Here is a 72,089-nt window from a genome sequence, read left to right on the forward strand (position 1 = left end):
CAATGGACATGAATTCAAGCAACCTCTAGGAGATAGTGAAGAACAGAGGAGCCTGGCATGCTGCAGTCCGTGGGGTCACAAAGGGTCGGACATGACTTAGGGACAGAACAACAATATCTTGGCCTTGGAAAGCAGACCCTCAGATTAAGAGCAAAGAGCTTCAATGCTCAGAGTTCTGATAAAGACCACATTGCTGATAGTGATCATAACTCCTGGGACTCAGTAGTACAAAAAGCATTCATAATGCTTTGAATGAGTTACAAGTGGAATCTAGGCCATCAGGATATGTGGTGTTTGTGATGTTAAGGTTGCACAGGGCTATGGCAATTATATAATTATATATTAGGACACTCTCTCCTGTACCTGGGGATCAAATATTACCTCATGGCATACTGTGGTAGCTTCTATAAGATTTTTCAGAAGCTACAGTCTTGGGAGAGAGCCTAATTGTAAGGGTTTAGAGGCAATGGCAACCCACTCCAGTACTCTTGCCTGGAAAATCCCATGGACAGAGGAGCCTGGTGGGCTGCAGTCCATGGGGTCACTAGGAGTCAGACACGACAAAGCGACTTCACTTTCACTTTTCACTTTCGTGCATTGGAGAAGGAAATGGCAACCCAGTCCAGTGTTCTTGCCTGGAGAATCCCAGGGATGGGTGAGCCTGGTGGGCTGCTATCCCTGGGGTCGCACAGAGTCGGACATGACTGAAGCAACTTAGCAGCAGCAGCAGCAGACTATATAGAGCATAATTAAGTGTGAAACATCAATAAGTCTCATCTGTCAATTAGGATTTTGATAGGGGAAGAGTAGAACTCTGAAGTTTGTGATGAGGAATATGGATAGTCAAGTCTGATAAATCTGAATTCCTGAATTCCACTGAACTCATTATTTCAGCAGAAGCTGCTCCCGCTCTCTTATTAGAGGAAAACAACCTCCCTTTGAAATGACCTAACTTGAATCAGATGCTTATAGAGATGAAGCTCATTTCCATAAAATAATTTTCCCTACCTCCTTTCACTGATGCTAAGACAATTACAAGCATCAGATTAAGCACAGTCCAACAGGGAAATAAAATCTCTCTTTCATAAGGAAGAAATAAGGAAATAGTGTACACATTAAAGGAAGTAAAGAACCTAGTTAATTTTTGCTGGCAGGAATTATTGGACAATATTTAGGCATAGATCTTGAGTGTATTCATCCAAGAGTAAGAAAATATGGCTTAGTAAGGAACAACTTAATTATTTTTGAGAGTTTATTTCCATTGTAAAATATCTTAATAACCTATTAATCTGGCTACTTAAATCCTGTACTCAACTACAATAAATTAGGAATAAATGTTGTTGCTTCTCTGACATAGTAGTGAGAATAAAGTCAAAGGACTCAGAGGATATAGGAAGGTAAACTAAATTTAATACTTGAGAACTGAGAACCCAGAACAGCCTAGATACTACTCTTTGCAATAAAGCAATAAGAAGTAAATTTAGACAGGATCCTATGGTTCCTAGTTAGGACTATTCTTTGCCAGGGTAACTCTGATGCCCATGTTAACTGTCTCTTCATACAAATGAATTTCTTTCAACACATGCTGTAAGTTGATGGGAATTCCTTATGACCAACTGATGGAGTTGGATACATCTCCACTCATTCACAGATGAATTATTGCAATATGTATTCTGTGAAAAGAAACTATTGCCTCACTACAGCTCTCTACTATAAAGTCGTGGTTCTAATGCACAGTTATAAGGGGCATTATTCCACTGGGCAAAGTTATGTGAGGTCACCTTCTTGTCACTTTCTATGGATTAGAAGTAGTTGGAAGTATAGATATACATGAAATCTAGGGCAGAGGTAAAAAGACTGATTGGTTGATCTGGATTTGGACATTCAACAAAAGAGAAAACTAGAAGGTAAAGATTTAGAGTTCTGAGGGAGAGACATGTGGGTAGACAAGTGGGAGTGGGCATTGAGCATGTGGATCTTTGTTTTCTGAGTTAGTGCATTCCAGAATGACTAATACTATGGTTTTCTGTAAGCCTTTTCTCTCATGCCACCCAAGTTTGGGCAGTAGCCCATGAACAACAAAATTATGTAAACAATGAAATCAATGGATCATGATATCTGTATTAACAATCATAAGCTGATCTAGCTAATTGTTATTGCTGCATAGCCACCTTGCCCTTAGCAGAAACCAATGATGGTTTCTCAGGATGACTTCACCCCCAAAGACTATTTGTGTGCTCAGTGCCATGTCACCTATCTTAAATTCCTTCCTGCTCTGAAAAGGCAGCAATACATACTCACTGGAGCCCCTAATTATTCTGGAAACAAATTCATCTTCTTCCCTCATAGTCTCTCTGTCAGCACCAGCACACAACCTGATTATTAAAGAATGATAACTCTGTATGCGAGACAGCAAAAGAGACACAGATGTATAGAACAGTCTTTTGGACTCTGTGGGAGAGGGAGAGGGTGGGATGATTTGGGAGAATGGCACTGAAGCATGTATAATACCATATAAGAAACAAATCACCAGTGTAGGTTCGATGCAGGATACAGGATGCTTGGGGCTGGTGCACTGGGATGACCCAGAGAGATGGTATGGGGAGGGAGGTGGGAGGGGGGTTCAGGATTGGGAACACATGTACACCCGTGGCGGATTCATGTTGATGTATGGCAAAACCAATACAGTATTGTAAAGTAAAATAAAGTTAAAAATAATAATAATAATAAAGTCCTCTCTTCCTTTCTCTCCTTTTTTCTTTTATTAAACTTTCAATCTTGAACCCTAAGACTGAGCTAACTGGTAGAGTATTTGCACACAGTTGTTACCCAGGCTCTGCACCTTGGGGAAGCTAGAGGAAGGCAATGGGTACCTAACAATTTTAATTGTTCTTTATCTGACATCTATATCAAAATATTTTATTTAAAGCCACTATTTTCCCTTTTAATTTACTTTAGCAAAGCTTCTCTGTGGTCTTTATTTTGCATTCAAATTTATCTTCCTCTAACTCAAATGTGATAATCATCCCACTCAAAAGCTTAAAATCATTGTATGATTGCTCATCACTAAAGTTAAAATCCAAAGCTCACACCAGGGCATGCACAGTTGGCCATCCTTCAGAAGGAGCTCTGATGAACCTCACACATTCTCTTGCCCTTTCAGTGACTCTGAGTCTTGGTCAGAGTTTTAAGCCTTGTCAGTGATACTACTCCCTTTGTCTAATAAAGCCTTTATACTTACAATTCCTGGTTTTCTACACTGTGATCTTCTCAACTCATCTTAGACATAAGAAAAAAGAAGGAAGTGCTGAAAAGACCAAGTAACAAAACGTGACTTAGATGAAGAGATTATAAATGAGGGAAATCATAGGAAACTGAGAAGTGATACTTACTGCCTCACAGATATTTCAAAACAGGCCTAGGAACTGGAAGTACTTTAGTATATCCATGCTTTCACTAGGGTAGAAGTAGTAATTACATGTATATGTTCCAGAGTATTTAGCTTTTTGAATGCCAAGATTTTAGTCAAGTTAGTTTACAAAATAAAACGTAATAATAGTTATGTAAACTATGTATTGGTTTTCATAAAAGTTATATAATTTAATTGTCTATTACACGTCCTCTATTACATTACAGAAGAGAGAGAGAGAATAGGCTTTTGTAAAGAGAAAGCTATATAAGAAAAAATATGCATTGCTTTTCTTAACGGCTAGCTCTAGGAGACCAGACAATCTCTCCATCTTCTGTCATGATTCATTTACGGAAAGAAGCCTTAGACTTTTCTTTTTCATATGTATCTTCTGAATCAGTCTAACAAGTAGAGTCTCATAGATAATGTGTACCAAAATCTGGCCACTCTCAAAGAGAAATAATTTTACAATACACATTATAAGAAACATTTGTGTCTTTCCTTTTAAAACAAACAAAACCAAAATAAAACCAAAGACAAAACAAATAAACTGATGACTAAAATTTTAGAAATGAGGATCTAACTGGAATAAAGAGATGTTAATTTTGAATTTGTTAAGAGTATATCCTGAGAAAGAGATTCAAGGAGCACTTGAATTGTGTTCTGCCAGACTACAAAATAAAGGAAACTTACAAAGACAAAAACATCAAGGTCACAGTCAGTTACAAAAGTTGTTTGTCAAGAATGATAATTGGAGCTGGCAAGAAGCCAGGCTGTTTGCTAAGCAAGGATTGGTTGGGGTCTGAAATATTCACATAGTTACAAGGGAGGGACCTTGGGATCATAAAGTTGCAGCTGACAGATGTTCCAAAACACCTGGTGATATACTTGGATTTGACAAATTTCAGAGAAAATTCAAGTTCTCATTGGTGCAGGAACAGAAAGAGACTAGATACTCAATGGCTGTCATTTTTTGTATTCCTAACCATGATTATTTCATTATAATTTTAATTTGTCATCAAAACAAATGTCTGTTTGAGCAATTCCAATACTTCAGTCAGGAAATAATATAACAACAATGGTAATAATAGTGGTAGCAATATCGGTTCAGAACTGACAAGAGCAATAGTGTTCATTATAAGAATATAATATTGGCAGTAAATTACTTACATGTGAAAGAAATTGTAGGGCTCTTACAATATAGGAGATAAATTTTCCTGACCTACAGCAGTCACCTGTTTAGTGAGTGAGTGGGAGGAAATGAATGATTATTTATACTGGAGACATTTATTACAGAAGTTAATTGTCACAAATTATTTCACAAAATGTACTAATGGATAAGTCCCAAAAATAAAAAGTCTCACAAATTGGTAAGTCAGATGTTTCAAGTATCTTTCATCTCCACAGAATTAGTGTTAGTGCAACAGTTAAACAAGAGAGGTAGGCAATTAATTTGATTATTACATGTGGAATTTGTCTCTGTCCAATCTAATCCTAACAAAATACTCTGCATTAAATACCTTAAACTTTGTTGCAAGACCTATTCCTGATTCTTCAGGCATCCTATACAACCATCAGTCAAAAAGTTATCAAGACAACTGAAATTAAACTGCTACTGCTGTTGCTGCTAAGTCACTTCAGTCGTGTCCAATTCTGTATGACCCCATATACGGCAGCCCACCAGGCTCCCCCGTCCCTGGGATTCTCCAAGCAAGAACATTGGAGTGGGTTGCCATTTCCTTCTCCAATGCATGAAAGTGGAAAGTGAAAAGTGAAAGTGAAGTCGCTCAGTTGTATCCGACTCTTATTGACCCCATGGTCTGTAGCCCACCAGGCTCCTCCATCCATGGGATTTTCCAGGCAAGAGTACTGGAGTGGAATGCCGTTGCCTTCTCCAGAAATTAAACTAGCAAATGTATTCAGTAGTTTCTTCCATGTAATATTCAAATTAAATTCATTAAGAAGCAATACACTGAGGTTTTCACTTTTTAAGACTTAAAGGAACCTGGCTAACCTTCTTTCGTTATTCACGATCCATTCACACACTGTCATATTGCATTGAGGGAGTATTTATGTTTGTTTATTTACTAATTTACTGACTAATTCAGGGTTTTTTTTCAACAGGCTTCTATCCCCAATACATAGTGTCCCAACTGGGACACTACGGATATGAAAGAAAATAAATATTAAATGAATGGCTATGTCTGTAAAATGCCTAAAACTATCTGCATGATACTATGGCAGGAACATTTAGGACATGCACCGTGAGTATCCCCAAAGTCAGAGACTGGATTTCATTTACTGGAAGATAGATTATCTTTTTCTCCACTCCAAGCACTATTTCCCCATAATCACCTTCAGCTCTTTCAAGATCCTACTTAATCTTGTTGATGTCCTAGAGAAGCAATTTTCTTAGTGCCTACCCTTCAACCATAAGATTTTCCTTTTGAATGGTCTTACTGCTTCCTAGGGGCTTCCCAGGTGGCTCAGCGGTAACGAATCCACCTGCCAGTGCAGGAGACTTGGGTTCAATCCCTGGGTCAGGAAGAGTCCCTGGAGGAGGAAATGGCAACCCACTCCAGCGTTCTTGCCTCTGAAATCCCATGGACAGAGGAACTTAGTGGGCTATGGTCCATAAGGTCGCAAAGTGTGGGATACGACTGAGCAACTAACTGGGCACATGAACACACATTGCTTCCAATATTCAGGGTATGAAGTGAAATTATTCTATGAGCAGCTGCACCCTGCAGTAACATCTAAGTTGTTTGAATTTTGAAAGATTCAGAACAACTTTAGTGGTCTCATGCCAGCTCATTGACTCTTAATTGTGTTGGTTTTGGGGAGAGGGTAGAGAGGGGAAAGGGTAAAAATTCACTTCTCAGATTTTCTCAGGGACTAAAATAGAGCTCTCATTGTCCCATTTGGACAATCGCCAAAATAAATATCTGGAAGCATTTCTGGGGAGAAATGAGTACTTTACTTCCTAATCCCAAAGCACCAGAGAAAGCAAGTTCCATTTGGTCTTCAAGGTATTTAAGAAAGGTACATTTAAAACTAGCTTTGAGGCACCCAGGTGTGCTCCCATGAGATGTGGTTGTGAGCATATCACAACTTCGATTCACAGGATGGGGTTAATGCATGACTAATGCCTAAAAACTCTTAAACAGCCCTCAGGGTGTTTCAGGTCATTCATCTGGAAGCATTTAAACATGAGACACAATTTATTTGAAATTTTCTGTCAGTTCAGTTCAGTTGCTCAATCCTGTCTGACTCTCTGTGACCCCATGAACTGTAGCACGCCAGGCCTCCCTGTCCATCACCAACTCCCGGAGTCCACCCAAACTCAGGTTCATTGAGTCGGTGATGCCATCCAAACATCTCATCCTCTGTCGTCCCCTTCTCCTGCCCTCAATCTTTCCCAGCATCAGGGTCTTTTCAAATGAGTCAGCTCTTCACATCAGGTGGCCAAAGTATTGGAGTTTCAGCCTTAGCATCAGTCCTTCCAATAAACACTCAGGGCTGATCTCCTTTAGGATGGACTGGTTGGATCTCTTTGCAGTCCAAGGGATTCTCAAGAGTCTTCTCCAACACCACAGTTCAAAAGTATCAATTCTTCAGTGCTCAGCTTTCTTTATAGTCCAACTCTCACATCCATACACAACTACTGGAGAAACCATAGCCTTGACTAGATGGACTTTTGTTGGCAAAGTAATGTCTCTGCTTTTTAATATGCTATCTAGGTTAGTCATAACTTTCCTTCCAAGGAGTAAGCATATTTTAATTTTATGGCTTCAATCACCATCTGCAGTGTTTTTGGAGCCCCCAAAAATAAAGTCTGCCACTGTTTCCACTGTTTCCCCATCTATTTGCCATGAAGTGATGGGACCGGATGCCATGATCTTTCTTTTCTGAATGTTGAGCTTTAAGACAACTTTTTCACTCTCCTCTTTCACTTTCATCAAGAAGCTCTTTATTTCTTCTTCACTTTCTGCCATAAGGCTGTTGTCATCTGTATATCTGAGGTTATTGACAATTCTCCTGGCAATCTTGATTCCAGCTTGTGCTTCCTCCAGACCAGCGTTTCTCATGATGTACTCTGCATATAAGTTAAGTAAGCAGAGTGACAATATACAGCCTTGATGTACTCCTTTTCCTATTTGGAACCAGTCTATTGTTCCATGTCCAGTTCTAACTGTTGCTTCCTGACCTGCATACAGGTTTCTCAAGAGGCAGGTCAAGTGGTCTAGTATTTCCATCTCTTTCAGAATTTTCCACAGTTTATTGTGCTCCATAGTCAAAAACTTTGCTGTTGCTGCTGCTAAGTCGCTTCAGTCATGTCCAACTCTGTGCGACCCCATAGACGGCAGCCCACCAGGCTCCCCTGTCCCTGGGATTCCCCAGGCAAGAACACTGGAGTGGGTTACCATTTCCATCCCCAATGCATGAAAGTGAAAAGTGGAAGTGAAGTCGTTATTCATGTCCGACTCTCTGCATCCCCATGGACTGCAGCCTACCAGGCTCCTCTGTCCAAGGGTTTCTCCAGGCAAGAGTACTGGAGTGGGTTGCCATTGCCTTCTCCATAAAGGCTTTGACATAGTCAATAAAGCCAGAAATAGATGTTTTCTGGAACTCTCTTCCTTTTTCAATGATCCAGCAGACATTCGCAATTTGGAATGTTAGGTGACAAGTTAATGTATCATTTGTTTAGGGACCTAAGTTATAGAGATGCTAATTATTAGGAGAAATAGCAGGAGGGTCGGTAAAGTGTTGGGCTTTCCAGGTGGTTCTAGTCATAAAGAACCCACCTACCAATGCAGATAGATGTAAGAGTTGTGAGTTTGATCCTTGCATCAGAAAGATCCGCTGGAGGAGGACAAGGCAATTCACTCCAGTATTTTTGCCTGGAGAATCCCAGGGACAGAAGAGCCTAGCAGGCTACAGTCCATAGCGTTGCAAAGAGTCAGACACGACTGAAGAGACAGCACACATGCACACGTGGGTAAGGGTGTTAGTAAGGGTAGAACGGACATAGGCAGTACGCATAGGCGGCCATGTGCTTCAAATAGCTTTCAAGGCCCTTGCTCCATGTTAATGTTCTTACCATACTAATAATAAAACTCATAAAAAAATGTTTTATCCCTTTCTGAAAACTGTAATTGAACTTCATATAACTAATGTCCATGTTCTTTCTGTTGTGAACAGATTATTGGATATCTGTAGCAAAAATAGCTCAGATCAGAATTTGAAGAGGTCTCTTCATCATTGGGCTATAAAGTGAACATGATGAAGGAACCTAGTGATATTCATTTGGAGAAGTGATGGGGATGTGTTCATTCCCTCTCTCCATGAAGTTTCAAATTTCGTTTCCTCAAAGATAGTTTAAAGTAGCACTTCAGTGAAATGATTTAGCAAACATTGCTGTAATATTTTATGGTTGACTAAAAATTTGAATTTGAAATGGAAATCAAGTTCATTCAGGAAATCCTCTTACAGTAATAATATATCATTTTAATAGCAACGTGTCTAGACACCTAGTGTCAGATGAAACGATGATAATTTCAGTGCTTTATATCTATCATATTCATCAGTATAATTATATTTTTTCTGGCCATAATTGAGTATGTTCAACAAGAAATCTGATGATTTAGAAGGAACTATTGGAAAGGAGCTCAGGTGAAATGATCAGTTTACAAGCTCTATTTTAAGGAAATATTTTAAAAATCTGGAGTGATACAAAAAATATATTAACACACACTGATCTACCAAATTTAATAGAGGTTTATCAAGTGTTAGTTCATTTGCCATACTTTCTTCAGAGTGTATTTCTGAGTAAATATAACAAAAGCAACACAGTTGTGAATGGCCTTTGCATCCCATGATGATCCTGTTCCCTGTCATTCTTCCTCCAATTAGCCTTGTTTGGATGATGTTATTTATCTTTTCGGACCACTTATTTAAATTTCACTGTGTATGTATGGGCTTCCCTTGTGGCTCAGCTGATAAAGAATCTGCCTGCAATGCAGGAGAACTGGGTTCAATCCCTGGGTTGGAAAGATTCCCTAGAGAAAAGAAAAGCTTCCCACTTCAGTATTCTGACCTGGAGAATCCCATGGACTGTATAGTCCATGGAGTCTCAAAGAGTCAGACAGGACTGAGCAACCTGCACTTTCACTCCTTGCTTCCCTGGTGGCTCAGATGGTAAAGAGTCTGCCTGCAGTGCAGGAGACCCAGGTTCAATTCCTGGATTGGAAAAATCCTCTGGAGAAGGAAATGGCAAACCAATCCAGTATTCTTGCCTGGAAAACCCCATGGATGGAGTAGCCTGGAGGGCTACACTCCATGGGATGGCAAACAGTCAGACATGACTGAGTGACTTCAATTTATGTATGTATGTGTATCAGTTAGAATATCAGAATCACCAGCTGGTGGTATGTGAGTTGGGTTTCATACAGGAAACAGTATAGCCAGCCAGGTGGAAAGAGCCAAAGCCAGAGAATTGGTGAAATAATCATTCTCTGTACCTTCCCTTTGATTTTGCGGTGAACCTAAAAGTGCTCTACTCTAAAAATAAAGTTTTTTAATATAAATTATGAACAAAGTTAGCCTGAAGCACTGGAATGAGAATGGTGGTGGAGAGCTTGCAAATCTTGGGAAAGATCTAGAAGAAGGACAGCCTGAGAGGCTGCTGGTCCTGTGGTGGTCACTGGGAATTGATGTCTCGACAATCAGAAACTACCAGTTACTACTTCACTTCCAGTTTCTAAATCAGTGAGCTCCTTTCATTCCTCAAGTTTAACAGGACCTATTAAGAAGGTGGTTCTGGGAAATATAGTTTCCAGGTTTCAAAAAAGTGGCGTGGTACCAGGTTGACCATGGAAAGTACAGCTCAAAATGCATCCACAAAATGGAACATGATTTGGTTTTGAATTTTACATAATTGGTCTCACAATGTTCATCTTATTTTAAATATTTTCTATGGAGTCTCTCAGTATATCTGTATACATCTCAGCTATCTGTATACATTTCAACAATTGCCAACAAGAATGATTTTGCTTCATTTCTTTCAATTGTTTGGCTTTTTATTGCTTTCCTTTTGCACTTCTAAAGGCTATGTTATACTTTTGAATAAAGTGCTTTAGAGTAACCATTTTTCCATACATACTTATAGAGAAAATGTTTGTAATGTTTTCCTACCAATTTTTTTTGTAGAATTTATTGCTTACCTATTATTAAATGTTTAAAAATCCTTTAAAGTGACCTGAAATTATATTATTATGGAGTAAAATAATATCAAGTGTAATTTTGTATCTATTGAGGCTGTAATTATTTCCTCCTGTAACTTATGCAGTGAATTATGTTAAAAGATATTTTGATAATGAAAGGCCATTTTGGGGGAATAATCCTAATAAGATATATGGCACATACACACACATATAGACACATACATGCACACATGTTGAATTTATATTATATACACATATATAGACATATAATTTAGTCATGTGGATTTTATTTAGGAAGTATTACTATCTAAGACATTTACATTTTAATATGATAGGCTTAAATTTTCTAAGTTCTTATATGTTACTAATATAACATATATTATATGTTTGTCCAAAAGATTGCCCTGCTTTTCCTTTTGGTAAGGTAGACAATATAAAATATATAATATATCCTTATAGATGCTAATACTCAATGCTTAAATTTTCTTGGGGTAGTGCCCTTACTGTGCCTCTAGTGTGGGAAAATCATGAACTTAAGTTTTATTTTCCTTAATTTTTTTAAGTATGTAGACAATTTTAAATAGTCAATTTCGGCAAATTATATTTTCCAAGATTGAGAATGTAGTGCTATTTTAGAATATTAGGATACATTTAATATATTACTTGAATCTCTTTTTAATTGGCAACTTGTTTCCTTTTAGTATTTCTTATGTTATTTAAGTGTGTTTTCAATTTGTAATTGATTACTTTTGCATGACATTTTCTCTTGGTATATAATTTTTTCAAAAAATAACTTCCAAATATTTCTTTATTATCACTATTATTTTTTGTTCTCTTTTTGCATCCATTAATTGTATGATGCTTAGTTTTCCCATTTTTCTACCTTTGAAAACTATAATTCTGAATGGGAAACTGTAGTTGACTGGTTTTGTGAGGGAAAACATGACCTAATAGAACTAACAACAAAAGATGATAACCTTTTAATCACAGGGGATTGGAATGTGAATATAGGAAGTCAAGAGACACTTAGAATAACAGGCAAGTTTGGCCTGGGAGTACAAAATGAAGCAGGGAGAAGGTTAACAGAGTTTTGTCAAGAAAACACACAGGTCATAGCAAACACCCTCTTCCAACAGTCTAAGAGTTGACTCTACACATGGACATTATCAGATGGTCAATATGGGAATCAGGCTGATTATGTTCTTGGCAGCTAAAGATGGAGAAGTTGTATGCAATCAGCAAAAACAAGACCTGGAGCTAAGTATGGCTTAGATCATCTGCCCCTTATTTCAAAATTCAAGGTTTTTTTGAAGAAAGTAGGGGGAACCACTAAGCCATTCAGATATGACCTAATCAAGTCTCTTCTGATTATATAGTAGAGGTGATGAACAGACACAAGGGACTAAATCTAATAGACAGAGTGCTTGAAGAACTATGGGAAGAAGTTTGTAACATTGTATAGGAAGCAGTGACCAAAACTATCCCAAAGAAAAAGAAATACAAGAAGGCAAAGTGGTTGTCTGAGGAAGCTTTACAAATAGCTAAGAGAGAAGACAAGTAAAAGGCAAGAGAGAAAGAGAAAGATATACCCAATGATTGCAGAGTTCCAGAGAATAGTGAGGAGAGATAAGAAGGCCTTCTTAAATTAAAAATGGAAAGATATAGAGGAAAATAATGGAATAGAAAAGACTAGAGATCTCTTCAAGAAAATTGGAGATACCAAGGGAATATTTCATGAAAGACTGGTTACAATAAAGTACAGAAATAGTAAGGACCTAACACCAGCAGAAGATATTAACAAGAGGTGGCAGGAATACAGAGAAGAAATGACCCAAGCAACCACAATGATGTTGTCGCTCACCTAGAGCCAGATATGCTGGAATGTGAAGTCAAGTGGTCCTCAAGGAAAATCACTACAAAGACAGCTAGGGGAGGTGACAGAATTTCAGCTGAGCTGTTTCAAAACCTAAAAGATGATGCTGTTGAAGTGCTGCACTCAATATCCCAGCATGCCAGCAAATCTGGAAAACTCAGCAGTGGCCACAGAACTGGAAAAGACCAGTTTTCATTTCAATCTCAAAGAAAGGCAATGCCAAAGAATGTTCAAGCTACCATACAATTGTGCTCATTTCACATGCTAGCCAGTTTATGCTCTAAATCCTTCAAGCTAAGTTTCAGCAATATGTGAACTGAGAACTTCCAGATGTACAACCTGGATTTAGAAAAGGCAGAGGAACCAAGATCAAACTGCCAACTCTGTTGGATCATAGAGAAACCAAAGGAATTCCAGAAAAACATCTACTCCTGCTTCATTGACTATGCTAAAACCTTTGACTATGAGGATCACAACAAACGGTGGAAAATTCTTCAAGAGATGGGAATACCAGACCACCTGACCTGTGTTCTGAGAAATGTGTATGTGGGTCAAGAAGCAACAGTTAGAATGGGACATGGAACAATGAACTGGTTTCAAATTGGGAAAGGAATATGTCAAGGCTGTATGTGGTCATCTTGCTTAATTAATTTCTATGAATAATAAATCATGCAAAATGCTGAGCTGGATGGATCACAAACTTGAATCATGATTGCCAGAAGAAATATCAATAACCACAGATATGCAGATGATACCACTCTAATGGCAGAAAGTGAAGAGGAACTAAAAAGCTTCCTGATGAGGATGAAGAAGAGAGTGAAAAAGCTGGCTTAAAATGCAACACTGAAAAAACTAAGATCATGGCATCCAGTTCCATCACTTCATGGCAAATAGAAGGGAAAAAGTGGAAGAAGTAGCAGATTTTATTTTCTTGAATTCTAAAATCACTGTGGCCGGTGACTGCATCCATGAAATTAAAAGACGCTTGCTCCTTGGAAGGAAAGCGATGACAAACCTAGACAGCTTATTAAAAACAAGAGCCATCATTTTGCTGACAATTGTCTGTATAGTCAAAGCTATTGTTTTTCCAGTAGTCATGTGTGGATGTGAGAGTTGAACCATGAAGGCTGAGTGTTGAAGAATTGATGCTTTTGAATTTTGGTGCTAGAGAAGACTCATGAGAATTCCTTGGACTGCAAGGAGATCAAACCAATTAATCTGAAAAGAAATCAACCCTGAACATTTACTGGAAAGACTGATGCTGAACATAAAGCTCCAAGATTTTGGCCATCTGAGGCAAAGAGCCGATTCATTGGAAAAGACTCTAATACTGGGAAAGACTAAAGGTAAAAGAAAGGGGTGGCAGAGAATGAAATGGTTAGATAACATGAAGAATTCAATGGATGTGAATCTGAGCAAACTCTGGGAGATGGCGAAAGACAGGGAGGCCTGCTGTACTGCAGTCCATGGGGTCACAGAGTCAGGTAGGACTTAGCAACTGAACAATAGTAACAACAAATTAATTGTATTTGTTTAATTATCAAATTAAGCCGAATCTACTTTTTCTTTCTGATAGAAATGATATATATTTTATCTAGTGTTAACTTTTATGTTCATCTTAAATTTTAGTGTCAACATTGAAGACAACATATAAATGACATATTTATAAAATACTTTATTATTTGAATTTCTTTTGTTAACTTTTTACTTATGAAAGAAATATAAATCCAGCCTATATTACTTACATTCAAATACTAATTAAATCCTTATTCACTACTTTTTGATGCTTTAAAAACTGGAGGTCATATTATAATCGTATATCCTCTCTAACTCTTGGCTCTACTCTTCTTCAAGATGATTTATTCTCAAATCCACATAGTAGCCCAATAGCTGTCAGCAAACTCAGTCCCATATCTTTTAACATTCAAGTCTAGTTTTGTTAGTTTTCTTTTTTAAGAAGTGTTATCCACCAAAAGCCATCTTTTTGCTTATTACATACTGTTAATATATTTCTCATTTCACTCTATGCATAGATTTCTAAAAATAATCCAAGTGACTTACTAAAGCACATTTTGATAATAGAAACAGAAATTACCAAGGATATGAGGAACAAGTTTCCCTGACTGTCAAGAGGCTGGAGCAGAGGAAAGAGTAAGAAGTTGAAGGAAAGGACAGTTACATAATGAAGGTCTAGAATATGTATGGTTTGGGAACCATTCAAATGGCATTGGTTTTTAATCAGAGAGAAATATGAAGCTGCTGGAGTGAAATGTGAAGCTGCATACTAATAATATGATAACAATATTCTAAGAGCTTTTGATTCTGGCTACTCTCTTTAATATAGATCATTGGAAAGGATAGAATAAGGGAGACCATTTTAGACCACTTTGGCTCCACCATTTACTAGCTGAGTACATTTGAACACGTTACTTAAATCAACTGTACCAAATTTTCTTTCTCCACACAATGAGGATATTAGTAGTACCTAACTTATGGAGTTGCAGTACTAAATATATTATTTAATGCATGTCATGTGTTTAGAACAGTACACAGCCTTACAAATATTAAATGCCCAATAACCATAAGCTATGAGACTGATCATTCTACAGGATCTTATCTGGCTTCTACCTCAGGATAATTCATTAAAAAAAAAAAAAAGACTCTGGAAGCAAGTTCAGTCTGGCTCTTGCCTCGTGTGTTCAGTTGCTCACTCATGTCTGGCTCTTTGCATTTCCATAGACTGTAACCTGTCAGGCTCCTCTGTAGATAGGATTTTCCTAGCAATAATGGGGCGGATTGCCATTTCCTTCTCCAGGCCCTTGCCTCATAGCTACCTCTTAAAAACAGGGAAATGTGTTCCTTTTACAATATAGAAACTCTGTTTAAAAGAGAAGCTTCAAAGTACAAAAAAAGAGGAAAAACTTCTTCTAGGTTTCATTCTATCTCCCAGTTTTACTTCCCTACTACAGATCAAACTAAGCTCCATCTAGAAAATTATTCTCCCATCCATTTCAGATCACAGGCAGTAGGTAGAAAGGAATTCCCACAAGATCCATCTGCTTCTAAATAAAGTAGCTTAAGTCTGATATCATATCTTTCTAATATAATGTTATTGACTGAAAGTGAAAAAAACATTACATCCCAAATCTTTTCTGTAACAAGTACTTTAATGTTTCCAATATTATTGAGCCAGACCTTCATTCCCTTTACCACTCTAGAGGATTGTACACTACCTGTAAATGGCTCACTTGTGCTTTTGGTGAATAATTATACTCTTCTGTCTACTCAGTCTGTGACTTGCTTTAGCCCATGAGACTTGAGTCATTAAGCTTTATGCGATAGTTATGTTTTATGTCAAATTAGAGCAGAAGATATCCCTGGAATTACATAGTTCAACTCACCCTCTTCTTTCCCTTCACCACAAAAAACACGTGCTCTTCAGTTTGAATCTTGGAATGGAGACAATCTGACACAATTTAGAGCTAAACTGAATTAAAGCTCATTTTTTGATCATCTGTCTATAATGTTAATAAGAATTGTGTAATTTCAATGCACTTCAATTTTGGAGTTGTTTGCTAGGTGAAAGGTAAATAATGGGTGCATGCTATATCACTTCAGTTGTGTCAGACTTTTTGTGACCCTATGGTGTGATCACTCATCTAGAGCCAGACATTCTGGAATGTGAAGTCAAGTGGGCCTTAGAAAGCATCACTACGAACAAAGCCAGTGGAGGTGATGGAATTCCGGTAGAACTATTTCAAATCCTGAAAGATGATGCTGTGAAAGTGCTGCACTCAATATGCCAGCAAATTTGGAAAACTCAGCAATGGCCACAGGACTAGAAAAGGTCAGTTTTCATTCCAATCTCAAAGAGAGGCAATGCCAAAGAATGCTCAAACTACCGTACAATTGCACTCATCTCACACGCTAGTAAAGTAATGCTTAAAATTCTCCAAGCCAGGCTTCAGCAATACGTGAACTGTGAACTTCCTGATGTTCAAGCTGGTTTTAGAAAAGGCAGAGGAACCAGAGATCAAATTGCCAACATCTGCTGGATCATGGAAAAAGCAAGAGAGTTCCAGAAAAACATCTATTTCTGCTTTATTGACTATGCCAAAGCCTTTGACAGTGTGGATCACAATAAACTGTGGAAAATTCTGAAAGAGATGGGAATACCAGATCACCTAACCTGCCTCTTGAGAAATCTGTATGCAGGCCAGGAAGCAACAGTTAGAACTGGACATGGAATGACAGACTGGTTCCAAATAAGAAAAGGAGTATGTCAAGGCTGTGTATTGTCACCCTGCTTATTTAACTTATATGCAGAGTACATCATGAGAAATGCTGGACTGGAAGAAACACAAGGTGGAATCAAGATTGCCGGGAGAAATATCAATAACCTCAGATATGCAGATGACACCACCCTTATGGCAGAAAGTGAAGAGGAGCTAAAAAGCCTCTTGATGAAAGTGAAAGAGGAGAGCAAAAAAGTTGGCTTAAAGCTCAACATTCAGAAAACGAAGATCATGGCATCTGGTCCCATTACTCCATGGGAAATAGATGGAGAAACAGTGGAAACTGTGTCAGAGTTTATTTTTTTGGGCTCCAAAATCACTGCAGATGGTGACTGCAGCCATGAAATTAAAAGACACTTACTCCTTGGAAGAAAGGTCATGACCAACCTAGATAGCATATTCAAAAGCAGAGACATTACTTTGCCAACTAAGGTCCATCTAGTCAAGGCTATGGTTTTTCCAGTAATTATGTATGGATGTGAGAGTTGGACTTTTAAGACGGCTCAGCGCCGAAGAATTGATGCTTTTGAACTGTGGTGTTGGAGAAGACTCTTGAAAGTCCCTTGGACTGCAAGGAGATCCAACCAGTCCATTCTGAAGGAGATCAGCCCTGGGATTTCTTTGGAAGGAATGATGCTAAAGGTGAAACTCCAGTACTTTGGCCACCTCATGTGAAGAGTTGACTCATTGGAAAAGACTCTAATGCTGGGAGGGATTGGGGGCAGGAGAAGAAGGGGACGACAGAGGATGAGATGGCTGGATGGCATCACTGACTCGATGGATGTGAGTCTGAGTGAACTCCGGGAATTGGTGATGGACAGGGAGGCCTGGCGTGCTGAGATTCATGGGGTCGCAAAGAGTCGGACACGACTGAGTGACTGGACTGAACTGAACTGATGGACTGTAGCCTGCCAGGCCCCTCTGTTCATGAGATCCAGATGAGAATTCTGGAACTGGGTTGCCGTGCCCTCCTCCAGTGGATCTTCCTGATACAGGGTTTGAACCACATCTCCTATGTCTCCTGCATCAGCAGGCAGGTTCTTTACCACCAGTGCCATCTGGGAATGCCCTGAAAGACAGGTGATATAACTGCTAAAATGCAAATCAAAGAAGTTACAGCTGTTTCACTATTCCAGACCAGGATACAAGGGTTCTTATATTTATTCACCCTGTTCTTACTCAGTTTATTCTGAATTGTTAGAATGGCTGTTTTTATTTTGTGCCTAAATACTGAACTTTTAAAAATTCAAGTGACAGAAAATCTAAGCAAAAAAAAAAAAAAAGTAGATGGAATTTATTGGTATATGTAACTCAGAATCCATGAGCTTCAAGCAGAAATGAAATCTGAGATTCAAATAATTTCCCCAGGACATATTCTTCTCTAATTCTTTTCTGTTCTGGATTCATGTCAATGTATGGCAAAACCAATACAATATTGTAAAGTAATTAGCCTCCAATTAAAATAAATAAATTTATATTAGAAAAAAACTAAGGAAAAAAAAAAAAAGACCTATGTGGTACCATGGTGGCTGCCAACAACTCTTGGTTTACATTCTCAGAAGTACACTTATAATTGTAATATTCATTCATTGAGTACTTTCAGTGTGCCAGGCAATATTGTATGAATTTTACATGAATTAACTCATTTCATCTTTGCAACTATTCCATGAAGTAGAAACTGAGTTTCCTTATTTTATAAAGAAATAAATGCATAAAACATTAAGATGCCTCGCAATATCCATGATGAATAAAGACCTAATACAGAAGAGTATATACTTGCAAAAATATTTAAATAGAAGTCTTAAACCTGATTTTTAAAAGTTCAAATTGAGTCACAATTCTATCATTAATTTAATCTCTATGTTAAATAATATTCTAAATACCCAGATGAGATGTATGTTTTCTGTTTAGCTGGGTAGAATTTTTTCACCTGAGAATATATAGACAGATTGATGAGTAGAGCCTTTCCTCAGGGAAAAATAATGGTATTTGTATTAGATGAAGTATGATGTATGCAATGTCAAGAAGTTTTAAGCATCTGAGTGTTATACTCAAAGTTAGCCTACCAAAGATTCATGGATATGGAGAAAAGATATGAGATTCCTGGTTCAAGTACAATGAACTTTGTTATGACATAGAAATAGCATGAACTTTCTGTTTTGAAAGTTCCATGTGTCCCAAGGTGATGAGACAGAGCAGTGCAAGTGGATGATGGGAATTTAGGTTTAAAGTAAGTGGACCATTCATTGACTTATAAAAGTTAATCATTCTATTTTATGAAATTTACCAATAAATCAAAATATAAGACATATTTAACAAATTGCTTGCTTAATATTAATAATTGACTAGATAGCAATGTGGGAGACCTGGGTTTAATCCCTGGGTTGGGAAGAGCCCCTGGAAAAGGGAACGGCTACCCACTCCAGTATTCTAGCCTGGAGAATTCCATGGGCTATACAGTCCATGGGGTCACAAAGAGTTCGACACAACTAAGCAACATTCACTTTCAGATAACTATCTAGGAGCTGTTATTATCATTGTCATCTTCATCATCATTTTAATGAGAGATTTTGTAAATAGAAGTTGTACAAAATAGAAAATTTTGTATCTGGTTTAGGCATGATGACATGTTATATGTCTTAAGTATTAAAAAATAGTTGTTTTATAAAATTAAGACATAGGATAGTCCCATTACTAATATTCAAAGTCAAACCTAGAAAAAGTTAAAGAATTAGGCTGTTGTATTTATTGACACTTAAATCCAGTTTCCTAGTATAAATTCGTTTTCTTAAGTAGAAAAAAAAAAAAAAAGAACGTTCTTTTGCTGTGGTCTGAATCCATGGATCTTCTTCAGCATTATTTTTCTGCTTACTCTACGACTCCTTCAATACTGTAGTGCCTCTTTCAAAGCTGCTGTTCCTGCTTATTTATAAACTTTCTAAACTCAATTAACCATGCTTCCATGAGCAGATTGAGCTATAGTCAAAATGGCATAATACTTAGGCTTATACAACTTAAATAAATGATACAAATAACATAGTTGAATTCAAGTTCACTTAGAAGAAGCAGGTTAATTTACTTGTATAATAGGAAAAAAAGTTAGTCCTAAGGCTTAGAGAGTAAGAAGCACAGTTTTCTTTGTCTTAAAAAAATTTTATTACTCTTTCAAGTCCTTATTTTACTGGAGTATTGAAATCTTAATTTGCCTAAAATCACTATTCCCATTTTTCTTAGGGCTCTTTTTAGGGCCAGTGTAGCTTTGGTCTCCATTGCATTGGTTTTTTTGTTGTTTTTTGTTTTAATCTGTTAACTTTTCAATAGCTCCTATCCCTCTGGAGGACATGGGATTTACTGTGATCACTCAAAGCAGGATGTCGCTCAGGAAACTACCATCTTTCTAAACCACATGTCCATTTGTCATATCTTTCCCCCTTCTTCAATCCACTACTTCACTAAATCAATCCTTTTCCCCTATGGTATGGAGAGGCTGGTAAGAGGGAAGAGAGCATACAGGGAGGCTTTGGTCTTATTGATCATTTACCTTCCACATCTTTTGTAAAAAAAAAATTTTTTTTTCTTCTTCTGAAAGATTCTAAACCTCTGAAGAGTAAAATCCAAGCTATACCTGAGAAGCTCAGAATGGCCTAATGAAGATTAGAAAAGAAAACTAAATACTGGAGAAGGATAAATTGTTAATGTTTCAAAATATCCTTTCATGCCACACACATTTGTTACAGCTTTAAAATCAAAGCAGCAGATTAAAGAACAAACAAAACCATTCTGAAATGGCCTGGCTGAGAAAAACATGAAAGTGCTGTTTTAGAGAAAGAAATACTTAGGAAATAAGTCTTGGAGTCACTGAATACAACTTCTTCATTACATTGGATGTGGTGTAGGGAATAGACTGTTTGAAATCACTATAAATTGTTCCCTTAGAAGATTAGGTTTGGGATAAAAATCAGAAAGGCCTTCCCAGGGGGCTCAGTGGTAAAGAATCTGCCTGCCAATGCAGGAAACTCAGGAGATATTGGTTCGATCTCTGGGTCAGGAAAATCCTCTGAAATGGCAACCCGCTCTAGTATTCTTGCCTGCAAAATTCTATGAATAGAGGGGCCTGGTGCACTACAGTTCATGGGGTTGCAAAAGAATAGGACACGATTGAGCACATATATACACACAAAGATCAGAAAACTAGAAGTTATTTGTAAAATCTGTACCAACACAAGAACGTTTCCATAACACATTCAATAAAAAGCAAAAGTCGAAAAACAATGTAACTTTATCTCACTTTTAAGTTAGTGAAATATTTTTATTGTATAACTTGTATAACCAGTGTAAAACTTGTCATTTTAATTTTCAAAGAAAAAGTATTAGCAATGTGAGTTTTAAAACTTTATGTAAAAACTTGTTAGTGAGACAAGAGTTAACACATCAAGTCTAGTATAGATGTCAGCCCTGCTCAATGTTTGAGGCTATTAGATTTCCTTACATAATATATTTGCAAGGATTTAATAAATATAAAATATTTTAGTATTAATACCTATAAAACTCCCTTAATCATTCCTGGCTAGACAAGCAGGTACCTTAGAGAACAGAGAAGAGTAGGAATAGTCATGTCAGTTTTATAGTCTTTTGCTTTAAGTACCTCTTGTGTCTTTAATTTTTTATTAACCTTTTGCAATGAATCATGCAATGAAGCTCTTGTGGAATCTTGAAGCTTGTTGGCAGCTTCTGTATAGCAGTTAAATAGATTTCCCATTCTGTTTGTTTGATTTGGAAGCCCTTGCTTTTAAATGCACTTCTTAAATGAACAGTGTTGTCTAACTGGAATATTCCCATAGTGACTATTATGATTCTAGGCTATTTTAGTAAGACTTTACCATTTTTGTAGGTATCTGTAGCTTCCACACCATAGTTCTTAGGCATAAGCAGGTATTCCAGAAAGTAGTACACTAGTCCTTTGAAACTTGTGCTAAGCCTTTAGCTTAGCTAAGCTTTGGGTCTTTTGGAGTCATTGAATACTAAAGAGTGATGTACTGCTAGACTGGGACTTTTGTGGCATTTTGCAGTGTACCTCCTTGCACAGACGTTTTCTCGAGGTTGGCAGGTGACCTAGTGTGAAATTAACCTGTTCTGTGACCAGCTTATCCTATCAAGAAAGTCTTAGCACTAGGTGATGAGTGCTCTAACAGCACTTAAGTGCTTGTTCCCTGCCCATCAATTTTGTGTCTCTGGTTTCTTTGAATCCTGTTAATGATAGATTGAAATATAAACTACCAAGGCATTAATAATCACTGTTTCATGGCTTGAAATTTGGTGTATTTCCCATTGTTTACATGACAATCTACATTAAAAGCTCTTAGTAATTAAGTTGATTCATCTGCTGCATGTATACCAAGGTGCTCCTATCATCTGGTGGTTTTAATTGAAACTACAGACAACAGTGAATTAGCATCCCTGTTAGACTAATGGTGGGGCTTCCAGACTAAAAATCATTTCCAAGAGGGACTTGCAAAGTCCGTTCAGGCATAAAAAATCTAACAGTTACATATTTATATTCTATGAGAAATACATACGCTTGTAAATTTGTATCCAATAGCCTCCTGAGAAAAGGTATTTATCTATACTGTGCATGAAAGACTCTGTACCTCACAGAAGTAAAGCAATTCTCAAAGTTTCATAACTTAGAAACATCAGATAGTATCATTTATCCTATACTCCACTGATAAACTGGGGATACATTAACAGGAATGCAAATTTAATAAATTATGAGAAGAGAATTTTCTTCCTGTTTATGATGAAGTTTGTTACTACTAAAATATGAGTTTAAACTGAATGGAAGTTTTCTTATTTCCCCAGTACTGACCTCTTTCATATATTTCTTCTTGTAGTAATTGATAGTCTCTGGAGAACCATCCATCTGGTACACAGATCATTTTCTCAGAAATATTCTAAGAAAAAAAGAATAGAAGTCTCAGGTGAGAAATATGTTCCTTTCTCACTGGAAGTGCTTAGCTCTTTTTATCATATTAGATAAGTAATAGTTCCTTGCCGTTTTTAAGAAATTGCTTAGTGCAGTTCCACCAAGACCTGTACTGATGAAGAGTTTGGATCAATGACAGCTTTTTTCAGACTCTCTTGCTCTTCCCTTAACAGTCTGGCTGGCACTGTATACCTCTGTGGCAAACAAGAGTCCTCAAGACTCCTGTCTGCCCAATCACCCTTCTGAACAATTGGCAGTAGCCACAGAAAAGAATTAACAAGAGATACAAACAGCCTTTTACTATAAAACTTCCAGGGGATTTTAAACTTCTATGTCTCCCCACACTTATTCAAATTCATTAAAATTCCAGCTGAAAAGAAAAGGTAATATAGGAATACACAGAACCTTAACACTATTAGATAAAGCCATATGTTGATTTAATTTATAAAATAAAATAGCATAGAATTACCATGGGGTTTGCCTTAAATTATTGTCTTTTACATGCCTTCACATTATCTGTGGTATAAACTTGTTATTGAAGATATATTTGATCATATCTTCTAAGGCAAAACATGGCTTTGAAATGTTTTAATCCCTAAGAAACCAAACATGAGTTAACACTTTTGTAGCTAACAAGTTTGTTTTATGTATTTCAGTTTATATTGTACTGTTAGTTGACTCCGTTCTCTTAATCAAACTTGATAAATTCTGTGAGTCTTAAGTAAAATTATTTTGTCAATGTTTAAAAAGATATTACTACAGTTGCTCTTGTATAAATAGGTGATATGTGTTACGAAACTGTTGTATAATAAAACAGTGATCCTTATCCATTGTTATAAAATGCAGAACTCTGTTTAGGATTTCTATTGACATATATTTAAATGCTTAATTTATCATTTCCAAATATTGCTCATCAATTTTTAGATGTATAAAAATGCTACTAGGTCACTTCAGTCGTGTCCAACTCTGTGCGACCCCATAGACTGCAGCCCACCAAGCTTCCGCATCCCTGGGATTCTCCAAGCAAGAACACTGGAGTGGGTTGCCATTTCCTTCTCCAATGCATGAAAGTGAAAAGTGAAAGTGAAATCGCTCAGTCGTGTCTGACTCTTAGCGACCCCATGGACTGCAGCCCACCAGGCTCCTCCGTCCATGGGATTTTCCAGGCAAGAGTACTGGAGTGGGGTGCCATTGCCTTCCTCCTGTGTAAAAATAGTCAGTTCAAATATTAAGTATTGGTGGATTTCTATTAAATAAGTAGGAACCTTGAGGATATAAGCATGTTATCCTAAATGTACATCTTTATGCCTCTCTTTTACCTTTAGTCTTCTATGAATTATTAATGGTAATACTAGTATTATGTAAGGAAGATGTTAGCTGCTATTAGTCATACTTTTATCTTTATATGCTTATATTATTCTCCTAAAGAGTAATGCTGTTACTCTCAGCTTGCAGCAGCAAGAGTGACATCTCAGTTACTTCAGAGTTGTGTCTGAACATGGATAACAGAGTATGACGTAAATAAGTTGCTATTCTTTGATGTGTTTAAAGCATTAGTTATTAAACACATTTTAATGCAATTCAGGATCCTGTTATGAATAGTCCCCTGAGGTAATAATAACAAAAACTTCCATGCATGGCAACTGACAATTAATTGAAATACTATTGAATACAGTTAAAAATTCTGCCACATTCGTGATTTTAAATATTGCACTTTGGATAATAAGTTCAGTTAATTAAGAATTATATTACAAAAGTAAAGTTTTTCTGTGGTTGGAATTAATGCTAACTTGATATCTCCTTGAAAATATGAAATCAGAAATTATGTATATAAGAAAGAACAGAATAAATATGAGATTAGTTTTTCTCTACCTTTGCCTTGTTGGTCTACAAATGTCATGTTTTCCTATCACTGTACTTGTTCTGTGTTTGTTTTTCATTGTATTTTCTCTAACTGTTTTTATGGTGATTATTTTAATCTTTATTGGTGGACTACTTAGACTCTCAGTTCAGTTCAGTTGCTCAATCATGTCCAACTCTGTGTGACCCCATGGGCTGCAGCATGCCAGGATTCCTGTCCATCAACAACTCCCAGAGTTTACTCAAACTCATGTCCATTGAGTCGGTGATGCCATCCAACCATCTCATCCTCTGTCAACCCCTTCTCCTCCCACCTTCAATCTTTATCAGCATCGGAGTCTTTTCAAATGAGTCAGCTCTTTGCATCAAGTGGCCAAAGTATTGGAGTTTCAGATTTAGCATCAGTCCTTCCAATGAACATTCAGGACTGATTTCTTTTAGGATGGACTGGTTGGATCTCCTTGCACACCAAGGAACTCCCAAGAGTCTTCTCCAACACCACAGTTAAAAAGCATCAATTCTTCAGGGCTCAGCTTTTCTTTAGAGTCCAACTCTCACATCCACACATGACTACTGGAAAAACCATAGCTTTAACTAGATAGGCCTTTGTTGACAAAGTAATGTCTCTGCTTTTTAATATGCTATCTAGGTTGGTCATAATTCTTCCAATGAGCAAAAGTCTTTTAATTTCATGGCTGGAGTCACTATCTGCAGTGATTTTGGAGCCTCCAAAAATAAAGTCTGTCACTGTTTCCACTGTTTCCCCATTTATTTCCCATGAAGTGATGGGAACAGATGCCATAATCTTAGCTTTCTGAAAGTTGAGCTTTAAGCCAACTTTTTCACTCTCTACTTTCACTTTCATCAAGAGGTTCTTTAGTTCTTCTTCACTTTCTGCCATAAGAGTGGTGTCATTTGCATATCTGAGGTTACTGATATTTCTCCTGGCAATCTTGATTCCAATTTGTGTTTCTTCCAGTCCAGCGTTTCTCATGATGTACTCTGCATAGAAGTTAAATAAGCAGGGTGACAATATACAGCCTTGACGTACTCCTTTTCCTATTTGGAACCAGTCTGTTGTTTCATGTCCAGTTCTAACTGTTTCTTCCTGACCTGCATATAGGTTTTTCAAGAGGCAGGTCAGGTGGTCTGGTATTCCCATCTCTTTTGGAATTTTCCACAGTTTATTGTGATCTACAGAGTCAAAGGCTTTGGCTTAGTCAATAAAGTAGAAGTAGATGTTTTTCTGGAACTCTCTTGCTTTTTTGATGATCCAGCAGATGTTGACAATTTGATCTCTGGTTTCTCTGCCTTTTCTAAATCCAGCCTGAACATCTGGAATTTCATGGTCCACATACTGTTGAAGTCTGACTTGGAGAATTTTGAGCATTAGTTTACTAGCACCTGGGGTGAGTGCAATTGTGTGATAGTTTGTAAATTCTTTGGCATTGCTTTTCTTTGGGATTGGAATGAAAACTGACCTATTCCAGTCCTGTGGAAACTGCTGAGTTTTCCAAATTTGCTGGCATGTTGAAACTCCAGTACTTTGGCCACCTCATGCGAAGAGTTGACTCATTGGAAAAGATTCTGATGCTGGGAGGGATTGGGGGCAGGAGGAGAAGGGGACGACAGAGGATGAGATGGTTGGACGACATCATTGACTCGATGGCCATGAGTCTTAGTGAACTCCAGGAGTTGGTGATGGACAGGGAGGCCTGGCGTGCTGCAATTCATGGGGTCGCAAAGAGTCGGACACGACTGAGCGACTGAACTGAACTGAGTCCAGCACTTTCACAACATCATCTTTTAGGATTTGAAAGAGCTCAATTGGAATTCGATCACCTCCCTAGCTGTGTTCGTAGTGATGACTCCTAAGGCTCACTTGACTTCACATTCCAGGATGTCTGGCTCAAGGTGAGTGATCACACCATCATGATTATCTGGATCAATAGGATCTTTTTTGTATAGTTCTTCTGTGTGTTCTTGCCACCTCTTCTTAATATCTTCTGCTTTTTAGGGTTAGGGTTAGCCTTAAGTTCCATACCATTTCTGTCCTTTATTTTGCCATCTTTGCATGAAAAGTTCCCTTGCTATCTCTGATTTTATTGAAGAGATCTCTAGTCTTTTCCATTCTATTGTTTTCCTTTATTTCTTTGAATTGATCTTGAGGAAGGCTTTCTTATCTCTCCAGGAACAGAGCTAGATACTGTTGATAGTTGAATGCTTATCAAAATGTGTCCAAAATACTTCACCAAGGAATCCTGGACCCCATGCCAGATGTTCTGAATATGCAGTTACAGTGATAGATTTTTAACAAGAAGCAAGAAAAGTCTAGATATATGTGTCTAATACTAGGTGTATAGTGTACAAGGATTGAGAGCAATCTGTGTATATTTCAAGATGATAACTAGACATGAATAAATTAGCAATTCATCCAATATCTTTTTGCAAATAGAGATTTTGTTTGAAGAAATAGTAGAGTATGATATATAAGAAACTGCATGGTGATCGCCTATCATAACTGGAGGAGAAAACAAATCACAAAGTAAGTATGTATACAGAGAATGGGTTAGATTTTTAACAAATTGAGCAGATACAGTATCTACAGAATTTAAGAGAGCTTTCTTGAGTATGCAGTGATTCAGCTTGGTTTAAAAGATAATTTAGGAAAAGTATTGGGCTATTTCATGCAATAATTGTGAAGAAATATTATAAGCATTATCATTATTTTTCATTAGGATCATAATGCAGTAACAACATAATATATGAGAAAAGTAATGGAATAAGAAATGCAGATAAAATATTTAAAAATGAGCTATTTTTTAATAAGCCAAACTGTATCTTTGGAGAAGGCAATGGCACCCCACTCCAGTACTCTTGCCTGGAAAATCCCATGGATGGAGGAGCCTGGTAGGCTGCAGTCCATGGGGTCGCTAAGAGTCGCACATGACTGAGAAACTTCCCTTTCACTTTTCACTTTCATTCATTGGAGAAGGAAATGGCAACCCATTCCAGTGTTCTTGCCTGGAGAATCCCAGGGACGGGAAAGCCTGGTAGGGTGCCATCTATGGGGTCACACAGAGTCGAACACGACTGAAGCGACTCAGCAGCAAACTGTATCTTTAGAAAAATACATACAAAGGGCAAACTTTTTGAGAGAAACTACTGAATTGAAATTGGAATTAGAGAGTGGGAGCACTGATAAAGAGGAAGATGACACAAAAAGTTAATTTCAGAAGAAATTGGAAAAGACATCCAGATTTTGATGAGAGAGAGTTAGACATTAATGGGGTACAATAGAGAAAAAATGAAAAGTAAACAGCATAGTTTTAGTCTGGTTTTGATGTTTTTAAATACCCTAGGAGCAAAGAAACACATTACCATAGGATAAATCTGACCAAGTGAAGTGAGATTCTGTAAAAAAAAAGAAAAAAATAAATTATACTCTGTCAGTATACTCTATAATGATGACATTTTAATCTGAAGAACTACAGGCAACTGGTGTGACTTTTATCACAGGTGGAGTCACATGCAGTCTATTTGGTTCTATTTTAAGGAAAAATCTAAGAAACTGAGGAGTAGAGAATGAGTCAGAAAAAAATGTAAGAAAATAAGAAAAAAATTATTTGAGTTGTGTGTAAATATTCCAGAACTTTACTTCCCTGAATAAATGGTATTTTTATGATACTTTTAATAGCAAACTTTCTTTTATTTTAATAATTAATAGACTAATTTTAGAGTGGTTTTAGATTTGCAAAAGAATTGGTCAGCTAATACAAAAACTCCATATACTCCCCTCCCAAATATAGTTTCCCATATTATATTAACAATTTACATTAGTGCAGTACATGCATTAAGGTTAACAAAGCAATATCAGTACATTATTATTGACTAAAATCCACAGTTTACAATAAGGTTATACATTTTATGGATTTTTATAAATTCCATATATCCACCATCTCAGTATATTAGTGAATAATTTCACTGCCTTAAAATTCCCTTGTGTGTCAGCCTTCCTCCCCTCCCCCAACCTCTGTAACCACTGATCTTTTTACTGCATGGAAACCTTTCCTGATTTGGAACATACTCTGTGTTTCAGTTAATTTTTTCACAGGTATCCTAGGCCAAAAAATAAAAATAAAAATAAATAAATAAAAATTATAGCTGAAAGACATTAGGTAATTTAAATACTATAGTGTACATTGTTTCTGACAAATGTCCCTGTTGTTCAGTCACTATATTGTGTTCAACTCTTTATGACTCTGTAGTTGCGAGCCAGACTTCCCTGACCCTCACTATCTCCTAGAGCTTGCTCAAACTCATGTCCTTTGAGTTGGTGATGCCACTCAATCATCTCATCCTCTGTCACTGTCTTCTCCTCCTGCCCTCAATATTTCCCAGCATGAGGGTCTTTTCCAGTGAATCTCACATCAGATGGCCAGAGTATTGGAGCTTCAGTTTCAGTATCAATTGAGGGTTGATTTCACTTACAATTGACTGGTTTGATCTCCTTGCTGTTCAAGGAACTCAAGAGCCTTCTTTCACATGACAGTTGGGAGAGCATCAGTTCTTTGGTGCTCAGCCTTCTTTATGGTCCAACTCTCACATCTGTACATTCTTCCCAAAATTTTAAATATTCTGTGACTCTCTGTGATATACTAGCATTCCTTGGCACATAGTTTGAGTGTCCAGTTACTTAATCTGGTAGTCATGTATACATGTTGGTTTACCTATTTTACACATTAGTATTGATGTCTCAAACAAACCATTGATTGTAGCCTGTGATCTGATTTGGATTTGGAACAATCCAGCAATTTTTCTGTTTTGAACTCGTGCTCTCCCATCTCTATAGCACTTTAGCTTTAACTCAGTATTGGACTCAAGATTATGACCAAGTCTTTGGGATATCTAGAGTTGATGGAATTAAATAATTTTTGAGGACATTTGTTTTATGAGATATATGCTTGAATTTATGATGTGACATGGAAATAATACCTCAAAACCTACATGATGATGCATTTTATGATGCATTCATTTCAGTTCAGTTCAGTTGCTCAGTCATGTCTGACTCTTTGCAACCCCATGAACCACAGCACGCCAGGCTTCCCTGTCCATCCCCAACTCCCGGACTCTACTCAAACCCATGTCCATTGAGTCGTTAATGCCATCCAACCATCTCATCCTCTATCGTCCCATTCTCTTGTGCCCTGAATCTTTCCCAGCATCAGGGTCTTTTCAAATGAGTCAGCTCTTTGCATCAGGTGGCCAAAGTATTGGAGTTTCAGCTTCAACATCAGTCTTTCCAATGAACACCCAGGACTGATCTCCTTTATGATGGACTGGTTGGATTTCCTTACAGTCCAAGGGACTCTCAAGAGTCTTCTCCAACACCACAGTTCAGAAGCATCAATTCTTCAGCACTCAGTTTTCTTTATAGTCCAACTCTCACATTCATACATGACTACTGGAAAAATCATAGCTTTGACTAGACAGACATTTGTTGACAAAGTGATGTCTCTGCTTTTTAATATGCTGTCTAGGTTGGTCATAACTTTCCTTCCCAGGTGTAAGCGTCTTTTCATTTCATGGCTGCAATCACCATCTGAAATAATTTTGGAGCCCAGAAAAATAAAGTCACCCACTGTTTCCACTGTTTCCCCATCTATTTCCCATGAAGTAATGGGACTGGATGCCATGATCTTCGTTTTCTGAATGTTGAGCTTTAAGCCAACTTTTTCTCTCTCCTCTTTTATTTTCATCAGGAAGCCCTTTAGTTTGTTACTTAATTTGTAATTATTCAAATTAGGTCAGATCATTATCCCAATTTTTCTGATAAGGAAACTGTAGCTTACAGAGCCTAGGGAAACTTTCCAAACTAAGACAGATGATATGAGATGTGCATCGAAGTTTTCTGATTTCAAGTTTCATTTTTTTTTTAAAAGTATGCATTTGTATGTAGTGTATGCATTAGTTTTATGGACAATAAAGGTTACTGTAGTTACAAATTCTTTACAGAAATTTACAAACTTCAGAAAGAAGAGATAAAATTTTAAGTTAAAGGAAAATAATTATACAATTATATGTATATGTGGGTAGATGTGGATAGAGGTAGTTAGGTGGCAGATAGATAATAGATAAATGATTGATAGATTATGGACACATGAAGAATGAGAGGGAGAGAGATTTTTCCCTTGTTCCTGGAATGTTTTTTTTCTTACTGTTATAAAATTAATATTATCTTAATGTGCATTTCTGTAGTATAATAATTTGTTTTGAAGATTTATAATAGAAAAATTGAAAGGTTTTAAACATCTTCATGAGTCCTTCAGTGAGTGGCAGAAAAATAAAGAGGATATAAGAAAGTCTGAAGAAGTTAACCCTTTATATCCTTTATTGTTCAGTTGCCAAGTTGCATGTGAATCCTTGTGACCCCATGAACTGCAAAAAACCAGGCTTCCTTGTCCTTCACCATCTCCTGGAGCTTGCTCAAACTTATGTCTACTGAATCAGAAATGCCATGCAATTAGCATGCCCTCTGTTTTACCCTTCTCCTCCTGCCTTCAATTTTTCCCAGCATCATGGAAGATGAGTCGGCTCTTCCCAGCAGTTGGCCAAAGTATTGGAGCTTCAGCTTCAGCATCAGTCCTTCCAGTGAACATTCAGGAATGATTTCCTTTAGGATTGACTGGTTTGATCACTTTGCAGTCCAAGGGACTCTCAAGAGTTCTCCAACACCACAGTTCAAACGCATCAGTTGTTCAGTGTTCAGCCTTCTTTATGATCTGATTCTCACATCCATACATCACTACTGCAAAAACCATAGCTTTGACTAGACAGAGGTTTGTCAGTAAAGTAATGTCTCTACTTTTTAATGTATTGTCTAGTTGCTCATAGCTCTTTTCCCAAAGAGGAAGCATCTTTTAATTTTGTGGCTGCAGTCACCATCTGAGGTGATTTTGGAGCCCAAGAAAAATAATTCCTGTCACCGTTTCCATTTTTTCTCCATTCTATTCACCATGAAGTGATGGGATTTGTACACTTTTGATTGGTGCTTACTTTTTAGGGCTTCCCTGATAGCTCAGTTGGTAAAGAATCCTCCTGTAATGCAAGAGACCCTGGTTTGATTCCTGGGACAGGAAGATCCACTGGAGAAAGGATAGGGTACCCACTCCAGTATTCTTGGGCTTCCCTTTTGGCTCAACTTGTAAAGAATCTGACTGCAATGTGGGAGACCTGGGTTTGATCCCTGGGTTGGGAAGATCCCCTGGAGAAGAGAAAAACTGCCCACTCCAATATTCTGTCCTGGAGAACTCCATGGCCTGTATAATCCAAGAGCTCGCAAAGAGTCAGACACAACTGTGTCTGACTACACTTGCACTTACTTTTTAGTTCAGTTCAGTTGCTTAGTCATGTTTGACTCTTTGCAACCCCATGGACTGCAGCACTCCAAGCTTCCCTGTCCATTACCAGCTCCCAGACCTTGCTCAAATCATGTCCATTGAGTCGGTGATGCCATCCAACCATCTCATCCTCTGTCATCCCTTTTCCTCCTGCCTTCAGTCATTCCCAGGATCAGGTATTTTCCAGTTAGTCAGATCTTCACATCAGGTTGTCTTACTTTTAACATACGCCATTTCTAACGAATCAGTTTAAAGGTCACAGTGTTTAACTTTACATCTTTATGGCTTCTTTTGATTCTCAGATTCTTAGTTTTCTTAGGCATTAATTAACCATCCCACAGCCTTTTCTCATGACCCCCAGGCATTTTACAATGGACTAAATGTAAGGGTTAAAGATTAATGATAAACAGTTATTTTTCCCTCAGGCATATGGAACAGAAGTTAATTACTACCCTTTCATGTATATGTTGGGAGAGAGTTCATAATTTCCTTATTTTTGTCTCTCTGCAGCAAAAATTTGAAGAGACAGATGGACCAGTGTTACAGCTCAGTTTTATTTAGAAAGCAAAGGAAAATACATCCTTGAGGCTTGAGGGCCAGTTGACCCAAAAGACATAGAAAAGAGAAACCCCCAGCCCAATTTTGGCTCCTCTTTTTATATGTTTCTTCTCCTACCCCTGAGCCTGCCCTATGTAAACTGGGCTAGCCAGGAGGGCTGCTTGTTTTACCTAAGGTCCTCACTCCGGTCCTCAGACCTTCCTTTGTTCTATTTTAGTGGGCTTTTCCCTTCTTTGTTTTTTAGCCACCACTATTTTGGATTCCTTTTTCCTATTCTAACTACCTAATACATCAGAGTGCTGATAATTTATCAGACCAGGGACACATTCCTCTGAGAACCAGGAATTTGGGACAATGTGTATAGCTTTAGGTTAATGGAGCAGGATGTTTATTAAAACAGGCCAAGGTCTCAGAGTCCCTACACTAACTGCCTAACAATTTCTACCTGAACAGTACTTTGCACCCAACAGGTTGAGAGAGAACCAAAATGTATGGAGCACTGTAAAGTCATCTCATGGAATCCTCACAAGAATTGGTAACATTGATGTTATTAGACTCACTTTGTTAATGAGGAAGCTAGAACTGTGAGATTAAGGAATTTCACTATAGTAACTTTCTAATACATAATAAAAAAGAAGCTTTTCCCCAATATAAATATATTATTAGTATTCAAAGAATACAGTGTTATATGACTTCCTATCATATCTTTTCAGTAGATGTGTTAAATGAAAATATCTCTTGTCATATCAATAAACAACCATCAGTGATTTTAGGCCTCTAAATGTGAATGAGGGCTCCCAAAACTGTGGTCCAACAGATGCTTCCACCCTCATGGTGATTGCAGAGGAGTTGGCTAATGCAAGAAGAAGCCATCTGCCACTCCTTAAGGTGAACAAAAACAACAAAAACAAGATTGGACCCTAGATAGCTAAGGTGCATATGAAAGGAATGAATTCAGTGAGTCCAGAGGCTTGTATCTTTCCCTACATATAATGCTAAATTCCTTAATTTGATAACTGATATTTGATATTCAGACTGCCTGATCCCTTCGTTACAAACTTGTATATAACCTGACTCGCCCTCCTTCCTCCTTGCAGCAGTTTTCTCAGAGCTACTGAGATATGCTGTCTCCTGGCTTGGAGTTCTAAACATTCCTACCAAATAAAATAACTCTACTTTTAGGTTGTGATTATATATTTTAGCCAGCAGATGTGAGTTTTAAAAATATTAATAAAAAACAATGTTGAAATCTGTATGGAGTTTTAAATTTTCTATGGACCACATTTATCAATATTTATGTTGAATTTTGCCTCTCATGAATTGTCTAATTAATTACAGAAATTAACAATATTATTTAATTTTTTACTATTTTCCTTTAAACAGTTTTAAAGATTTGTGTTTCAGATACATGATTATAATGCAGTTTGAATTAATGACTATTAGACATTAGGACTTTCTTGGAGGTTCAGAGAGTAAAGAATTTGCCTTCAATGCAGGGGACCTGGGTTCAATTCCTGGGTCTAGAAGATTCCCTGGAGAAGGAAGTGGCAACCCACTTCAGTATTCTTGACTTGGAAATCTCATGGTCAGAGGAACCTGGTAGGCTATAGTCTATGGGGTTTCATAAACCACCATCACCAAATAATAGGATCCTAATAGTGTGATTTAATGTAGAGTCTGTTTTGCTCCATCTAATATGTAAGAGTTACTATATCATGGATTAAATTTCCATTTGTGTCTGAATTTTCTTATAGGTATTTTATAATTCAATATAAAAATAAAGGCTGAATAGCTATATGTAAAATTACTGATAGTAATTGTTTCTGGTAAGAAAAGAGTGTAAAAGTTTGAGAGATTAAAACAAAACAAACATAAATATTATCTGTTAAGATTGATCCTTCTGTTAATATTGAAGAGAGATAATGGATCTAGATTTTTTTTTTTGATATATGATTCTTTGTAGTAGAATCTTAATATTTATTTTCCCTTTCTGTTATAATGGGGAAATTATTTCACTCTTTATTAATAGCAGGTTTTAGACAATAATAATTGCATTACTAGATTGATCTGAGGAGAGATTTCTATTTAAATACATCCCTGAAAATGAATTCCAACTGCCAACTGCTTTTGCTAACTTATGATCCATGCTTCATCTTATTATTAGGAATGACCTTAATAAGTAGGCAGGACTCTGAAACCATCTATATGATGCTATTTTATGGGCACCAGGAAGGCCAACTACCAAAAAGTTTATACTCTGCAGCCTCTTATGGTTTCTGAAATCAATTATTTGAGATTTACTCCTCTGTGTCTCAGAATCTTTTCAGTCTTCTGAAACATTTTCAGAATGCAAATAGCGCTCAGATCGTAACTCTGAAAATCATAGCATTTACATAAAAAAATTAAGAAAAAAAAGTAATTTAATTCAGAATTCTTACTTTTCTAATCATGGTAACTGAATGCAAGTGATGTAACTAATTAGTGATTGCATGCAAATTCAAACTCAAACTCCTGATTCTCAGTCTAGACCTCTTGGGTTACAATAAATCAATTCTACAAGATAGCCAAAGATTTTATATATAATTTTTTTTTCTGCAGGAACATCTGTTTTATATGATTCTCTTTCTAAAATCTACAAATCAACTCTCTGAGTAGAAATAAAATAATGGAAGTAAAACACAGATTTGCTGTAAATGCATTTTGCATTCTTCTGCCTGCTCTTATGATGTCAAGCAGAAGGTCCACATGAGCATCCCTTTGACTTCTTAACAATCTTCTATTTCCATTCAGCAAAATCTACACAAAAAAAAAGAAAAACAAAGCAAGAAAAGTATGTATTAGAAAGTATTAAAATGGTATAAAACTGATCAAGCAATTGTTTTCCATATATCATTCATTTGGTAAGGACAAATAAATGTATATCTTAAAATGTGGTACATATTTCGATTCCTCTTTTCTTCACTCCAAATTGCCTATTTGCCAAGTAATCTTGTATAATAAAAAATAAGATATAGATTACCTTAAAAAATCTTTATATATATTTAGCCATCACTGATGAATTCACAGTAAATTAAAGCGTTATACAATTTCAAGGGGCCATTTTCCTTTTCTATTTATCACACTGGCCTTGATATTCTTGAGTATGGTTGTCTACCATGATTCTTGATAAAACCACATCCCACTGCCTCATTCAAAAAAGATTATTTCATGTCTTATTGCTTATAAGACATTAACCACTGATATTTATTTCCTCTATTTGAATTGTTCAATAATAATGCTGTATTTTACAGTAAAATTTCCAAGCAGTTTTCACAAGTCTTCCCCATTACTCACTGAAATTTCTCATAATGGCTGGTACAATCAACCTGCAGTTATTAAGGCATCTTAGTGCTTTCAATCCACATTCCTCATGCCTCTCTCTATAAAAGGTAGTAAAGACATCATACCTTGCATGTCAGATTCATTTGTGAGGAGAACATGTTGGGAACTGGTCTGAGACTGCATGTCTGAGGCAGCAAGGTGGACACTGGAATAGGAATGGCACAAAGTCGTGATTTTGCTGTCTCAGATTGAAACTTGCTTTAGCCTTCTCTATTCTTCTTCTACAGCAGACTCAGTTCTTTCCTTCACTATGTATCCATTACACTTTGTGTTTATCTATGATTCAAAATTTAGGATATTGTATCACAATTCATGGTTTGAGTATCCATTCTATTAAATATTTAAATATTCCATCCATAAAGTAAAAAGCTGTTTTTTTAATTTTTATTTTTAATTTTCAGCACCAAGGAATTTGTTTAGCATAGAGCAAGGCACAATAAATAGGTTGAAAGAAAGAATGGGGAAAAAAAACATGGAATTATATTAATTTAATATGAAAACTGATTTATTGGGGGAAAAAAAAAAAAACCCTGAAATTGGGAAAGCGTGATTGCAGAACTAACTAGAAGAGGGCAACAGAGTATGAGATGGTTGAATGGTATCACCCATCCAATGGACAAGAACTTGGGCAAACTCCAAATGATAATGAGGGAAGCCTGGCATGTTGCAGTACACGAGGTTGTGAAGAGTCAGAGATGACGTGGCAACTGAGCAGCAACAATTTTGATGTACTAAGAAATCGGCGGCAAAAGATGTGATGATTGGATTCAGTTTAATTCAGTCCAGTTCAGACGTTCAGTCCTGTCCAACAATTTGCAACCACATGGACTGCAGCACGCCAGGCTTCCCCATCCATCACCAACTCCCGGAGTTTTCTCAAACTCATTCCATGGAGTCTGTGATGCCATCCAACCATCTCATCCTCTGCAGTCCCCTTCTCCTCCCACCTACAATCTTTCTCAGCATTAGGGTCTTTTCAAATGTCAGTTTGTCGCATCAGGTAGTCAAAGTACTGGAGTTTCAGATTCAACATCAGTCTTTCCAATGAATATCCAGAACTGATTTCCTTTAGGATTGACTGCTTTGCTTTATTTACAGTCCAAGGGACTCTCAGAAGTCTTCTCCAACAGCACAGTTCAAAAGTATTAATTCTTTGGCACTCAGCTTTCTTTATAGTCCAACTCTCACATCCATACACAATGACTGGAGAAACCATACCCTTGACTAGATGGATCTTTGTTGGCAACGTAATGTCTCTGCTTTTTTTTTTAACATGTTGTCTCGGTTGGTCATAGCTTTTCTTCCAAGGAGCAAGCATCTTTTAATTTCATGGCTGCAGTCACCATCTGCAGTGATTATGGAGCCCCCCAAAATAAAGTATCTCACTGTTTCCATTATTTCCCCATCTATTTGCCATGAAGTGACAGGACCAGATGACGTGATCTTAGTTTTCTGAATGCTGAGCTTTAGGACAACTTTTTCACTCTCCACTTTCACTTTCATCAGGAGGCTCTTTAGTTCTTCTTCCCTTTCTGCCATAAGGGTGGTGTCATCTGCGTATCTGAGGTTATTGATATTTCACCCAGAAACCTTGACTTCAGCTTGGGTTTATCCAGCCCAGCATTTCACATAATGTACTCTGCATATAAGTTAAAAAGGCAGGGTAACAATATGCAGCCTTGACGTACTCCTTTCCCAGTTTGGAACCAGTCTGCTGTTCCATGTTCAATTCTAACTGTTGTTTCTTGATCTGCACACAGATATCTCAGGAGGGAAGTCAGGTGGTCTGGTATTCCCATCTCTTTAAGAATTTTCCAGTTTGTTGTGATCCCTACAGTCACACATTTTGGGGTAGTCAATAAAAGAGAAGTAGATGTTTTCTGGAACTCTCTTGCTTTTTCGATGATTCAAGGGAAGTTGACAATTTGATCTCTGATCCCTCTGCCTTTTCTAAAACTAGCTTGAACATCTGGAAGTTCATGCTTCACATATTGTTGAAGACTGGCATAGAGAATTTTGAGCATTATTTTGCTAGTGTGTGAGATGAGTGCTATAGTGCGGTGGTATGAGCATGCTTTGGCATTGCCTTTCTTTGGGATTGGTATGAAAACTAACCTTTTTAAGTCCTGTGACAACTGCTAAGTTTTACAAATTTGCTGGTATGTTGAGTCCAGCACTTTCACAGAATCATTTTTTAGGATTTGAAATAGCTCAACTGAAATTCCATCACCTCCCTAGCTTTGTTCATAGTGATGTTTCGTAAGGTACCTTGACCTCGCTTTCCAGGATGTCTGGCTCTAGGTGAGTGGTCACACTATGGTGGTTATCTGGGTCATGAAGATCTTTTTTGTATAGTTCTTCTGTGTATTCTTGCCACCTCTTCTTAGGGATTTGATTTAGGTCATACCTGAATGGTCTAGTGGTTTTTCCTACTTTGTTCAATTCAACTCTGAATTTGGCTAAATGGAGTTCATGATCTGAGCTACAGTCAGCTCCTGGTCTTGTTTTTGCTGGTTCTGTAGAGCTTATCTATTTTTGGCTGCAAAGAATATAATCAATCTGATTTCAGTATTGACCATCTGGTGATGTCCATGTGTAGAGTCTTCTCTTGTGTTGTTGGAAGAGGGTGTTTTCTATCATCATTGCATTTTCTTGGCAAAACTCTGTTAGGCTTTGCCCTGCTTCATTTGGTACTCCAAGACCTATTTTGCCTGTTACTCCAAGTATCTCTTGACTTCCTAATTTTGCATTCCAGTCCCCAATAATGAAAAGGACATCTTTTTTGAGTGTTAGTTCTAGAAAGTTTTGTAGGCCTTCATAGAACCATTCAACTTCAGCTTCTTCATCATTACTGGTTGTGGCATAGACTTGGATTAACATGAATGGTTTTCCTTGGAAATGAATACAGATCATTCTGTCATTTTTGAGATTGTATCCAAGTACTGCATTTCAGACTCTTTTGTTGACTATGATGGCTACTCCATTTCTTCTAAGGGATTCTTGCCCACAGAAGTAGATACAGTGGTCATCTGAATTAAATCCTTCTATTCCAGTCCATTTAAGTCCACTGATTCCTAAAATGTCAATGTTCACTCTTGCCATCTCCTGTTTGAACACTTCCACTTTACCTTGATTCATGGACCTAACATTCCAAGTTCCTATGCAATATTGTTCTTTTTAGCATCAGACTTTACTTCCATCACCAGTCACTTCCAGAACTGGGAGTTGTTCTTTCTTTGGCTCTGTCTCTTCATTCTTTCTGGAGTTATTTCTCCACTGTTCTTCAGTAATATATTGGGCACCTACTTACCTGGGGAGTTCATCTTTCAGTGTTCTTTTTGCCTTTTTATACTTTTCATAGGGTTCTTAAGGCAAGAATACTGAAGTGGTTTGCCATTCCCTTCTCCAGGGGACCAAGTTTTGTTAGAACTCTCCACCATATTCCGTCCATCTTGGGTGGCCCTACAGGGCATGGCTCATAGTTTCATTGAGTTACACAAGGCTATGGCCCATGTTATCAGTTAGACTAGTTTCCTGCAGTTGTAGTTTTCAGTCTGTCTGCCCTCTGATGGATAAGGATAAGAGGCTTATGGAAGCTTCCTGATGGGAGACACTGACTGAAGGGGAAACTGGATCTTGTTGTGATGGGCAGGGCCATGCTTAGTAAATCTTTAATCCAATTTTCTGCTGATCAGGGGGACTATGTTCCCTCCCTGTTGTTTCATCTGAGGCCAAACTATGGAGGAGGTAATTAAGATAATGGTGACTAGCTTCAAAAGGTCCCATGCATGCACTGCTGCACTTAATGCACCCAACCCTGAAGCAGGCCTTCACCAACCCATGCCTCTGCTGGAGACCCCTGGACACTCACGGGCAAGTCTGGGTTAGTCTCTTGTGGAGTCACTGCTCTTTTCTCCTGGGTCCTGGTGTACACAAGGTTTTGTTTGGGCCCTCCAGGAGTCTGTTTCCCCAGTTCTGTGCAAATTCTGCTGGCTTTATTATGGGGGTAATGGCGACCTCCTCCAAGACGGCTTATGTCAAACCCAGGTCTGCTGCACCCAGAGTCCCTGCCCCTGTGGAAGGTAACTGCTGACCTGCACCTCCACAAGAGATACTCAAACATTCAAAGGCAAGTCTGGCTCAGTCTCTGTGGGATCTCCTGGTGCACACAAGATTTTGTTTGAGCCCTCCGAGCATCTCTTGTGGATATAGGGTTTGATTCTAAATGTGATTTTTGCCCCTCCTACCATCTTTCTGGGACTTCTCCTTTGCCCTTGGACGTGGTATCTTTTTTTGGTGTGATCCAATCTTCTCCTGTTGATGATTGTTCAACAATAAATTGTAGTTTTGGAGTTCTTGCAGAAGATGAGTTCATGTCCTTCTACTCTGCCATCTTGTAGAAGCAGTAAGAAAGAAATAAATTGGCAGCAGAAGATGAGATGATTGATCTCTGGTTCTGCTGCCTTTTTAAAATCCATCTTGAATATCTGAAAGTTCGCAGTTCACGTACTGTTGAAGAAATCGGTGGCAGAAAATGAGATGATTGGATAGTATCACCAATGCAAAGGATATGAACTTGGGCAGAGACTGTAAGACAGTGAGGGACAGTGAGGCCTGGCTTGCTGCTGTCCATGGCGGTTGCAAAGACTCAGACATTACTTAGCTAGTGAACAACCACTACAGGAAATAATTAGTTTGAATCACACGTGTTCATTTTAAGAATGCCTCGAAAATGCAAGTGCATGTGGAAATTAAAAATGAGTCAAACACTAACATATTGTGTATGTTTATATATTTTTAAATAGATATATTGTTGAAATGATAACTTCTGGGCTAAGAATCAATAGTGAAAAAATGGATGGCTGAATTAATAGGTGAAAGTTTGAGATTATCTATATCAGATATGGAAAGGAAAAGAAGCATTAGAATATTACCTCAGTTTGCAGTTTTTAGTGAATTATTTATGCTAAGTGAGTTTAACAATACAGTTGGATATGTTGTATTATTAATGATCTTAGAAAATAATATTTTGGCTTTAAAAAGTTAACAGTGTAGAAAGAGTAGTACCAATTACAGACATAATATTTTGTTAAGAGTCTATTTTCTGAAAGTCAGCATTTTGCATTGATATCAAGACTGTGGATTATAAAATATAAGTGACTCTATAATGCATTAAGCATGATTCCTTTTGAGGGAATAATTTTATATATTTAAATATTAAGTAACTTAAAAAAAAAATTATCCATCTGCTGTTGCTTCAGCTTTTTTCTTCACTTAGCTTTCCAGGTAGATTGCTGTTAGTATTTTGATAAGAAACACTGAACAGAGTTAATCTTTCTTAAAGTAAATATGATTCTACATCTGCCCCAATAAGAATACTCAAAACTGAATAGGCATTCTTAAATCCTTTAAGGGAACTCATTCAATGTGAAATTGAACAGATGTTCTGATAACTAACAAAACGTATCCTCTCAAAAACTGAATTCAATATATCCAAACTTGAACCTCTTCAAATCTTTATCCCTGTCAATCTCAACAGCAGTTATCTGATACTGTATAGACACTATTCTAGAAAACTTTTTATTCCTTCTTTGCTTTATCTTTGTGCTCTTGCATACCTGAGCCTCAAGTTTCCTTGTCTCAAGTAAGAAGATACTAGAAATGAAGTATCAGTTAAAACCAGCTAACATTACTTGTATGAGGAAAGTATTAATAAATGTTAGTCTTTAATATCAATATCACTTTCACCAAAATCAGCCAGAAACTTCTTATTCAATACATGTTCATTGTACAGGATGGTTTTTTCCAGGTTATTTTAATTTCCTGTATGGATCTGTGTTACTATATATGAGCTAATAAACCTGTTGTGTTAATCACTCAGTCATGTCTGACTCTTTGCCACCCTGTGGACTGTAGCCTGCCAGGCTCCTCTGTCCATGGAATTCTCCAGGAAAGAATACTGGAGTGGGTTGTGATTCTCTTCTCCAGGGTATCTTCCCAATCCAGAGATTGAATCCAAGCCTTCTGCACTGTAGGCAGTTTCTTTACCATCTGAGACACCAGGGAAGCCCAATAAACTCTTAGTCAATCTTTTTCATTTTCAGTGTACATTAACTTAACAAAACAATATGCATTTTATTTTTATATCTCATATGTATATGATATACCTCTCATATATATATATATATATATATATCTCACGTAAGTCAGAAATTAGTAACAAACTCTAAATCTATAAACCTGACATTGAACACCTCACATTAATTAATCCATAATAGCTACATTACCTTTTTTAATTCACAAAATCATTTTACCTTATTTTCAGTCAGTTCAGTTCAGTTGCTCAGTCGTGTCTTACTCTTTGCGACCCCATAGACTGCAGCATGCAAGGCTTCCCTGTCCATCACCAACTCGCAGAGCTTGCTCAAACACATGTTCAAGGAGTCAGTGAAGCCATCCAACCATCCCAGCCTCTGTCATCCCCTTCTCCTCCTGCCTTCAATCTTTACCCACAGCAGGGTCTTTTCCAATGAGTCAGTTCTTCGCATCAGGTGGCCAAAATCTTGGAGTTTCAGCTTTAGCATCAACTCTTCCAATGATTTACTGGACTGATTTACTTTAGGATTAACTTGTTTGATCTCCTTGCAGTCCAAGAGATGCTCAAGGGTCTTCTCCAACACCACAGTTCAAAAGTAACAGTTCTTTGGTGCTCAGCTTTCTTTATAGTCCAACTCTCACATACATACATGACTACTGGAAAAAACACAGCTTTGACTAGATGGACCTTTGACTAGATGGACAAACTCCTCTGATACTGTTAAAACCTTATATAATTTACATTGAAATTCAAAATGAAAATATGACTAGAAGTCAATTTACCAGTGCTTATTTTGAACACCAAATTTTACCTAAACTCCTATTATAGTTATTTGTAATAGGAAAAAATATATATGGATACATTCATACAATTACAGGTATAAGGAGGTAATACCTTATAATGTCTACACTGCAACATGTTTTGAGAAGTGCCTTGGAAGTTGCAATGGACTGAAAAACTTATGTCCCCCTAAATTCATGCTGAAACCCTAACCATAATGTGATAATATTTGAAAGTGTGACATTTGAACTGAACATGGAACAACAGACTGGTTCCAAATAGGAAAAGGAGTACAACAAAGCTGTATATTGTCACCCTACTTATTTAACTTATATGCAGAGTACATCATGAGAAATGCTGGGCTGGAAGAAGCACAAGCTGGAATCCAGATTGCCAGGAGAAATATCAATAACCTCAGATATGCAGATGATACCACCCTTATGGCAGACAGTGAAGGAGAACAAAAGAGCCTCCTGATGAAAGTGAAAGAAGAGAGTGAAAAAGTTGGCTTAAAGCTCAACATTCAGAAAACTAAGATCATGGCATCTGGTCCTATCACTTCATGGCAAATAGATGGGGAAACAGTAGAACCAGTGGCTGACTTTATTTTGGGGGGTCTCCAAAATCACTACAGATGGTGATTTCAGCCATGAAATTAAAAGGCACTTATTCCTTGCAAGGAAAGTTATGACCAGCCTAGACAGCATTTTAAAAAGCAAAGACAAATGTATTCTTTTTAATGGCTGAGTAATACTCCATTGTGTATATGTACCACAGCTTTCTTATCCATTCGTCTGCTGGTGGGCATCTAGGTTGCTTCCATGTCCTGGCTATTATAAACAGTGGTGGTGGGTTCATGTCAATGTATGGCAAAACCAATACAGTATTGTAAAGTAAAAAAAATAAAATTAAAAAAAAGCAAAGACATTACTTTGCCAACAAAGGTCCATCTAATCAAGGCTATGGTTTTTCCAGTGGTCATGCATGGATGTGAGAGTTGGACTATAAAGAAAGCTGAGCATTGAAGAATTGATGCTTTTGAACTGTGGTGTTGGAGACGACTCTTGAGAGTCGCTTGGACTGCAAGGAGATCCAACCAGTCCGTCCTAATGGAGATCAGTCCTGGGTGTTCATTGGAGGGACTGATGTTGAAGCTGAAACTCCAATATGTTGGCCACCTGATGCGAAGAGCTGACTCACTGGAAAAGACCCTGATGGTGGGAAAGATTGAGGGCAGGAGGAGAAGAGGACTACAGAGGATGAGATGGCTGGATGGCATCACTGACTTGATGGACATGAGTTTGGGTGGACTCCAGGAGTTGGTGATGGACAGGGATGCCTGGCGTGCTGCAGTTCATGGGATTGCAAAGGGTCAGACACGACTGAGTGACTGAAATGAACTGCACTGAACTGAACTGATGGTGGAGCTTTCAGAAATATTACTGTTCTTGTAAGAATAGGCCAGAGAGCTAGCTGGCTTGTTATGCCATGTGAAGATACATGAGAATTTAGCTACCTCCAACCTAGAAGAGGGTTGTCATCAGAACCTGACCAGGTAGCCACTGTAATCTTGGACTTTGAGCTGTGATAGTTAAACTCTTGTTATATATATATATCACTAAGAATATAGTTAGTTTTTTTTTTTTTTGAGCAACCTAAAATGACAAAGTGAAAGGTATAAGCAAACATGGTGTAGTCATTTACAGTGTGAGTCTGACTTTCAAATTGAAATAAGCAGAAGGCATTCCCACAGTGGACTAGAGTACATTAGGATGTAGTAGAAGATGAATGGTTTTGGTGGCAGCATGGAGGTGAACAGCCTATGATACTTCATGAGTAAATTTTCTGGACATTAGAGAAAACAACAGATGTGCAGATAAACTATAAGTAGTCAGGGTATCTTGAATCAAATGTAAAACTAAAATAAAGTGTCAATTTTGTAGACACCAAAGGATTTATTCTTCAATCCTATAACCTGCCATGACAATAATGCTACTTACTTCTTTTTTCAGTCCTAATATACATTAGATATTATCATGGGATAGCTTGCTGATATATGGTTACATAGCATATATAGTTGGTATCATAATGAATAACAAGATTTATTTAATAATATGATTTAAAAATAATGACCGTCTGAAAATAATAAAGATAATATCACAATTTGCTAAGATTTATTGAGAGTTGTTATAGGCTGCATATTTGTGTCTCCCCAAATTTGTATGTTGAAAAATAATGACCAATGTGATGATCTGAAACAAGAGAATATCAATGTTTGATGTATTCCTTGGTTTGGAGATATTTGATTTTAATATGTCATATATATAATTTAACAAATCTTTTTAAACTTTATGAGGTTGGTTATTTAGTTTTTTGTTTGTTTTTCTTCTGGATTAACGATGAATGAATTGTCTATTATACCTAAACTATATATTCTTATGTGTTCAGGTTTACTCTATGGGTCCATGTTTAATACAGTTTACTCGTTTCTGGGGCAATGAGTCAAGGCCAACCTATATATTGTCCTGAGCTTGTTCAAACTTACCTAGAAGTCTCAGACAGTCCCCCTCCCAAGCTTGTAAATGTTTTCTTTGTATTTGTTCTTATTTATTTACTTCTTATTATAATCTATATGAACCTAGCAACGTGATCCATTTGCCTGTGTTTGTTCATCTCATTAAACTGCCTTTTAAGAGCAAGGAGGAAATAAAAACTGTAAATCTCAAACCACTTGTTGTGATGTCAGGCACCTGGGAATGTACAATCAATATGAGTGGATGACAACTAGTGGAGCATCAAGAAGCATAAATAAAGATGGGAAGTGTGGAAATCCAGTACCACACAACTCTTAGGCAACTTGTCTTGCCCTGTAAAACCTTGAGAGTTAAGGTCAAAACATCACCACATTTTGTGTTGATAAGCTCTATCCTATCCACTCTCACTTTTGCAGAGCAGGGAGCATAATGCTTAGTATTGATTTTACTCTGATGATTGCTTAACAAGCACAGTTATGCCTAAGTGATTGATGAGACAATTGACCTGCCAAAGTGGCAATGGGAGAAAAAAAATGTATCCTCTATAAAGGTAGAACAATTAGAATGAAATATACTGACCAGGCTTTGCCAGTGTTGACTTGCTGAGTCAAACGTTAAGTATGTCTTTTCTTAATAGGAGGAGGAAAATGATTTACATAGAGATATAGTCTTAGCTTTGCAGAGTGTCTGTTTGATCTCTGAATCTGATTTCAAAAATATTATGCTGGATATTTTTGCATGGTGAAATTGAGATCATTTACCTCATGTATGACCATCATTGTGTTATTAAAAGTTCTGCCTTACTGAAACATTTTTTAAAAAGTCTCTGTATTAGACAAAAGAACAGTTATGTTTCACCCCATTTAAATCTATTTTTTTCTTAACAAGTATGAGACAACAGTGTCACTCACTCTGGTGACATACAAAAGCATTTGACAAAGTTTCAAATCTCCATAAGGAATCATCTTCAGTTATCTAAGTGTTTACATATCAAACTGTCCTTCACTACATCTTATATCCTGGAAATACATGTGAAAAGTGACTAAAATACCATATTCTGTTGCCTAGGAGTTTTACACCATTTCAATTTTATCTTGTGATATCATTAAATCCTCTTTCCTATAAGTGTTCAGGCTAAAATTGACAGATAATTAAAGCCCAAGTTCCACTTACTTGGGTGATTAAATAAATTACATGGACAGAAAAAAAATGAGCAAAGTAAAGGACAATATGAAACATAGGTTAACTGAAAGACTTAGCCCTAAATGGAAGTTTTATGTTAGCAGTTCAGTTCAGTTCAGTCACTCGTTATGTCCGACTCTTTGAACACAATGGACTGCAGAATGCCAGACTTCCCTGTCCATCACAAAGTCACAGAGCTTGCTCAAACACATGTCCATTGAGTCAGTGATGCCATCCAACCATCTCATCTTCTGTCATCCCCGTCGCCTTCTATCTTCAATCTTTCCCAGCAACAGGGTCTTTTCCAGTGAGTCAGTTCTTCACATCAGGTGCCAAAGTATTGAGCTTCAGCATCAGTCCATCCAATGAACATTCAAGACTGATTTCCTTTAGGATGACCAATTTGATCTCTGCAGTCCAAGGGACTCTCAAGAGTCTTCTCCAACAACACAGTTCAAAAGCATCAGTTCTTCGGTACTCAGCTTTTTTTATAGTTCAACTCACATTCATCCATGACTACTGGAAAAACCATAGCCTTGACTAGACAGACCTTTGTCAACAAAGTAATGTCTCTGCTTTATAAAATGCTGTCTATGTTGGTCATAACTTTTCTTCCAAGGAGCAAGTGTCCTTTAACTTCATGGCTGCAGTTACCATCTGTAGTGATTTTTGAGCTCAAGAAAATAAAATCCCTCACTGTTTACATTGTTTCCTTATCTGCTGTGAAGTGATGGGACTGGATGCCATGATCTTAGGTTTTTGACTACTGAGTTTTAAGCCAGCTTTTTCACTCCCCTCGTTCACTTTCATCAAGAGGCTGTTTAGTTCCTCTTTGCTTTCTGCTATAAGGGTGGTATCATCTCTATATCTGAGGTTATTGAAATTTCTCCCGGCAATCTTGATTTCAGCTTGCACTTCATCCAGCCTGGCATTTTATATATGTATTCTCCATATAAGTTAAATAAACAGAGTGACAATATACAGCTTTGACATACTCCCTCAATTTGGAACCAGTCTGTTGTTCCATGTCTGGTTTTAACTGTCGTTTCTTGACCTGCATACAGATGTCACAGGAGGCAGGTAAGGTGCTATGGTATTCCCATCTCTTGAAGAATATTAGCAGTCATCTCTATTTTTCCTGAATTCTATTTTCAAACTTGAAGTTCAAGTTGATATTATCCATTATTTCATCCATGATGCCTCTAAACATTTTTTAATTTTAAACTTGCAGGCAGTTAACTCATGACCTGTGACAACTGAAATTATTTTTAGGGAATTTTAGTATTTATTTTTGAAAGGGCACAAGAGCAGTTTCAAATAAGAGTGTAGTTGATATTTTTCAAACATTTTCATTGTTTAGTATTATCAAAATCATCTGAGTTCAACCAAGTGAACTTGATGATTGAAAAGAGCTAAATACAAGTGTATTTAACTGTAATTTCCATTACTTACAGAAAGTTCTGTGGTATGCCTGGCTAGAAAGAGCAACCTGGTTACACAGGAAATATATTATGAAATTCAGGAGTTATGATTTTTAAAAATATAGTAATAATTGGACTTCTATGCTAAGGACAAGGACAGGCAATGGGAGTGTCCATTACTTCGTTGGCAAATAAGCATTTTTACATATTGTGTACCTGGCTATGGGCAGATGAGAGAGAGATAGATTCATGATTAGAAGAAAGAAACAAAATAAAAACAAGTAAAATGAACAAGGAATGAGAAGTTAAATATTAAAATATTGAACTCATGAATGCAGGGCTTTCTTTTGGATTTGAGTCCTACTGTGTGTGCATGTGTACATGAACAGTTGTGTTCAACTCTTTGCAACCATATGGACTGCAGCCCGCCAGTCTCTTCTGTCTATGGAACTTTTCAGGCAAGACAATTGGATTGGGTTGCCATTTCCTACTCCAGGAGATCTTCCTGAACCAGGGATCAAACCTGAGTCTCTTGTATTTCCTGCATTGGCAGGCAGATTCCTTACCAACTGCATCACCCAGCAAACCAGGTGTGTAGAGTGGAGTAATGTTTAAAAGAACAGAAATGTTCTGAAAATCAATCATGTTGATAATTCTTATTTTCCCAGTTTACTAACTTACCCTCATTTTTTCCTTCTTTGTTGTTCATGGTTACAGGGCATTTTCATTTGCAGAAAAAGAGATGATAAGCATTAGAATAATCAATATAAGTTAAGTATTATGTGTGTTAGTCAATCCTGTATTCCTGAGATATGTTCAAATTGAGAGGTCAGTGGGCAGATGCAATATCTAGGAGACTGAAGTCAAGAATGTTCACTCTCCTCATCTCTTCTTACTGACAGCTCATGGATTTCCTTTTTTCCCTCATGAAATCAGCTAGAAATATTAGTAAAAACTGTGGGAAAAGTACACAATATTCACTGCTTTTTAAACAAAGATGGGAGCATTATTTTGATTTTATTATTGTATGTCTAGAACACTGGTTAAAACTACAGTATCATACATGGTAGTCACCAGTGGATTTGTCAGCAGGAAAGGAGTGAAACTCCTGTCACTTTAGAAAATGTTAACATTACTGGTGGCCCATTTCTTCTATTCCACAGATAGTAAAATTGTGAACAGCAAGCATAAAATATGTCTCACATGAGAATGTCATCTAATATATATGGTAAAAAAAAAAATTTGATCATGTCTAAATAAGAAAAACAAACATACAAGTACCTGCCTGTAGACATACCTATACAACCACCACAACTCTATACAAATTCTTGTAGGTTGCCCAGTAAAATATTTTAAAATGACTTTTTTTGTTTGACACTTTTACCATTAAATAATAAATTGCATTCCAGTTGTTCACTTCGTAATGTGTGTGTACATACACACACACACACACATATATATATATATATTCCCAAATATGAAAACTTAACAAAACAAACCTTATAGAATAACACATATCATGAACTGAAGTAGCTGGTAAGTGTTTGAGTTGTATGTATCTTTATTTTCTTACAATTTGGTTCAGCTGGGTACAGTTTTCTTTCTTCACCTAGTTATTTCTCACATATTAAATCATGCATAATCAAGCACAGAATTTCCATTACTTTCAGAGTTTTCACTAATATATCAATCATATGGGAATGAGCTTATGGTTACAAGAAAGCATTTTTGTCTAACTGACTGTATTTGTGTATCTTGATTCTTACCATGTGGCCTCAATTAGGTGCACTTCTAAAGCAGTTCTCAACTTAGTACATCTCTTACTTGCTGTTGAATTCTCTTATTAATGGCTTTTATCATATGGGAATTAGTGGCAATGGAGACAGAATGAGATAGAGATGGTTCTGAAATAATTGCTGTGAATATTTCATTATTTGCTCATAGAGCATCTATGCATGTAGATATAAATCTTCCCTCCTTCCTCAATTCAATTTAAAATATAATAATAATAATATATGAACAATTCCTAGTTATTTATTCCAATTATTTATACTTTAGGCAACACACACACACAAACAGATACATGCATGCAGTAAAAGTTAGCATTCTTCCTAAGTATTCCTCATAAGACAAGTCATGAGTGACCCCATAAATGCCCTTGATGTCACACAGTTGACGAATCTCCACTTTGAAGTCAGTTCTGACAATGTCCATGGAAAAGGTTTAGGGTGTTGACTCAAAGGTGATAGGACAACTTCAAAACAGAGATTTCAAAGATGAAATTTGTTTAAGAAACTTAAAGTCAGAAAAGAAAAACAAAAAAAGACCAGGAAAAAGAGAATGAAATACTATTATAAATCAGAGGTCTCAAAAGTAGACTTGCAGAGTAACTCAAACTCAAGACTATTAATATTTGCATAATGTAACTAAAACATTATTAACTCTTACTATCTTGAGAAAAAAACAAGATTTTTAGAGGTTCTACATGACTTGTAACATTCCAAAGTTAATGTAGAATAGGTTTAATTTAATAATTTAATTTATTAATTTATTAATTAATAATTATTAAATCATTTAATAATTTTATTCTTATTTAATAATAATTTAATAATTATTTTATTTTCTATTAAACCAGACAATTTAAAATGTAAAGTGATATTACTCTGCTCATTAATATGTGGTTTGGAAGATATATACATCATTTATATTAACATAAAATAGTTGTATTACTATTATCTCTTAAACTAATGTATAAATATTTTATACAATCATTTTTAGTTTTTATATGGTAAATATTGATAATTATAATCCATATGAAAAGTTATTCTATCTTCAAATTTAAAAAAATTAAAAATTTTCTTGACCCACTAGTTAAATAAATGATACTATTAATTAATCTAAAATTTCTATTGTAGAATATAAATAAATGGAAAATAATTTTGAAATAAAATTTCTAAAGGTAATTTTGATTAATGCCTGTATCATAAAGTTTATAATCTCATAAAGTGATCTGTATAGTAATGGTGAATGGATATTTTCTGCTTTTCATTTTAAAATTCCTGTTAGTTTTGAGTAACAATTCAAACGCATTACTCTAAAAATAAATGATCAAATCAGGCAGAAATATTATCTATTGCTATTGTTAAATATGTCAAGTCAAGATGCTGGGTTCATAAACACTTTTAACTTTATCCAGTAAGTAAACACTGTGAATTTAAATGAAGCTTTCATGGAAACAAAACACTTTAAAATCTGAAGTGATAACATGGACAGATAGCATTCTGACAAATAAGGTATGTTAATAAAAAAAAAAAAAAACACTAGTTGTTTAACAATAGCAGCAGCTTCTCCCTTGAATTCCAGACTCAAATATCCAGCTATCCACTTGACTTCTTATGTTGATCTTTTTTTTTTTTTTTACTTTACAATTCTGTATTGGTTTTGCCATACGTTGACATGAATCCACCATGGGTGTACATGCGTTCCCAAACATGAACCCCCCTCCCACCCCCTCCCCATAACATCTCTCTGGGTCATCCCCGTGTACCAGCCCCAAGCATGCCGTATCCTGCATCAGACATAGACTGGCAATTCGATTCTTACATGATATTATACATGTTTCAATGACATTCTTCCAAATATTGACTGTGCTGCTGCCGCTAAGCTGCTTCAGTCGTGTCCGACTCTGTGCGACCACATAGATGGTAGCCCACCAGGCTCCCCTGTCCCTGGGATTCTCTTGACTAGGCATCCTTAAATTGACATGAACAAAATAAAACTTGCTTTTCCACAAACATGGATGATCTTCACATAAAACAACTTAAATTTTGCCACCATGAACTGAAGAGCTCAGGGGAAAAAATTTAGATGGCAAGCAAGATTTGGCCCACAAGCTGTAGTATGCTAACTTTTCTTTCTCCTAATGTTGTATAATCGGAAAAATTGCCCCCTAAAATCAAGGCCCTAAATTACTAGTCCACTCCATTTTCACTAAGTAAATTCCATAGAAAAAGTAACCAGTGTTTTGTACAGGGTATTTCTGGGGTCTTTTTGAAGCATGTTTTGTTTGTGTAGAGATGGTAAGAAGTTGGTTCTTTGCTTTATTTGGTTTGCTTGAGTTATTATATGTGGTTTTGTTTGTTTCATTAGAAACATTCATGGAAGCAATTATTGTGTGAGTTCTTTCATTCTTGAGAATATTTTTCATTTAACTAGTATATGAACTATAATAAAAATTATTGAGTGAAAAGTCCTTTGGGATTTTAAAGTCTTCAGAAATGAGCCTAAATCAGAGATGTTTTACTGCATTGATCTTTTCACACTTGCTAAGCACTTGGATTAGAATTTTATCAAGTGGGCTTGATTTGGTCCATTGAACTTTCAAATCAAAAACTTTCTTTTAGTTGACTTTTTCCTCCAGGATTTTGTTTGGAATAGATCTCTCCAAGAGAAGATATGATTACCCTATTGTTACTTCTGTATTCTGCCACAGCCTTGCACACCTCCAAAATTGGGCTGCTTAGTCTATGGATCACTGTTTGACTCTTGCTTTATGAGCACAATTTGTCTCATTTACTTTTTCTACTCTCCTTAGAATTTCTGAGTGTGGTTCTTTGATAAGAAATCATAAAATAAAGAATTGTATCTAGAGAACTTTGTCTGTTCTTTAATTGAATTGTTTACAAAATCTGAAGTGAGCATTTACTTCATGGGTAATCTAACAATGAAGATGGTTTTATTTTCTTTCTCTATGCAAATGAGCAATATCAGTTCTACAGAATTGTTATTAATATGTGTATCTTTTAAAACATATAATTAATATTCCTAAAAGATGCTGTTAAGTGCTGCACTCAATATGTCAGTAAATTTGGAAAATGGAGCAGTGGCAACAGGACTGGGAAATGTTAGTTTTCATTCTAATCCCAAAGAAAGCCAATGCCAAAGAATGTTCAAACTACCACATAATTGCACTCATCTCATACGCTAGCAAAATAATACTCAAAATACTGCAAACTAGGTTTCAACTGTATGTGAACTGAGAAATTCCAGATGTTCAAGCTGTATTTGGAAAAGGCAGAGGAACCAGAGATCAAATGCCAACATCTGGTGAATTATAGGAAAAACAAGAGAATTCCAGAAAAAACATATACTTCTGCTTTATACTAAAGCCTTTGACTGAGTGGATCACAACAAACTGGAAAATTCTTCAAGAGATGAGAATACCAGACCACCTTACCTGCCTCCTGAGAAGCCTGTATGCAGGTCAAGAATCAGCAGTTAGAACCAGACAGGAACAACCGACTGGTTCCAAATTGGGAAAGGAGTACATCAAGGCTGCATATTGTCACCCTGCTTATTTAACTTATATGCAGAGTACATCATGCACAATGCGAGGTTGGATGAAGCAGAACCTGGAATCAAGATTGCCAGGAGAAATATCAATAACATCAGATATAAAAATGACACCACCCTTATGGCAGAAAGCAAAGAAGAACTAAAGAGCCTCTTGGTGAAAGTGAAAGAGAAGAGAGAAAAACTGGCTTAAAACTCAGAAAACTAAGATCATGGCATATAGTCCCATCACTTCACAGCAAATAGTTAGGGAAATAATGGAAACAGTAGCAGACTTTCATTTCTTGAGCTCCAAAAACACTTCAGATGGTGATTGCAGCCATGAAATTAAAAGACATTTGCACCTTGGAAGAAAAGCTATGACTAACATACAGAGCATATTAAAAAGCAGAGACATAACTTTATTAATAAAAGTTTGTATAGTCAAAGCTATGGTTTTTCCAGTAGACATGTATGGATGCAAGAGTTGGACCATAGAGCAAGCTGAGTGCTGAAGAACTGATGCTTTTGAACTGTGGTGTTGGAGAAGACTCTTGAAAGTCCATTGGGCTGCCAGGTAATCATACCAGACAATCCAGAGGAAATCAGTCCTGAATATTCATTGGAAAGACTGATGCTGAAGCTGAAGATGCAACCCTTTGGCCACCTGATGTAAAAAACTGACTCATTGCAAAAAGATCTTGATGCTGGGAAAGCTTGAAGGCAGGAGCAGAAGGGGACCACAAAGGATTAGATGGTTGGATGGCATCACCAATGTGATGGACATGAACTTGAGCAAGCTCCAAAAGTTGGTGATGGACAGGGAAGACTGGCATGCTGCAGTCCATGTGGTCGCAGAGAGTTGAGCACGACTGAACTGAACAGAATTTTTATAGTAGTTAAAATAATACTATTTTAAGAGATGATGTATGTGTTTGCACACGTCTGTTCACTCCTGTTCGACTCTTTGTGACCCCATAGACTCTAGCCTGCCAGGCTCCTGAAAATCTCCATGGGATTTTCCAGGTGAGAATACTAGAGCAGGTTGCCATTTCCCTCTCCTGGGGAACTTCCTGACCCAGAGACTGAACCCACATCTCTTGCATCTCCTGCATTGGCAGGCAGGTTCTTTACCAGCTGAGGCACCAGGGAAGCCCCTTTAAGAGATGATAAGACTAATAAATACAGTGATCTTTCAATGGGTCCTATATAATGGTAACCAAAAACCAAAAAGTTGATTGGGCAAAAACATATTGAATTAATGACGTGGCATTGTTGAATTTATAAATCAGGAAGAATTAATTATCACTGTTTCATGAAGTTCTCCATGCTGAAATGATGTGGATTGAATCTGTGGTCTTTCCTATTATTTGTTTGAAGTCTTAGGGAATTAGAGGAAGTCAGTTTAGCAGAGAATGACAGGGGGAGGGCTTTGAAAGTGACTGGGATCAGGTAGGGGTATTACAATGGGAGTACCAAACAACTTGACTCATCATAAGTATATTATAGATCACTATACATCATTTAAAGCTTTGGTCAAATTAAGTGAGACAACAAATGACAAATATTTAGGCTTGCACATAGTGTGAAGTGTATATATTAGTTTTCTTTTGATTATTTGCATATTTTCTTTCATTTGCATATTAATATTATGTAGCTGGTTATATTGACAAACATTGCTACTGCTAAATCACTTCAGTCGTGTCCGACTCTGTGCAACCCTATAGACGGCAGCCCACCAGGCTCCCCCGTCCCTGGGATTCTCTAGGCAAGAACACTGGAGTGGGTTGCCATTTCCTTCTCCAATTGACAAACATTAAGAAAGTTTTAAAGTTTTTACTTTCACTTAAGGGCAAGCTCTATAGTGCAAAACAGAACATGTTTTAAAAGTTGATTCCATGAAGATTTAATGTCATTATTTTGGAAGATGCTTTCATTTCATTAGACTCATGCAGTTTTCTTTTGTTAGGTTCTGTATTATAAGTTGCCTCCACATTTACCATCTAATATAGAGATCTGATAGTGCAACTTCATTACTCAAAAAACTTGCCATAGTTTCTTAGACCAAATAATTTGAAGCTTAAACCTTTATAGAATTTAATTATCTTCTCAACTTGGTCCTTGCTTAGTGTGCCTTAGATTATAGCACAGCAGTTCTGCCACATCTCTTCATAATAAGAAATTATTTCTTCTCTTAGCATGTAAAAGTTGGATTTTAATGGATGATTTGATATAATTTAATATTTCCATATAAAAATTTCAACATAAATGCTCAAAATTAGAGCTAATGAATAAATTCCCCTGATTATTTAAGAAAATGTAATGTGTGTATCATATTTTGTAAGCTGTGGAAATGTCAATTAACTTTAGAACAATTTTATAATTTTTGCTTCATAGATATTATCCTCTGTAATTATAATGAAAATTAATGCACTTAATCAATAGTTTTTAAGACAACAGGATAGTTCCATTTTCATAATTTAAGGCTGGATTATATTTTTTTAAGAATGGGTTTAACTTGTGGTTTAATGTATGTAATATTTCCTCAAATTATTAAAATGTAAACTTGAATAATAATTCAGCACTTTGTTTCCTAAAATAGAGTCACTTTTATTACTTCTTAAGGCTTTTAGTTGGTCGATTTTGTCAACCAGTGAAATGAAATTCATAGTGTCCTGTAACTTAAAATGAAAAATCTGAGCTTGATGTTTATGTAACTATCTCTCATTACTATACTTCCTATCCTATAAAATGTTGAAATTACTAAAGATCTGCATACTATGTACTTTCTGAAAATTTTGGAAATTTTTCACATGTGTCATAAAATTATGTTTATTTACATAGAATATACTACAATTTGGACAGGATTATGAAAACAAATATCCAGTTTTTTTTGTTCAACTAACAAATAAAACAAACATGAACAATAAGCAGAACTTGCTTGAAGAAAATAAGTAAATCGATTTCCAGAATTTAAATAAAACTCTCTGCCACTGTATAGAAATGGACTAAAGACAGCAGTGGGGTAGAGAGCAAGCAACAGTGCAAGCATCCAGTGCTAGCCCCTGGAATTTGTTTACACAGATAGATTTCACATTAAGAAATGTATTTTGGAGTCAGTGGGGTGCCCTAAAAGTAGACTATATGCTTAAAAAATGAGAACCCCAGATGGAGCTTCCAGGGATGATAATTATGCAAATAGAGATATGACTCTCTATTCTAATAACTCTCACTATCACAATAAGTTTACAAAATGCACTTGTCATTGATAAATGGATATATAACATAATCCTTACAGGTGTGTAAATATTAATTATTTACCTATACATACTTTCCCTACTAAATATACATGTCAAATAATTTTAACTTAAGTATACTTATTTTAATCAGAGAAGGCAATGGCACCCCCCTCCAGTACTCTTGCCTGGAAAATCCCATCAACGGAGGAGCCTGGTAGGCTGCAGTCCATGGTGTCGGGAAGAATCCGACACGACTGAACGACTTCACTTTCACTTTTCACTTTCATGCATTGGAGAAGGAAATGGCAACCCACTCCAGTGTTCTTGCCTGGAGAATCCCAGGGACTGCAGAGCATGGTGGGCTGCCGTCTATGGGGTCGCACAGAGTCGGACACGACTGAAGCGACTTAGCAGCAGCATACTTATTTTAATAATAACTACATATTTTTTATCAGCTAAATCATCTTGTATGAAAAATATTAAATTTTCTAATATTTAATGTGTATGTTGCTTTACAAGCTGATAGTTCATATGATATTATATATATATATTATACATATAAAAATAAGAACATATTTAATATCTAGCATTATAAATATCTTTTTCCTTCTTCCAAAATCAAAATGTAAAAACGTGCTCTTTCTATAAATGAAACTAACCAGAAATGTATTGTAAAAATCAGTGAAAAAATAGTTTAGAGCTAAGCTTTATGATTAATCTATTTTATAGAAGTTATTTACCCTAGAAGTAACTGGAATTTTGTATTACAGAAAAACTCAGAGTCAAGTGTGTAAGCCCAACTAGAGCACTTTATGAATAAATAAAGCAGCACTGTCTGTAAACATGCATTTCATTCTCTAAGGAAGAAATTTCTAAAATGTTAAGACCTCATTGTTTGGTGCGTGCATGCATACTAAGTTTCTTGGTATTCCTTTAAAAATGTGTCAGAAATTAAAGAGTAGCTGAACAATGATTTTACTTTCTTGTTTTTTTTTTTTTAATTATAAATGTATTTTCCTCTAAATGATAATTTAACCGTTCAATATATGCTGAAAATAGTTTCACAAAGATGGAGAATGGCAGAGTAAAGGAAACGAGTGCCCTCTCTATAGCATTCCATCAAAGGTAAAAGAGAGGATGTTTAGTTTAAGAAAAAAATAAAGAAAAACCCTTTTGTAGTAGAAACCAACACAATCCTTCTTTTATTATTAGGTGTTGAATTGATGACAATTTTCGAGTGTCAGTAAACACAGTCATCTATAGCCCTCTCGGTGTTTACAGGTACTATACAGTCTCTAGGGACTCCATAACTGTGCCTAAGGCTATTACTTCTTCCATTATGATTTTTCCTTTTTTATTATGTTTGGGCTTTAACTGAGTTTTTATCAAAGGTCAAAATACAAGTTTATTGCCTGAAGGTCTGCTTTTTGAGTTGAAAGATAGGGTCAGCTAAAATAAAGGATCTTCCACCAACATATCATCTTCTACCCTCAAGCTGACCAACAGTTTTGCAGTGAAACTAAAGCCAAATAGGTTTTCTAGGTGAGAAGAGTTAAATATAAGGTTAAGTCAATTATTCTTATATTTACAATGATATAATAATTTATTAAACTGTTTTTAAACCACTATCATGTTTACAAATCATTCTGTGAAGCATCTTAAGCTCTGTTGCATATAATTTAGCATCTTAAGCTCTGTTGCATATAATTTATGTTATTTCCCTTATTATGTTATATTTATGTTGTAAATTTATTGTAACACAGTGCCCTAATTATTCAGTTGGGATCAAATCAGATAGTTTTAAAGGCAGGGCTGGTGCAGTTTGATTAAGAGAGCAATGATACCATCTTCTCTCTCCAAGTTGAGGAAGCAGTTCTAAATTAAGTCCACAAGAAACAAAGGAATGAAGAACTAAAGTTACAAACAACATGTTTGTCGATTTCCATACACATTCTTCTTCTTCCTATCATGGTAAGAAGATTTAAGATAATATCTGCATTGTTTATAAGTTTTAATTGCCTGATACATTATTGTTAACAATAAGAATAATATGGGGAGCGGTGGCTGCACCGGAACAGGAGGGCCTAGAGGAGCTACCCCACGTTGAAGGTCAGGAAAGACGGCTGTAAGGAGATACCCCTCATCCAAGGTAAGAAGCAGTGGCTGTGCTGTGCTGCAGCAGCCGTGAAGAAATACCCCACGCCCAAGGTAAGAGAAACCCAAGTAAGATGGTAGGTGTTGCAAGAGGGCATCAGAGGGCAGACACACTGGAACCATACTCGCAGAAAACTAGTCAATCTAATCACACTAGGACCACAGCCTTGTCTAACTCAATGAAACCAAGCCATGCTCACAGGGCAACCCAAGACGGGTGGGTCATGGTGGAGAGGTCTGACAGAATGTGGTCCATTGGAGAAGGGAATGGCAAACCACTTCAGTATGCTTGCTTTGAGAACCTCATGAACGGTATGAAAAGGCAAAAATATAGGACACTGAAAGATCATCTCCCCAGGTTAGTAGGTGTCCAATATGCTACTGGAGATCAGTGGAGAAATAACTCCAGAAAGAATGAAGGGATGGAGCCAAAGCAAAAACAATACCCAGCTGTGGATGTGACTGAAGACAGAAGCAAGGTTCCATGCTGTAAAGAGCAATACTGCATAGGAACCTGAATGTCAGGCCCATGAATCAAGGCAAATTGGAAGTGGTCAAACAAGAGATGGCAAGAGTGAACATCGATATTCTAGGAATCAGCGAACTCAAATGGACTGGAATGGGTGAATTTAACTCAGATGACCATTATATCTACTACTGCGGGAGGAATCCCTCAGAAGAAATGGAATAGCCATCATGGTCAACAAAAGAGTCTGAAATGCAGTACTTGGATGCAATCTCAAAAACGACAGAATGATCTCTGTTCGTCTACAAGGCAAACCATTCAATATCACAGTTATCCAAGTCTATGCCCCAACCAGTAATGCTGAAGAAACTGAAGTTGAACGGTTTTATGAAGACCTACAAGACCTTTTAGAACTAACACCCAAAAAAGATGTCCTTTTCATTATAGGGGACTGGAATGCATAAGTAGGAAGTCAAGAAACACCTGGAGTAACAGACAAATTTGGCCTTGGAATGTGGAATGAAGCAGGGCAAAAACTAATAGAGTTTTGCCAAGAAAATGCACTGGTCATAGCAAACACCCTCTTCCAACAACACAAGAGAAGACTCTACACATGGACATCACCAGATGGTATACACTGAAATCAGATTGATCATATTCTTTGCAGCCAAAGATGGAAAAGCTCTATACAGTCAGCAAAAACAAGACCAGGAGCTGACTGTGGCTCAGATCATGAACTCCTTATTGCCAAATTTGGACTCAAATTGAAGACAGTAGGGAAAACTGGTAGACCATTCAGGTATGACCTAAATCAAATACCTTATGATTATACAGTGGAAGGAGAAATAGATTTAAGGGCCTAGATCTGATAGAGTGACTGATGAACTATGGAATGAGGTTCGAGACATTGTACAGGAGACCAGGATCAAGACCATCCCCATGGAAAAGAAATGCAAAAAAGCAAAATGGCTGTCTGGGGAGGCCTTACAAATAGCTGTGAAGAGAAGAGAGGTGAAAACCAAAGGAGAAAAGGAAAGATATATGCATCTGAATGCAGACTTCCAGAGAATAGCAAGAAGAGATAAGAAAGCCTTCTTCAGCAAAGGTATAGAGGAAAAGAACAGAATGGGAAAGATTAGAGATCTCTTCAAGACAATTAGAGATACCAAGGGAACATTTCATGCAAAGATGGGCTCAATAAAGGATAGAAATGGTCTGGACCTAACAGAAGCAGAAAACATTAAGAAGAGGTGGCAAGAACACACAGGAGAACTGTAGAAAAAAGATCTTCATGACCCAGATAATCATGATGGTGTGATCACTCATCTAGAGCCAGACATCCTGGAATGTAAAGGCAAGTGGGCCTCAGAAAACATCACTACAAACAAAGCTAGTGGAGGTGATGGAATTCCAGTTGAGCTGTTTCAAATCCTGAAAGATGATGCTGTGAAGTGCTGCAGTCAATATGCCAGCAAATTTGGAAAACTCAGCAGTGGCCCCAGGACTGGAAAAGGTCAGGTTTCTTTCCAATTCCAAAGAAAGGCAATGCCAAAGAATGCTCAAACTACCACACAATTGCACTCATCTCACATGCTAGTAAAGTAATGCTCAAAATTCTTGAAGCCAGACTTCAGCAATATGTGAACCATGAACTTCCTGATGTTCAAGCTGGTTTTAGAAAAGGCAGAGGAACCAGAGATCAAATTGCCAACATCTCCTGGATCATCAAAAAAGGAAGAGAGTTCCAGAAAAACATCTATTTCTGCTTTATTGACTATGCCAAAGCCTTTGATTGTGTGGATCACAATAAACTGTGGAAAATTCTGAAAGAGATGGGAATACCAGACCACCTGACCTGCCTCTTGAGAAATCTGTATGCAGCTTAGGAAGATGCAGTTAGAACTGGACATGGAACAACAGACTGGTTCCAAATAGGAAAAAGAGTACATCAAGGGTGTACATTGTCACCCTGCTTATTTAACTTCAATGCAGAGTACATCATGAGAAATGCTGGACTGGAAAAAACACAAGATGGAATCAAGATTGCTGGGAGAAATATCAATAACCTCAGATAAGCAGATGACACCACCCTTATGGCAGAAAGTGAAGAGGAACAAAAAAGCCTCTTGATTAAAGTGAAAGTGGAGAGTGAAAAAGTTGGCTTAAAGCTCAACATTCAGTAAAAGAAGATCCTGGCATCCGGTCCCATTACTTCATGGGAAATAGATGGGGAAACAGTGGAAACAGTGTCAGACTTTATTATTTTGGGCCCCCAAATCACTGCAGATGGTGATTGCAGCCATGAAATTAAAAGATGCTTACTCCTTGGAAGAAAAGTTATGACCAACCTAGATAATATATTCAAAAGCAGAGACATTACTTTGCCGACTAAGGTCCGTCTAGTCAAGGCTATGGTTTTTCCAGTGGTCATGTACGGATGTGAGTGTTGAACTGTGAATAAGGCTGAGCTCTGAAGAATTGATGCTTTCGAACTGTGGTATTGGAGAAGACTCTTGAGAATCCCTTGGACTGCAAGGAAGGCTATCCCACCAGTCCATTCTAAATGAAATCAGCCCTGGGATTTCTTTGGAAGGAATGATGCTAAAGCTGAAGCTCCAGTACTTTGGCCACCTCATGCGAAGAGCTGACTCATTGGAAAAGACTCTAATGCTGGGTGGGATTGGGGGAAGGAGGAGAAGGGGACGACAGAGGATGAGATGGCTAGACGGCATCACTGACTCGATGGACGTGAGTCTGGGTTAACTCTGGGAGTTGATGCTGGACAGGGAGGCCTGGTGTGCTGTGATTCATGGGGTCACAAAGAGTCGGACACGACTGAGCGACTGACCTGAACTGAACTGCTAGCAGATTTCTACATCTCCTTATTGCATAATTAAAACATTATAAATTTGAAAAGCAACTCGATTTCCCCTTTTTTCCATCCCTTTAGCTCTGGCAACTACCACTGTACTCTAATTCTATCAATTTGACTATTTTAGATCCCCACATAAGTAGAATCATGAAGTATTTACCCTTCTGTGACTGGCTTATTTTACTTAGTTAGCATAAGGTCCTCAACGGAGAAGGCAATGGCACGCCACTCCAGTACTCTTGCCTGGAAAATCCCATGGACGGAGGAGCCTGGAAGGCTGCAGTCCATGGGGTCGCTAGGGTCAGACCCGACTGAACGACGTCACTTTCACTTTTCACTTTCATGCATGGGAGAAGGAAATGGCAACCCACTCCAGTGTTCTTGCCTGGAGAATCCCAGGGACGAGGGAGGGTGGTGGGCTGCTGTCTATGGGGTCACACAGTGTCGGACACGACTGAAGTGACTTAGCAGCAGCAAAACGTCCTCAAGGCCCAACCATGTTGTTGCATATGACAAGACTTCCTTTTTAAAAATTTTATAATATTCATTTCTTGTGTATGTAGGGCTTTCCAATGACTCAGATGGTAAAGAATCTGCCTGCAACATGGGAGACCCAGGTTAGATCCCTGGGCTCAGAAGATCCCCTGGAGAAGGAACTGGCAACCCACTCCAGTATCCTTGCCTGGAGAATTCCATGAACAGAAGAGCTTGGTGAGCTAGAGTCCATGGAGTCACAAAGAGGTGGACACAACTGAGTGACTAAAACACACAATATTCTATTGCATGTATATGTATATACCACACTTTGTCGATTTATTTGTTGATGGACACTTAGGTTTTTCCACATCTTAGCTCACATAAATAGTACTTCAGAAAGTTGGACCAGAGACATTTGTTGATTGAGTCAGTTCACCCAAGGTTATCAACCAAGGTTCAGAAATAAGGTAATTTCCTCATGGAAAAGTTATCATGAGAAATAAATATGATAGACAAGAGCACGAAGCCAGTGAGATAGCTGAAACACCATCAGTTTCGGTAATGTAGAGAGGTTGTGCCTGATGATCACCAAAACATCCCAGGGAGATAAATGTACCCCCAAAACTTTTGGGCACTATCATGGGAGGAAGTATGAATAGCAAAAACAGTAGCAGCAACAGCAACAACAACCATAAGCAGTGCACATTGCCCAAATTCCTATAGATTTAGAGAAAGCTGAAATAAAAAGACCTAAACTAAAATTTTGCTCTGTTTCTTAGTAGCAATGTCATATGGCAAATAAATTTATAACAGTTATAATTATCACTATGAGGGCTAGTGATAGGACTTCCCTGGTGGCTCAAACGGTAAAGCATCTGTCTACAATGCAGGAGACCCGGCTTTGAGCCCAGGGTTGGGAAGATCCCCTGGAGAAGGAAATGGCAATCCACTCCAATACTATTGCCTGGAAAATCCCATGGACCTCTGTCACTTCACTTTCATCACTTTCATGAGGGCTAGTAGTCTATTGTTTGCTAAGTCATATTCTGCTGCTGCTAAGTCACTTCAGTCATGTCCGGCTCTGTGTAACCCATAGATGGCAGCCCACCAGGCTTCCCTGTCCCTGGGATTCTCCAGGCAAGAATACTGGAGTGGGTTGCCATTTCCTTCTCCAATGTGTGAAAGTGAAAAGGGAAAGGGAAGTCACTCAGTCGTGTCCGACTCTTCGAGACCCCATGGACTGCAACCCACCAGGCTCCTCCGTCCATAGGATTTTCCAGGCAAGAGTACTGGAGTAGGGTGCCATCACCTTCTCCGAGTCATATTCTAGAGGATAGTAAATAAGAGGAAAACTGTGAACAGACAAGGTTGGAAAGACATGGTGATAGAATCTTTCTCAAATACTTCAAATCCATATACATCCTACTGCTTCCTCCACATTTCCATTTGGATACATGATAGGCATGTCAACTATAACATCTGCAAACTGGAGCTCCAGAAATCCTCCCCAAAACCTGTTCCTTGGCAGATTTTCTCAACTCGTTATTGGTAATGCCACACTTTCAGGTGCTCAGGTCAAAAGCCCTGAGGTCCACCCAGAATTTAAATGTATATCCTTAAAATGGTTTAAGGTGATGGCAGAAAAATTTTATGTGAAAGAGAAAAATCACAAGATGTCTTAAGAACTAAGATGAGAACTGGCACTCTGTCAGACCTGTCTCACTTTAATAGCCCAATCAAGTCACAAGCTGAATACCAATTTGAACTGCCTAGAGAGACTCATGACATATGAGTAGACACAAGGAGGTAAATAAATGAAGACACTAATACAGTCCACTAAAAAAATAATTTAACTTTTCCCTGTATCCTTGTATTTACTCATGGAATAGGATATACTAAATGTTCACTCTATGCCAGATTGATACTCTTTATCTGTTCTTTTATAAAGATATATTTAGGTGGAAGAGTTGAGGAATCAAAGAATAAATAATTATGATATAAGAAATGTACAGATTATGATGAGTATTATACAAATATGAGTATTATACAAATATTTTGTTTAGCCAAGTAGGTGACATTTAAGTTGAGATATATAAAGGGAGAATATGTGAGTAAAATCAAAGATAATCTGAGGCAGAATAGTGTAAATATGTGTACACTTGTACACTTGTATTTAAATGTGGCTGAAAGTGTATTAGTTAAAGCATAGGCTATGGCATCAGAAGTACTGAATTCAAATTCTAACCCCATTTTACCAAACGTGTGACATGGGGAATTTATTTCAGCTCTCTGTTCATGCAGTTACAGACACATGAGAAAATAAAATAATGCTGAGAGTGACAAAATACTTAGCCAGTAAAGGACAATTTCAAATTTAGTTTTTAAAATGATAATAAGATTAAACACGCAGACTTGTACTTTATATCTGATAATAGTACTAACATCTCAAATACTTATTTACATAAAATTTACTTTATATATTATAAATAACAATAACCACCATGTTTGAATATTTATATTTTTTCCATGATTTACTTATTTAATACACAGGTCATCTGTATGACAAAATGGGATAACTATATTTATTCTATAGCTGAGAAAAGAAAGATGCAAAGATGCTAACTGTTTGCTTACAGAAATAAGGCTAATCCAGTAACTGGAATTTATGCCCATTCATAGTCTAAAACTTTATGTTTAGCTACTTTATTTGAAGTCATTTTTAAACACTTAGAACATTTTAAAACCCATTTACATTGGTGTAATTTGTAACAGACGAATTTAAAAAGAAAATACACACAGAATCATTGCTCTTAGATTTGTTTGTCTGCATTTAAAATGTGCCCTTAGATACCTCTACTTCCATTTCCGTACTTGGAAGTTATAACAGTTTAGTGTATACCTTTAATTTTTTTTTTTTTAATTTTAAGATCTTGTAAGCAATTTTAGGTTTACTGGAAAATTGAGAGGAACATACAGAGATTTACCATCTACCGCCTGTCTCTACACATGCATAGCTTCCCTGTTATCAATATCACTCATCAGAATGGTTGGAGAAGGCAATGGGACCCCACTCCAGTACTCTTGACTGGAAAATCCCATGGATGGAGGAGCCTGGTAGGCTGCAGTCTATGGGGTCACTAAGAGTCGGACACGACTGAGTGACTTCACCTTCACTTTTCACTTTCACGCATTGGAGAAGACAAAGTGAAAGTGAAAGTGAAGTCGCTCAGTCGTGTCCGACTCTTTGTGACCCCATGGACTGTAGCCTACCAGGCTCCTCAGTCCATGGAATTTTCCAGGCAAGAGTACTGGAGTGGGTTGCCATTTCCTTCTCCAGGGGATCTTCCCAACCCAGGGATTGAACCCTGGTCTCTCACATTTCAGGCAGATGCTTTACCATCTGAGCCACAAAATGGCAACCCATTCCAGTGTTCTTGCCTGGGGAATCCCAGGGAAGGGGGAGCCTGATGGGATGCCGTCTATGGGGTCGCACACTGATGCAACTTAGCAGCAGCAGCAGCATCAGAATGGTACAGTTTTTAACAACAATTAATCCTATATTGATATATTATAATCATTCAAAGTTCATATTTTACTGAAATCAGGATTTACTCTTGCTGTTGTACATTCTAAGGGTTTGAACAAATGTTTAATGACATACCCTCATCAATATAATACCATACAGCATATTTTCACTCACCTTAAAGATCCTCTGAACTCTGCTTATTCACCCATCACCCAGCTCCTGGCAACCACTGATCTTTTTATTGTCTCCTCCACAGTTTTGCCTTTTCAGTATGACGATGTCCATTGAAAGCTAGCAGAGTGATAAACACTTTTTCTATGAAAAAATTATTCTTAATTCTCAATATTCTATCGAGTTAAATATATTAGGACTGGTACTATTGTCCAATTTTGGAATTATCAACTCACAATTATTCTTTTCAATCTGAAATGCCATTTTCTGCCTGACAATTTCCTACTTATTTCAATTTGCCATTTATTATTTTGATCTCTTACTAATATTGCCATATTTGTAAGCCTTTCTTCAGTTTTCCTCCTGACTCCTATTTCATCCACAGATGTTACCCTTGTCACAGGTGTGATCATTTTATTTCTATGTTTAATGTTTTTCAATGGCATTAAATGGCCAATTTGAATACTTACTGATCAGCAAATATGTAAAAATAAAACAAAAAACAACTTTATACATGATACTTGACACTCAAATTTTCTTCGCAGAAAATTCATACCATATATTCTCTAATTTGGGCTTCCCTCGTAGCTCAGTCAGTAAAGAATCCTCCTGCAATTCAGGAGACCCAGGTTCGATCCCTGGGTCAGGAAGATCCCCTGGAGAAGGAAATGGCAACCCACTCCAGTATTATTGTCTGAAGAATCCCATGGACAGAGGAGCCTGACAGGCTACAGTCTATGGATTAGTAAGAATCGGACATGACTTAGCAACTAAACCACTACATTTTCTGTTTTAACACTAAAATCAATTGCTATTAATTGTCCTAGTAAAATATAACATGCATCAACTTCTTTTATTCTTTCAACCGTATACAGTTCAGTTCAGTTCAGTCGATCAGTTGTGTCCAGCTCTTTGTGACCCCATGAATCGCAACATGCCAGGCCTCCCTGTTCATCACCATCTCCCGGAGTTCATTCAGACTCATGTCCATTGAGTCTGTGATGCCATCCAGCCATCTCATCCTGGGTCGTCCCCTTATCCTCCTGCCCCCAATCTCTCCCAGCATCAGAGTCTTTTCCAATGAGTCAACTCTTCGTATGAGGTCACCTTGTTAGAAATTAACCCCTCAAAAATGAGTATATAATTATGATTTTATCTGCTAGATGTCAAGGTTGTTCTATTAATAAAATATTTTTCATAAAATTCAGCTTTTTCCTAATAATATTATTGAAAATCTTCAACAGGCTTCAAAATGCCTGGCTTACATCAAGTCAAATTTCATAGATATTTTCATTTGTGTGAATATTTTCTCAATTTTACTGTGCCTTGTGTTCTATTATTCAATTAAATAGTGTAGTTATCTAAGGGGATGATTAACAACATTTATTTAAGAGTAAATTTCATGGCTTTAACTGAATTATATCTTCTTGAAACTCTTTAGATGGCTATGTCAATATTTACATGTTTATATTCATAAATTTTAGTTTTTTCTGTGTATACATAAAGTATGTTGTGTGTGTGATAATTGGTCATTATGTTTTATGTATGAGACATAAGTCTAATGGTACATGTTCTGGTACAAGTCCTTTGCTGGCCAATTTTACTTTATTATTTTTTTCACTTTATTATTTATTTATTTATTTATTTTTATTTTTACTTTATTTTACTTTACAATACTGTATTGGTTTTGCCATATATTGACATGATCTGCCACGGGCGTACATGAGTTCCCAATCCTGAACCCCCCTCCCACCTCCCTCCCCATATCATCTCTCTGGGTCATCCCAGTGCACCAGCCCCAAGCAATGTAACAGTATGAATATTCATAATATGTAGCAATCTTATAAATGTGCTTGAGTAGGCAGCAATAATTGCTGCAATATGTTGAGAATTAAATTAACTGAAGAAAACAAAAGTGGCAGAACTAATTAAAAACATGGAGCAAAAATGAATGGAGACTTTTTTCCAGTGGTTTATAAAATGTTTTGTAGTCAATTCATTTTTGAAAGGAAGACATTATAATTAGATTTTTTTTGTTCAGGATGTATTGAATATTTGTTATATTTTTACTAATTATTTTGTCATTAACAGACATCCAAAAATAATTAATTGAAACAAAGATCTCTCTGATATGTCTGGAAAAATTCTGTTTTTAGGGAAGAATAATTAATTTATCAATTCAATCGACATTTTTATTGTATACTTGCCATGTATAAATAAATAAACTAAATGATGTATGGGATTAATCACTGGCTAAAATATAGTACTTGACCTGAAGAAAATATAATTTGTTATAGGAAAGATCTGATGCATATAAAAATAAATTTTAAATTAATCTGTTAGAAGTAGCAGTTAAGTTTTATAAAAGTGATGAGGGTGGGTGTTGAATCTTAGAGAATATAAAGGGAAGATTTAGAAGGAAGGATACTCTATGGAGAGAACATGTAAGCATGGCATTGTGGTACAAATGCGACATGTTCACAGATATCACATTCTTATTCTTTCTCGGTACCCAGCAAGGGGAGACTACACTTCACACCCTTGACAGTTGAGTGTGACCATATTACTGAATTTTAGCCTGAAGAACATATCCAGACCCTTGCATAAAACTATCCTCTTAGTTTCTTCCATGTTCTTGCCAGAAGGAAAAGATGTAAACCCATAGAGAATGTGGAATCCTGTAATGAAAAGATGCTGATTGCATGATATCTCTGCTTGGTAAACACCATTTAGTGAATATCCATGACCGACAGTTACATGAGTGAGACATAATCTCTGCGTATGTTAAATCTTTGATATTTGAGAGTTAATCTGCAATAGCATCAGATGTTGTTCAACTAGTAAAGGAAGCATGTTCAATTTTACTCAAATTTACACACATCTTAAGTAAAATGGAAAAGTGTAGTAAAAAGTAAAATTAGGGAAATGGGAAAGCAGATTGAAAGCTGACTGTGAAGAAAACCATGATCAGTAAAAGAGATTTTTAAAATTTATTTTTCCAGAGAATAAGATAAATGAGATGGGATAAGATTAGATGAGAAACAGAACTGATATAAGTAAAATTACTCTTGTGACAAAATATACGACAGAGGATCAATAGAGATCAGCAAACATATCACCTTTAGAAGAACTAACTTACTTTAATTCCAGAAAATGGAAGAATAGGCATAAAATAATTTTAAGAGTAAATTAACAGGGTTTTAAAAGGAACTTCATAAGTGAGACAAAAAGAAAATCAGTCTAGCAATGACTCAAGACAGAACTTAAGAGAAAAGTAGAGAAGCTTGATGCAATAAATCCCACTCAGGGTTGAAATCTGGTTTCACTAAAGTATGGCCTAATGAAAACACTGACCTTTGATTCTTCCAGGCTAATGGTAGACTCTAAAAAATGTGTTAGGGTCATTTTTTTGCCAGTTAATTTGTGTATGATGAGTAGGTAACATGTGCTCAAGATATAAAATGTAGGGTGACTAACAGAATGACCCTGGCTGGAATATCATGCATGGGGCATCTTTATTTCACAAATAGGCTTTTATTAAGGAAAACAATTGCATCTGGATAGCATTGAATGTTTGAATTCCAATTATCTAAAGTCTGCTTTGAATCAAAATCTGTGACTGTTCATAGAATTTAGTATTAAAAATAGATCATGTGTCCTTTGACAATTCCCTATCAGTCTCCTCTTCATGTAGTGGGAAATCTGCATAGAGAAAAGAGTAAATGAAAAATTAGGACAGTAAAGTTGTTTGTAAGAAATAATGGAAAATCTATTATTAGTTCTGCATGCTGGTTTAATTGACAGTCAAGTGGGATAAGCGAGTTTTGTCTTTTAATTGGAATATTTAATTAATTGACATATATTGTTCTCTTTCTTATATTCAGATTGATGTCTACAGTCTTATGTTTTATTTTTTGTCTCAAGTTTTTGCATTATTTTTCTCCTGTATTGTCTCGTTTGGGATTAATCAAGATTTTTAGGATGCTATTTTCCCCTCTACTATTATTAATGCACACTCTTTACTGCTTCAGTGTTACCCTAGTAATATGAACTCTTGACATATTAGACAGTCACTTAAATAATAAATTTTACCACTTTTCAGATAACACTATTACCTTAAAATGCTTTACCACCTCAACATTTATGAATTGATTCTATTCCTCTATATATTTAAAATGTATACAGTATTACTTTTTTTAATTGTAAGCAAATATTAGTTTAATTTAAGTGTATACTTATATCCCATTTACTCTTCATTTATTTCTACATTTCTGTGTTTCTTTCTGAGACCATATTTCTTCTGCCCAAAGCACTACTTTAATATATTTTTAAAAACAGGTCTGCTGGAGCATGGTTCAGCATTTTTCTCTTGTATACCACAAGATTAATGAAGGGGCAGGGTCTTTTCCTCTTTTGGGGAGAGACCAACATTTACCAGATTACAGGTGAATGTTAAAAATTAAACAGGAAATATAATTGCTAGTAGCCTACTTTTTCCTCAATATTCTTTACTCTCCTCAAACAACTAAGAGCTCCTCTCTTATCCCTCTCTTGGTTGATAAACTTCTTTTTTAATTTACTGATGAAAACTTAAGTACAAGAAGGAGAAATGGTAGAAATAATTTAATCACAAGTAACCATCTACTGCCCTGGTGGTGGTGGTTTAGTCACTAAATCATGTCACACTCTTGTGTCACCGTGGACTGTAGCCTGCCAAGCTCCTCTGTCCATAGATTATTCCAGGCAAAAATACTGAAGTGGGTTGCCATTTCCTTCTCCAGGAGATCTTCCCGCCCTAAGAACTGAACCTGAGTCTCCTGCATTGCAGGCAGATTCTTTACCAATTGAGCTACGAGGGAAGCATTACATATCAGTATATCTAATATGTATATTTTAGAAAGTCAAACTCTTTGTTTTAAAGAGTTTGTTTTAAAAGTAAATAAAAACCCTGTGTAAATGAATCGCTAAAATGAACGCTTCAAAAAAAATAATTCTAAAGACAGTTTAAGCAATATCTACAATTAAGTCTCTTAAATATATATATAAAAAAAAAGATTTATGAAGAAAGGATACACTGCCACAACAAAACAAAATAATCAGACATCCAGCTAGAAATTCTCTGTCCAAAAGTAGCCAGAAGTGACCTGTGGCTAAACAGTTCAAAGGTGAATAGCCTGAACTGAGATGTGTTCTAAGTATGTGATACATAGGGGATTTTGAAGACAGAATTAAAAAAACAAGTGAAAGTGAAGTCGTTCAGTCATGTCCAACTCTTTGTGACCCCATGGACTGTAGCCTACCAAGCTCCTCAGTCCATGGACTTTTCCAGACAAGAGTACTGGAATGGGTTGCCAATTCCTTCTCCAGGGGCTCTTCCCAACCCAAGGATTGAAGTGGGTTCTCCCACACTGCAGGCACATGCTACAGCTACCTATTAATAATTTTAAAACTATTGATTATATGATATACTAGACTAAATCAAACATAATCACATAGAACAACAGACTGGTTGCAAATAGGAAAAGGAGTACGTCAAGGCTGTATATTGTCACCCTGCTTATTTAACTTCTATGCAGAGTACATCATGAGAAACGCTGGGCTGGAAGAAGCACAAGCTGGAATCAAGATTGCCAGGAGAAATATCAATAACCTCAGATATGCAGATGACACCACCCTAATGGCAGAAAGTGAAGAGGAACTAAAAAGCCTCTTGATGAAAGTGAAAGAAGAGAGTTAAAAAGTTGGCTTAAAGCTCAACATTCAGAAAACAAAGATCATGGCATCTGGTCCAATCACTTCATGGGAAATGGGGAAACAGTGGAAAGAATTTTTGGGGGCTCCAAAATCACTGCAGAGG

This window comes from Oryx dammah, unplaced genomic scaffold, assembly GCF_014754425.2.
Source record: "Oryx dammah isolate SB20612 unplaced genomic scaffold, SCBI_Odam_1.1 HiC_scaffold_2, whole genome shotgun sequence".
Classification (NCBI taxonomy): domain Eukaryota; kingdom Metazoa; phylum Chordata; class Mammalia; order Artiodactyla; family Bovidae; genus Oryx; species Oryx dammah.